Here is a 72,089-nt window from a genome sequence, read left to right as displayed (position 1 = left end):
GGACTAAAAGTGCCAGAGAAGTCAACCTCAAGGGTTTGATGAAACCTTTTTGCAACTAGTCTCGCTTTATGTCATTGAATGGAACCATCGGCATTTCTCTTTAGACGAAAAAACCCATTGACAACCAACTACGTTATATTGAGGACAAGGAGGAACAAGTGTCCACGTATTCAGTCGATAGAGAGTAGAGTATTTAGACTCAATTGTAGCATTCCATGGGGGAGAGGAAAGAGCGCTACTGACCTTTGTTGGTTCTTGTATGGCAAAATCAATGATGGAATGAAGGATCACTGACTTTGTAGTCAGCCAGGCTTTGGGACGAAAGACTTCAGTATTTTCCCTGGTGATTATAGGGTGATCATTGTTAACTGTAGTAAGATGTGAAAAAGGTTTGGGAAAACAGGGTTGAGGGAGATGAGAGGTAGAGGGAGAAGGGTTTGAAGTATGTTGAAAAGGGGTAGAGACCCAGGCCGATGATGATAAAGAACCGATTGAGGTATTTGTTGGGTGAGCTGAAGAGAAGCTGATTAATGTATTGGGTCGGGCTGAAGAGTTTGGAGAGGGAAAGATGGGCTTAGATGTATTTGAACTGGGATAGGTGGGACTAGGGGAAAGTGGGCTAAGAATTGGAGTTGGGCTAGATACTAATAAGGGCGGTGTTAGAGTTAAAAAACATATAGCGGAAGAAAAACGAATCATTAAGCATTCTAATCCATTAATTTTGGCTTTAAATTAAGCATGCTCATAGACTAAGACAAGGGTTTCACGGCATACCTTTGAAGAAACACTTGATTCTTGAATCTCAGCTGCAATCTCCTTGAAATCAGTTTGTGAACCACCTCAAGGCCTTCCTTACTATCCTCTTGGTGCCTTAAATTGAGTTGTGGTACTCAAAATAAGTTTAGATTAAGGAAATTTGGAGATGAGGTTACTGCATCACCATGGTTGAAGGCCTTCTTCCACCTCAAGTTTTTTCAGCAAAAAACTTTCAGTTGCATGCCCGATTCTCACTTCAATCTTCTTTATTTATTGCATGACTTTTATGTAAAAAGGAATTGCTACATGAATTGTAGCTCATGCTTGGAAGATTGACACAATTGGGAAATGAAAATGAGTGTGCTTCTTGCTTAGAAAGTGGAAAAATTCCACTTTTCGGATTTTTCATTTTCGATTTCCAAATTAATTTTCTTTTCAAAATGAAAAATTTTATTAATTTTACAAAATTAATTTAATAATTAATTTTCTAATAAAATTAATAATAAATAATTAATTAAATAATTTAATTAATTCTAATTAATTCAATATCAAATATTAAATTAATTTAACACTAATTCCACCATCATGAATTCCTATTCATGAATTTAATATTTAAATCATATTTAAATATTAATTGATTCTCCAATTCCATTTAATTCCAAAATCAAACGTATAATTATATCTCATATAATTAATAATTTCCTTAATTCTAACTCGAATGTTTCAAATTAACTTATCACGCTACTCCAAGGCTAATCCATTTGTGAGCTAGTAGGGGGACTTTGTGGACCTACAGATCATGGACTCCAACGATTCATGATTAATTGGCTAAACTCTTTACACTGAATTAACCCCCATTCATTAACTAATAGGTTACTCCATTAAAGCCCAGAGTTGCACTCCCCTCACTGTAGATATATTATGTCCCCTAAATATAACCATGATTAGTAAGTTAACCTTTCATAGGTTGTTCGTAATAATGGCTGGGTCAAATTGCTGTTTTACCCCCGAGAATACCTCTTGTTCCTTAAGTCCCATTGATCCTCTAATGAACAATTGGTTTGTGATCTGATCAATAAACTGAGTCATTCTCAGGCGAATGAAAGGGTGGGGCCCCTTGTTCAAGACTCGGAGTCAGCACTTAAGGGAACAACCTCTCTACTATCCCTAAAAGCGGGTAGGAGTGAATTCCATCTTGCACCTTATGTCCCCAACTATCTACCCGGTCTTACCCCTGAAATGGAGGTTTATTGAGCCGGTGTTGTTGAACCAACCCTCACCTATGCAAATCTAAGGATAATCCCAAATAAATAGGAGTTCACAGTTAACTCGGGATTAAGGTCAAGTTACTTAGGTCATCGCTTTGAAATAGTCAGTCTTAAACAGTAAACAACATTATAAAGTAAGAGTGACTGATTTCATGGTCCGATCTTGTACAAACCCATTTGCACAGGACGCCCCCACTCCTCATGTCATAACATGTACGAATTAGGATCACTTCGTCTGTAGCACTTTACAACTCCTTGTAATAACTGCAGAGTGGACCGCATCCAATAGTGTTACTAGAATAAGGCACCCAACCTTATTCATATACTATAGACCATTTTTACTATTTACTTGAACCTAATCCACTTTTATGTCTCCACATAAAATTCAAGTATTCATGTAATAGTCATGGATCTTTTAGTTTATTAGATTTATTTCTAAAGCGAAATAAGCAATTAATATATTCAATAACAACTTATTGAATTTTCAGAATAAGTTTTATTATTTACAAATCACGAGTTTTAGGACATAAAAGCCAACAAACTCTCACTTGGACTAAAACTCCAGTGGTAACATATATATCTGAATATATAATACAGAGTTTTTGAGTTTTTACTGAGAAATACAATAAACTAGGGTATCACATACCCATGGTTCCTTTCAGTTCACATACCCGGTTTTCCTCCCACTTTCCCTAGATTATATACTTGGTAGTCCTAGTCTTACTAGGGGATTCTCAAACACTTTAGCCGAGAGAATCACTGTAAACACATTAGTATACAATGGATTTCTTATTAAACTATATGAGGAATGCATCTTATTTTCACAACACTTGTTTCTCAATAGTGGCTAGGAAGTCATACATTCCTCCCACTACATTGAGGTACTCTCAACTCTTTGAGTAAGATGCATATGATCTGTCTGAAACAACTTTTTGTTTACAATGTCAGATTTAATCAATAACTCTTTATTGATATATGCAAACATTTATATGGAAACAAATAATATATGGTGATCTCAAATAATATTCCAACACTTAAGGGTTCGACAATAACATTTATATCAATCTTTTCAGATTTCTGAACCATGTAAACAACTTTTACATATCATAAACAACTTTTATGAGTTCTTCCATATCTCATATGGATTTTTAGAAATACCTTAAAATTGAAATGATGTTAAAAATCATTTAAGGCAACTAGGTGTAGAAAGTTTTCACTGGATTTCATGTTTTATTATATAGTCCTAGAAATCTCAAACTTTCTATACTTTGATCCAATCAATGTATTTCGGTTTTATTTTACCTAATAAGTTTTATACATATTGAACTTTTCAAGTGTCATAAACTTATCACTTAGGTTAAATAACTACTTGCCTTTATTAATTTCTAACCGTTGCAAATGGCTTTTAATTAGGTTGGTTCTAATAGAAGTTGCTTTACAATAGAACAAACATAACTTTTGCTAACGAACATTTCATTTACAATAAAAAGTTTATGCAATTTATTCTTTATAACAAGACAAAATAACTTTTATTATAATAACAAAAGTAGATAAGATCATCTTCAAACAGCAACTGCAATATCTCCTACTGGTCAACTTGAGTACAACAAGCAATCTTCAGGAACTAGTTTCCCTATTTTGCTTTCTCTTCTCTCTTCTCTACAAGGTATTGAAGGCAGTTTCTCTTCCAACGCCCTTCTTCGTTGCAGTGAAACATTTTCCTTTATCTGCAGTGTCAGTTTTGCCTCTATTACCAGCGAGTTTCTTCTTCCCTTTCCCTTTGTTATTCTTAACTGGAATACTTTTAGTCTGTGAAGAAGAAGCAATGTCAGGCTTTTCGAAGTACGTTCCTCTCTTCCCAACGGTAGTAACATTTACTTCCAGTTCCAAACCTCTTACTCTTATCATAGTCTGGTAAGCCTATAGCTCATTGAGTAGAGTAGTCAAGTTATATTCTATTTTATTCATAAGTGCGTTTGTGCATAATTGTAGAAAACTCTTCAGAAGAGATTTTAGAATAAAATCAACTTGATTCATCTCGTCAACGACAACCCCATTTACTTCTGGCACATTGAAATGGGCCATCATGTCCAGGACATGTTCTCTAACAGAGGCCTCTTCTTTCATACGACAGTTGTAAATGTATTTAATAGCATCATGCATTAGGGAGAAGGACGGTTGTCCAAACATCCCATGGAGAGATTCCATAATCTCTTTGGCAGTACCATACTCTCGTGTTTCATCGCCAAGACATCAGATATGCTGGCAAGGATATAGGCACAGGCTTTGTCATTAGCCCTTATCCATCTGTCGTATGCATCCCGAATATTTTGGTTTGCATTTGATCCAGGAATGGGAGGACACTCCTCTGTTAAAACAAACCGTAGATCATCTATCACTAGTATAATATTTAGGTTTATTTTCCATGTGGCATAATTATCTCCAACAAGTTTATCAGATGCCAACAATTGTACTAATAAGCTCGTCATTCTGAAAAATATAAAAAAATTTTATCAATGAATTTCTTTTTAAACCCTATGAAGTTTTAGCAAAGTAATAATATACCCAAGATTATTTTTGCAACGATACTACAGCAAGACATTCTTGACTAAATACTATCCTCAGAATAATTCATATTCGGATAGTCATTTAGCTACCATTTTTTGTCAGAAATTACTAACACTTTAGTAATTTTGTAAGTGTAACCCTTTGTTTTTTATACCTCAGAAGTCGGCCCCAACGATGCTCCTAAATTGGAAAGTCAAAGTTGAAAACGACTTTAGAAATCCTATCCATTTCTGAAGTTTGAGTTGTTTCGAATCCTATGTTAAAACCCTTCGAGGGGATAGCCGTTGTTAAATGACTAGCGAGGCCAACTTAAAGACAACAAGCAGGCGCAACATAGGAATCTCATGGTCCAAACCAACAGAAGAGACTGCAGGATACGTTGACACATATCCTTCACCCACTTACTATGAACTACTTTCCCCATTCACTTTGATCTTGACCTCATAACAAACACTTTTCGAATGGAGGTCACTCCTAGGGTGACACGAAGTGCTGCATGAATCTCACGGAGGGAATTTTCTAGAGATGTGATAATTGAAATCAATATATCGTATATTTGATTTTCCATTTAACAACTTCCCCTCATTCACCTTGATATTGATTCACGCAAACTCTTTTCGAATGGAGGTTACTCACAGGGTGACACGCAGTGCCGCATGAACCTCATGGTGTGAACATCTTGGGACGTGAGAATTAAAATCAAAACAACACATTTGATTTTATGGTGAACAACTTCCCCTATTCATCAAAATCTCGATTCATGTAAATACTTTCTGAATGGAGGTCAATCCTAGGGTGACACGAAGTGAAACATGAATTTCGATCGTGAACTCTTAAGGACGTGAGAGCTAAAAATAATCATATCATATATGTTTATTAATCTCCCACTGAAGCATTCTAACATAGCATATACCTTATTTATTTTCACTTAAGTTTTCTAATAGCATATCATATATGTTATTAAACTCCAATTGAAGTGTTTGAACGTTAAACAGGGTATACATTTCCTTAGGCTTATTCTGGCTAATTAAACAATCTAAGTCTCGGTTTTTATCCAAGTATAACGTTTATATTTGGATTTAACCTATGATGTCTAGGTGGTAAACCGATATTAAAACCTCACACCGCTCATATATTGCTCATAAAATCGGTTAACAACGCTCAATTATCGCCCATAATCTCTAGATAAGAGGTGTTCTATAGACCGTCAACTTAAATACCCCCAGCTTTAGACAGAATTATATACCGATTAAGTTTGTAACCCTAGTTTTACAAGTTTAACGACCTATTTTAACTATTAAAACAGGCGATTAACCTACGTGAGCATGCAACTGTTTTTTGTTATGGATTTTAAATGTCTAACCCAATTTTATAACAAATTACAAAATTTTAGACATGCTAAATATCCACAACATACATCAAATACATTCGATATTTAATATAACACTTATATTAAATAAACGAAACCCTAAACATGCATACATATATTATAACACTTTATAACATGCATGTAACATGCTTTCTATGGTGGAATTTTAAATCTACATGGCATACTTTATGCACATACAAGATTTATTTAATTATAGCATACATCACATGAAATAATTAAACACATATTGATATGGTTTTAGTTTTGGTATTTTAAAGCAAATAAAAGCCTAATTATTACAAAAATCAACAAGAATTGGCTCCAAAACGCTTATGGACCGCTCGAACTGCCCCAAACCAGATTCGAACAGCTTGAACCAGACCTAAACCACCTGAACCAGACCAGAATTTCCTGAATCGAACCATCCAAAAATGATTTGGGGTCGAATCGGACAGGACCTGAGGAAAACGAATCGAACCAGCTGCTCTCGCTCGTCCTCGCTCGTCAAACCGGTTCAAATCTCGCTACTCGCTTTCTCTCGCTTATTGCCCGACTCTCAGTAAGTTCAATCTCGCTGCTCGCTCGTCCGGTTGGTTCAAATCTCACTGCTCACTTCCTCTTGCTCGCTGCTCAATTGAATCTCGCTAGATTTGGTGTCGCTCTCGCTCAGCAACATGAGCAGCGTTGCAACGCTGGCTGGACAGTAGCTCAGCATCAAAATTCTGCAACTCGGCCTTCTTCACTTCTTTCTTCAATTACATCTTAATTTCAACTCTAGTGACTCCAAAGAAGTTATAGACTCTTGAGAACACATATAAGCTCATCAATCAAGAGCCAATTACAAATTTAACAAAGGAATCAAAGAGAATTTCAATGCCAAATCTCAAAAAACTATATCAATGCACCATTTTCATATAGCTCATGAAAAAACACCCACCAAGCCAAAATTAAACCAAATTGAATGCTTAAATGATGCTCTAATACCAATTGTTAGAGTTAGAAGACACGCAGCAGAAGTAAAACGGATCATTAAGCATTCTAATTCATTAATTTTGGCTTTAAATTAAGCATGCTCATAAACTAATAATAGGGTTTCATAACATACCTTTGAAGAAACACTTGAATCTCGAATCCAGCTGCAAATCTTCTCCAAATCAGCTTGTGAACCACCTCAAGGCCTTCCCTACCATCCTCTTGGTGCCTAACATTGAGTTGTGGAACTTAAAATAAGCTTGGATTAAGGAAAAATGGAGAAGAAGATCTTGTTTTTCAGTTGAAGACTCTTCTTCAACTTAGAGAGATTTTCTGCTAAAGTCAACCCAAGTGTATCCCCGATTTCCATTTCAATTTTCTTTATTTATTGCATGACTTTCATGTAAAGAACAATGCTGCATGAATTACAACTCATGCTTAGTTTAATGGCTGAAAAATATGGTAGAGAGTGTGTAAGCTAGTTGATCAGAAAGTGGAGAAATCCCACTTTTTGGGAATTTTCATTTTCTATCCTTTTCAATTTTGAGTTTCTAATTGATTTCTAAAATCATTTTTTTTTAAAAAAAATGAAATCTTTATTAATTTTATAAAATTAATTCAATAATTAGTTTTCTAATAAAATTAATAATAAATAATTAATTAAACATTTAATTAATTCTAATTAATTCAATATGAAATATTAAATTAATTTAGCACTAAATACACCATCATGAATCCCTAATCATGAATTTAATATTTAAATCATATTTAAATATTAATTGATTCACCAATTTCGTTTAATTCCAAAATTAAACGCGTAACTATATCACATATAATTACTAATTCCCTTAATTCTAATTTGAACGTTTCAAATCAACTTATCACGCTACTCTAAGGCTAATTTATTTGTGAGCTAGTAGAGAGACCCCATGGACCTACAGATCATAGGCTACAACGAATCGAAAATAATTGGCTAAACTCTTTACACCGAATTAACCCCATTCGTTAACTACTGGGTCACTCCACTAAAGCCCAAAGTTGCATTTTCCTCACTGTAGATATATTATGTCCATTCAATATAACCATGATTAGTAAGTTAACCCTTCATAGGTTGTTCGTAATAACGGCTGGGTCAAATGGCTGTTTTACCCTTGAGATTACCTCTTGTTCCGTAAGTCCCATTTATCCTTTAATGAATAATTGGTTTGTGATCCGATCATCAAACCGAGTCCCTCTCGGGCCAATGAGAGGGTGGGGCCCCTTGTTCAAGACTTGAAGTAAGCACTTAAGGGAACAACCTCTCTACTATCCTTAAAAGTGGGTAGAAGTGAACTCCATCTTGTACCCTATGTCCCCAGCTATCTATCCAGTCTTACCCCTGAAATGGAGGTTTATTGAGCTAACGCTATTGACCCAACCCTCACCTATGCAAATCTAAGGATAATCTCTAATAAATAGAAATTCATAGTTAGCTCGAGATTAAGGTCAAGTTACCTAGGTCATCGCTTTGAAATAGTCAATCTTAAATAGTAAACAACGTTATAAAGTAAGAGTGACTTTTTTCGTGGTTCGATCTTGTGCAAACTCATTGCACAGGACGCCTCTACTCCTCATGTCATGACATGTACGAATTAGGATCACTTGGTCTGCAGTACTTTACAACTTCTTGTAATAGCTACAGAGTGGGCCACATCCGATAGTGTTACCAGATTAAGGTACCCAACCTTATTCATATACTATAGACAATTTTGACTATTTACTCGAACCTGATCCACCCTTATGTCTTCACATAAAATTCAAGTATTCATGTAATAGTCATGGATCTTTTAGTTTATTGGATTTATTTCTAAAACGAAATAAGAAATTCATATATTTAATAACAACTTATTGAATTTTCAGAATAAGTTTTATTGTTTACAAACCACGAGTTTTAGGATATAAAACCCAACACAGTACAGACTGCAGCTTACATTTTGAATTGTGTTCCATCCAAAAGTGTTACTGGAACACCTTTGGAATTATGGAATGGTCATAAAGGTAGTTTACGACATTTCAGGATCTGGGGTTGCCCAGCACATGTGCTTGAGGCAAATCCTAAGAAATTAGAACATCCGTCTACGATCCTAAGGATAATAAAGTGTTTGTGTTGACAAACGCTACCTTTTGAGAAGAGGACCACATAAGGGAGTATTAACCCCACAATAAGATTGTATTGGGTGAACTTCCCAATGAGACTACTGAACCTTTAACAAGAATTGTTGAAGAACCCAATACCTCAACAAGAGTTTTTGAAGTTTGTTCATCTAGTAGATCAAATCCATCTCAAGTGTTAAGGAAACCTCAATGTAGTGGGAAGGTTGCAAACCTACCTGTTCGTTATATGGGTTTAACAGAAACCCTAGCTATCGTAGCTGATGGAGATGTTGAGGATCTATTGTCTTACAAGAAGACAATGAAGGATGTTGACAAAGATGAGTGGATCAAAGCTATGGATCTCGAAATGAAGACTATGTACTTGAATTTGGCTTGGGATCTTGTGGATCAACCTGATGGGATTAAACCTATAAGTTGTAAGTGGATCTACAAGAGAAAACGAGGTGCTGATGGGAAGGTGCAAACCTTTAAGACTAGACTTGTGGCAAAGGATTGTACCTAAGTTTAAGAAGTCGGCTATGAGGTTAATTTATCAGTTGTTGCCATGTTGAAATCTATCCAGATCCTCCTGTCTATTGCCTCATATTATGACTATAATATTTGGCAAACGAACGTCAAGAATGCCTTTCTAAATGGAAATCTTGAGGAGACCATTTATATGAAGCAGCCTGAGGGATTCATAACCCAAGGTCAAGAGCAAAAGGTTTGCAAGCTTAATCGGTCCATTTATGGATTGAAGCAAGTTTCTCGATCATGGAATATAAGATTGTTGGGAATGGCCTAAACTCACAGTTCGTAAATGTTGGTAACATATTCTATTTTTCAATAAAAATGTTGTTGAGTTTTTTATTCAATAAATTACTATTGATATTGCATCCTTCTATGAAAATCCAATAAACGAATCCATGGTTATAACATGAATACTTTAACTTTATGTGGCGACATTAAAATGGATCAAGTTTTAGTATGTAGCCAAAATGGTCTATAAGTATACGGATGAGATTGGGTACCTCATCCTGGTGACATTATTGGATGCGGCCCATTTTGTATACTGATATAAATGATGTGATCCAAAAATCATTCATGTAGAGACATGTGAGTGGAGGCATCATGTGCAATGAGTTTGCATAAGATCGGACCTTGAAATAGCCACTTTTCTGTTTACTGTTAAAACTGACTATCTCAAACTCAATGACCTAGGGTAACTCAATCTTAATCCTGAGCTAACTATGAACTCTTGTTTATTCAGGATTATCCTTTGGTCTGCATAGGTGAAAGTAGTTTAACAGCACTGCTCAATAAGCCTCCCATTTTGGGGATAAGACTGAATAGATAGTTCGGGACATGGCTTTGCAATATGAAATTCACTCCTACCTGATTTAAGGTTAGCAGATGGGTTGTTCTCTTAAGCGTTGATGCCTTGTCTTGAACAATGGAGCCCCACCATCTCATGAAAGATATGGTTATGATTTATAAGTTGGACTATAAATCAATTGTTCAATGGAGGATCAGTGGGAGCTTAAGAAGAAAGCTATATTTACAGGGGTAAAATGATAATTTTTGACCCAGCTATATATACGAATAATCTGTGAAGGATTGAGTTACTGATATGGTTAAAATGGACAAAAATATATCTATAGTGAGGAGTGTGCAACTATCGAGCTATAGTGAAATGTCTTGATAGTTAACGTATAGTGATTAATTCAGTTTAAAGAGTTTAACCAATTAATTACAAGTCGTTGGAGCTCATGATCTGTAGGTCCATAAGGTTCCTCTACTAGCTCGTAATTTGGATTAGTAAATTGAGTAATCTTGATAAGGTTTGAAATTAGGGTTTAAAATTTGAAATGTTCAAATTCAATCAGGGTTTATATTTATTGTATTTGATACAATTGAAATGTTTAATTTTATCAAACTTAAACGAAATTGGAGAAACGAATAATGTTTAAAATATGATTCAAGTATTAATTGTATAATATTAATTTCATTATGATGGAATTGTTTTTTATTAATTTAATATTAGATATTAAATTAATAAAATTAATTAAAAGGTTTAATTAATTAGTTTTATTTAAAAAATTAATTAATTGAATAATTTTATAAAACTAATAAATCAAATTAAATAATTTTAATTTAGAAATTGATTTTGGAAGTCATTTTTTGAAAAACCATTTTGAAAATCAAAACTCAAAGTGGAGATTTCCAAAAGTTGGAAATCTCTATTATGATACAAGGTACCTTATTCACTCAATTCCATTTTCTCCATGAAGTAGGAGCTGACCTTCATGCAAGCTTTGAATTTTCATGATGAAAGCTTTATAAATTGAAGTGCTAAGCTGAATAATTGGTTCATGCTTACAAGACTTTCTTGAAGAACTCTGTAGAAATCAATTACCCTCCAAACCCTCTTCATATCTTATATACATCCAGCTCAATTTAGTGTTTCTACCACACAATCCTTACAAGAGAATAGTAGAGAAAGTATTCGTGGTGGTCTACTTAGAAAATTAAAGCTCTTTCATGTGGAACTCAGCTGGTATTGAAGATGATTCTTCAAAGGTATTGTGTTCAGCAAACCTTCTTCTGTAAAAGTTACTTTGAAGCATGTTTTAAACTCAAATTAAGTATAATTAGAGTGCTTATTGATTCTGATTTTCTCCGCTACACGTTATTATACTCTAAAAATTGGTATCCAAGCATGATTTAAGCACTCAATTGTCGTTAATTTGAGCTTGGAGGGTGTTTTTCATGAACTGTATGAAAATGGTGAACTGATATGGGTTTTCAGTGTTTTGGCATTTGAATCTTTTCAATTATGTTGTAAGTCTTGTAATTGGCTCTTGTTTGATGGGCCTTAATGTGTGTTTAAGAGTCTTTAATTCGTTTGGAGTCATTAGAGTTGCAATCAGGATGTAATGGAAGAAATAAGTGAAGAAGGTCGAAGTAGTGCGAATTGGATATTCAAATTTCTACCAGATACTCGTTGCTCGATGGAATACTCAATGGCATACTCGATGATATTTCATGAAATACTCGATGCACGATGCCATACTCGATGGTACTCTATGCGTTTACTTGATGATATTTCATGAAATAATCGATGCTCGATGCCGTACTCGATGGTGATCGTTGCATTTATTCGCTAATATTTCATAAATTACTCGATACTTGATACATAATGCCCTACTCGATGGTCGATGGCGTCTACTCAATGGTATTTTTGTGAAATATTTGATGTTCAATGATGCCTGATGTCATACTTGATGCACACTGGCATACTCGATGCTGGTTGCTTGTTGATACTTGATGGGTTTTGCCCGATTCAAGGCGGTCCGAGCAGTCCAAAAGCTTATTGAAGCCAATTTTGCTGATTTTTGTAATATCTAGGCCTTTGTTTGCTTGGGAATGCTAAAACCAAAAACCATATCAGTTTTGTGTTTAATTATTTATGCATTTGATGTATGTTATCATTAGATAATTTTTGTATATGCATAAAGTATGCCATATAGAATTAAAAATCCCACCATAGGAAGCATGTTACATGCATTGAAGTATGTTATAAAATTGTTATAATATATAGTATGCATGTATAGGGTTTCAATAGTTTTAATGTAAAGCTTATGTTAAAAGTTGAATGCCTTCGATGTATGTTATGGGTGTTTAGCATGTCTATCTTTGTAAGTTGTTATAAAATTGAATTAGACATTAAAATCTATAACAAAGATAAAAAGCATGCTCACTTAGGTTAACAACTTATTTTAATAGTTAAATAGGTCGTTATCTTATAAAATTTGGTTACAAACTCAATCAGTTCATAATCTTGTCTAAGGCTGGGGGTACTTAAGTTGATGGTTTACGTAATACCTCCTTCCTGGGGATTATGACTGAAATCACGAGAATGGATAACCAGTTTTATGAGCATGCGTGAGCGGTGTGAGGTTTAAAATTAGTTTTTACCTAGACATCGTAGGTTAAATCCAAATATAAACATTATATTTGGATAATAAACACATAAACTTAGGTTGTTTAAAATTAGCTGTAACAAACCTAAGTTAAAGAATACCCAAAACATTTAGAACACTTTAGTGGGAGATTAACAATATATATGATATATCGTTTTTAGCTCTCACGTTTTCAAGAGTTCACATCGTGAGATCCATGCTCGACTTCATGTTGATTTTACCTCGACTGCTCCATTCGGAAAGTGTTTGCATGGGTCAATAACAAGGTGAATGAGGGAAGTAGTTCATAGTAAGTGGGTGAAGGAAATGTGTCAATGTATCCTACGGTCTCCTCCATTAGTTTGAACTGAGAGATTCCTATGTTGCGCCTGCTGTCGTTTGTAGGCGGCACTAGCTAGTCGTTAATAGCGGCAATCCCTTTGAAGGGTTGTAACATAGGATTCAGAACAACCCAAGCTTCAGAAATGAATAGGATCTTACAGTTCCATCTTGCAAATTATCTTCCAATTCAGGGGCATGTTCATATTGTTCTATAAGATCTAAAAATGGAGAGTCACACTTACAGAATTACTAAGTGTTAGTAAGTTCTTGACCAAAAAATGGTAACTAATTGACTGTCAGAATATGAGTTATTCTGGAGACAGTATTTAGTCAAGAATGTCTTTCTTTAATGAAGTGATATTTGACTGCCTTAGGTAACACTTATTCTAAATCACAATAGTATCGTTGCAAATAAATAAAGATCTATGGGTACTTTATTTGTTTTTGCTAAAAATTGGATTTAGATAAACTTCAATAATAGAATTTGTTTATTTTTCAGCATGTCAAACTCAATTATACAACTTTTAGCTTTTAACAAATTTAACGGAGAGGGTTATTCCAACTGGAAGTCAAATTTAAACACAATATTAGTAGTTGATGATCTGAGGTTTGCGTTAACGGTGGAATGTCCTCCTATTCCTAGTTCGACGACAAACCAAAGTGTTCAGGATGAATATGATAGGTAGGTAAGGGAAAATGAAAAGGCTAGGGCCTATATCTTAGCGAGTATATCTGATGTGCTCAACAAGAAACATGAACCCATGCCTACAGCCTGTGAAATTATGGCATCATTAAAGGATATGTTCGGGCAACCATCATCTTCTGTTCGACACGAGGCTATAAAATATATTTATAACTCGAGAATGAAAGATGGAACCAATGTTCGGGAACATGTCCTAGACATGATGGTTCATTTTAATGTAGCTGAAGCTCACGGGGCTTCCATAGATAAAACAAGTCAAGTTAGTATGATATTAGAGTCTCTTCCAAAGAGCTACCTAACCTTTCGTACTAATGTCGTAATCAATAAGATAAGTTACAATTTGACTACTTTGTTAAACGAACTGCAGACTTATCAGTCCATGATGAAATTAAAAAAAAAGTGAAGCAAATGTTGTTTCACGTCAAAAGAAATTTCTAAAGGGTTCTTTGTCAGGAACAAAACCCGCTGACAAAAAGAAGTTTATCCCTTCTTCATCTAAAGACAAAAATGTACAGATGAAGAAAAATGGAAAAGAGAATAAACAACCCACTGCAAAGAAAAACAAGGCTCCCAAAGGAAAATGTTTCCATCATGGAGAAGACAGATACTGGAAATGGAATTGGCCTAAGTATTTGGCTGAGAAGAAAGTGGAAAATGCAAACCAAGGTAAATCAAATTTACTTGTTTTTTAAACATGTTTAGTGGAAAATTCTCACTCAACCTGGATATTAGATTCAGGAGCCGCTAACCATGTTTGTACTTTTCTACAGGAAACTAGTTCTTGGAAACAACTCTCAGAGTATGAAATGACTTTCCAGGTGGGAACAGGGGAAGTCATTTCAGCAGAAGGAGTGGGAGATGTCAAGTTGTTTTTTGAAGATTCTTTTGTCTTGTTAAGAAATGTATATTATGTACCAAATATGAATAGAAACTTAATCTCCATTTCATATCTACTTGAAAATATGTATAAAGTGTCTTTTGAAGTTAATGAAATGATCGTTTTTTCAAGAGTTGTTCAGATTTGTTCTGCTAGACTTGAAAATAACCTGTATGTGTTAAAATCAACTGAAGCAAAAGTCATTTTAAATATAGAGATGTTTAAAATGGCTGAAACTCAAAATAAAAAACGAAAAATTTCTCCTAATGCCTATCTTTGACATCTCAGACTTGGTTACATAAATCTTAACAGGATTGAGAGATTAGTTAAAAACGATCATCTAAATCAGTTAGAAGATAGTTCTTTACCTCCTTATGAGTCATGTCTTGAGGGAAAAATGACTAAAAGATCTTTTACTGGAAAAGGTCTTCGCGCCAAGGAACCCCTCAAACTTATACATTCAAACCTTTACGGTCTGATGAATGTAAGAATAGGAGGAGGATATGAATATTTTGTCAGTTTTATTGATGGCTATTCTAGATATGGCTATATTTACTTAATAAGTCACAAGTTTGAAACTCTCGAAAAGTCCAAGGATTTCAAGACCGAAACAAAAAACTTATTAGGTAAAAGAATTAAAACACTTCGATCAGATCGAGGTGGTGAGTATATGGATTTATAATTCCAGAATTATTTGGTAGATCATGGAATTCAATCCCAACTCACAGCACCTGGAACACCAAAATAGAATAGTGTTGCAGAAAGGAGAAACCAAACCTTGTTAGACATGGTTCAATCCATGATGAATTTTGCTCAATTACCTCAATCCTTTTGGGGATATGTAGTATAGATTGCGATATATATTCTGAACATGGTTCTCTAAAAATGTGTTTCTGAAACACCGTATGAGTTATGAAAGGATGTAAAGGTAGTTTATATTACTTTCGGGTTTGGGGATGTCTGACACACGTGTTGGTACAAAATCCTAAGAAATTGGAACGACGTTCAAAGTTATGTCTCTTTGTTGGATACCCAAAAGAAACAAAAGGAGGATTGTTCTATGTGTTGGGAATGTCCTAGAATTTGCCGTTCGTGTTAAACATTATATTTATCAATAATAATGACTTGTTGATTTTGTATCTTATTATGAAAATCCAATAAACATATCCTTGGCTATAGTCTGAATATTATAACTTTATGTAGTGACATAAACAGGATCAAGTTAACAATATATAGCTTAACTGGTCTAATAAGTATATGGATGAAATTGGGTATCTCATCCTGGTAACATTATTGGATACGACCCACTCTGTATTTGTTACAAGAAGTTGTAAAGTGCTACAAACGATGTGATCCACAGATCGTTCATGTTGAGACATGTGAGTGAGGGTGTCCTATACAATTAGTTTGCATATAGACTGGACCACGAAAATAGTCACTTTTCTTTATAACGACCGTTTAATGTTAAAACTGACTATTTCATTTATCAAATAACCTAGGTTAACTTGATCTTAATCTTAAGCTAGTTATGAACTCCTGTTTGTTTGGGATTATCCTTTGATCTACAAACGGTGAGAGTGGTCCAACAACACTGCTCAATAAGCTTCCCCTTTTGAGGATAAGATCAGATGAATAGCTGAGGACATAGCCTTGCAAGATGGAATTCACTCCTACACGATTTAGGGTTAGCAGATAGATTGTTCTCTTAAGTACCGATTCCAGGTCTTGAACAATCGGGGCCTTGCCTTCTCATGATAGAGAAAGGATCTGATTCATAAGGATTATGAATCAGAATTTTTCATTAAAGGGTCAGTGGGAACTTAAGGAACAAGATGTATTCACAGGGGTAAAACGGTTATTTTGACCCAATTATGATTACGAACAACCTGTGAAGGATCGACTTACTGATTATGGTTATAAAGGGGACATAATATATCTATAGTGAGAGGAGTTCAACTATAGGCTATAGTGAAGTGTCCCATTAGTTAATGAATGGGGGTTAGATCGGTCTAATGAGTTTAGCTGATTAATCTCGAATCGTTGGGGCCCATGATCTGTAGGTCCGTGAGGTCCCCCTACTAGCTCGTAAATGGTTAAACTTTAGAGTAGCTTGAGAAATTAATTTGAAACGTTCAAATTAAAATTAAACGGAATAGGAGAATATATATTTAAATATGATTTAAATATATAAAGATGGTTTAGTGCAAAAATTAATTTAATATTTGATATTAAATTAATTAATATTTTTTAAATTAATTTGTGAAATTAATTTTAAAAAATTAAATTTTTAGTTTTGAAATCAAAATTTATTTTTTGAAATTGGTTTTGATTTTAAAGAAAAATTGGAAAATCAAGATTACATGCACAAATGGAAATATGAGATTTTCTATTATCATCTTCTTCATGCTCACACAAATCCCACATCCTCTTCTTCATTAAACTCCAAGCATGAGTTGCAAGCCATGCACATTTTCTTCTTTGTATGTTCATCTGCAATAAATAAAGAAGAATGGAGTGATTTAGAGGCATGCATTCTACATAAATTTTGAGAGAAAATTTTGACTGAAGAAGAGTTCTTCAAAACTGGGTGTTATGAGCTTTTCCTTCTATTTTACATTGCTTCAAGCTCTTCTTGAGTCCCACAACTTGGTCTAAAGCTCCAAGAGGATAGTAGAAAAGATCTTGAGGTGGCTCACGGTGATCTTTGGAGAAGACTGTTGCTGTTTGATCCAGATCTTGAAGAATTCTACAAAGGTATGATCCAAAACCCTCTTATTTAGGTGAGCATGCTTTAATTTCTGCTAAAATTAGTGAATTTGAATGTTTATGGATCCTTGATACTTCTGTTGCATGTTATTACACTCTAATACTATGATCCTCAAGAAGATAAAGTATTTGTTTCGAAAAATGCTACATTCTTGGAAGAAGATCATATTAGAAGTCATAAACCTCACAGTAAACTATGAAAGAAATGACCAAAGATACTACAGATAAATCAACAACAGTTATTGATGAAACTTGTCCATCAACAACGATTGTTGCTCCATCACATTCCTCTCAAGAGTTAAGAATGCCTCGATGTAGTGGGAGGATTGTTCATCAACCTAAACGCTACATAGGTTTAACAGAAACCTAAGACATCATACTTGATGATGGTTTAAAGGATCCATTGACATTTAAACAGGCAATGGAAGATGTTGATAGGACACAATGGATAGAATCCATGGACGTAGAAATGGAGTCTATGTATTTCAATTCTGTCTGGGATCTTGTAGATCAACCACGTGAGGTTAAACCTATAGGTTGTAAATGGATCTACAAGAGGAAAAGAGACCAAACTGGCAAGGTGCAAACCTATAAAGCCAGACTCGTGGCAAAAGCTTTTACCCAAAGGAAGGGGGTTGACTATGAAGAAACCTTCTCTTCTGTTGCCATGATAAAATCAATAAGATGTTGGGTTTTATGTCCTAAAACTCGTAGTTTGTAAACAATAAAACTTATTTTGAAAATTCAATAAGTTGTTATTGAATATATGTATTGCTTATTAGAAATCCATTAAACCTAAAAGACCCTTGACTATTACATGAGTACTTGAACTTTATGTGGAGACATAAAAGTGGATCAGATTCGAGTAAATAGTCAAGATGATCTATAGTATATGAATAAGGTTGGGTGCCTTATTCTGGTAACACTATTGGATGTGGCCTACTCTGTAGTTGTTACAAAGAGTAGTAAAGTGCTACAAATGAAGTGATCCTAATTCGTACATGTTATGACATGAGGAGTGGGGGCGTCCTGTGCAAATGGGTTTGTACAAGATCGGACCATGAAATCAGTCACTCTTACTTTATAACGTTGTTTACTGTTTAAGACTGACTATTTCAAAGCGATGACCTACGTAACTTGACCTTAATCCTGAGCTAACTAGGAATTCCTGTTTATTCGGGATTATCCTTAGATTTGCATAGGTTAGGGTTGGCTCAACAGCACTGACTCAATAAACCTCCATTTTAGGGGTAAGACCGGGTAGATAGCTGGAGACATAGAGTGCAAGAAGAAATTCACTCCTACCTGCTTTTAAGGATAGTAGAGAGGTTGTTCCCTTAAGTGTTGACTCCGGGTCTTGAACAAGGGGTCCCACCCTTTCATTGGCCCAAGAGGGACTCGATTTGTTGATTGGATCACAAATCAATTGTTCATTGGAGGATTAGTGGGACTTAATGAACAAGAGGTAATCTCGGGGGTAAAACAGACATTTGACCCAGCCATTATTACAAACAATCTATGTAACTTACTAATCATGGTTATATCGAGTGGACATAATATATCTATAGTGAGGAGAGTTCAACTATGGGCTATAGTGGAGTGACCCATTAGTTAGCGAATGGGGGTTAATTCGGTGTAATGAGTTTAGCCAATTAATCTCGGATCGTTGGAGCCCATGATCTGTAAGTTCGCGAGGTCCCCCTACTAGCTCATAAATGGATTAGCTTTAGAGTAGAGTGAGAAGTTAATTTGAAACGTTCAAATTAGAATTAAAGGAATTAGTAATTATATGAGATATAATTACACGTTTAATTTTAAGAATTAAACGGAACTGGAGAATTAATATTTAAATATGAATTAAATATATGAAGGTGGATTTTTGTAAAATTTAATTTAATACTTGATATTAAATTAATTAGATTTATTTAAATTGTTTAAATAATAATTTATTAATTTTATTAGAAAATTAATTTATGAAATTAATTTTGTAAAATTAAAATATTTTTTATTTTTTATTTTTGAGATCAAATTGATTTTTAAAATCAAAATTTAAAATTTTAAAAAAAACACAAAATGGGATTGTGAATTTTTCCATTATCATCTTCAACTTGCTCACATGAAACCCACCTAAGTTTAGCTTCAATAACTCCAAGCATGAGCTGCATCTCATGCAGCCATCTTCTTTGCATGATAGCCTGCAATATATTGAGAAGATTGAAGTGGAAATGAGGCATGCAAATATAGAATTTTTGCTGAAAAATTTGTGTTGAAGAAGGTGTTCTTCAAGTGGATTGCTGTTGTGAGTTCTTCTCTAAGTTTCCTTCATTCAAGCTTATTTTGAGTTCTACAACTCAATCTAAAGCTCCAAGAGAATAGTGGGGAAGATCTTAAGGTGGTCTACAATAAGAATTGGAGAAATTTGCAGCTGGGAATCAAGATTTCAAGAGTTCTACAAAAGTATGGCTTGAAACCCTCTATTGTATGAGCATGCTTTAATTACTACCAAAATTAATAAATTAGAGTGCTTATTGATCTTTTTTGCTTCCGTTACTTGTTGATATACTCTAACAATTGGTATCAGAGCACCATTTAAGCATTCAATTTGGTTTAATTTTGGTATGGTGGGTGTTTTTTATGAGTTATATGAACATGATACACTGGTATGGTTTTCTGAGTTTTGGCATTTTGTTTCTCTTTGATTTCTTGATTAAATTTATAATTGGCTCTTGTTTGATGAGCTTATATGTGTTCTCAAGAGTCTGTAATTTATTTGGAGTCATTAGAGTTGAAATTAAGATGTAATTGAAGAAACAAGTGAAGAAGGCCGAGCTGTAGATTCAAGTTCTTCAGCTTCTATTTAAATCTCACTACAAAGCAAGAACGAGAGGACTAGACAATCGTGTAGCTACAAATGTTGGGCGTTGAAGTGTCGTAGACGATCATGTAGCTACAGGTGTTGAACGATGCATTGAAGTGTTGTATGATGGTACTACACGATCGTGTAGCTCTGTACAGGCAATGAACGATGCGCTGAAGTGCTATACAATGGCACTACACTATCTGTAGCTTTGTGCAGGCACTAAACGATGCGTTGAAGTGTTATACGATAGCACTACACAATCGTGTAGCTTTGTGCAGGCGTTGAACGATGCGTTGAAGTACTATGTGATGGCACTACACGATCGTGTAGCTTTAATCGGTGCTATACTATGGCGCTACACGATAGTTAGAAGATGCAAGGTGATGCTGCTACACGATCAAGCAGACATTAGAAGATTGCACTAGACGATGGTCATCGGCACTATACGATGAGTCTCAACGAGGTTTCGTTTCAGCAAGATTCTGATGGAATTCTTCGGGCGAGATTTCAAGTTCAAACGAGATTTTGAATCAAGTTTGAGTGAGATTTCTAGTTCGAACGAGATTTTATTGGAATTTCGAACGAGAGATCGAGTTACGTGAGATTATGAATCAAGTTCAAGCGAGATTTCAAGCATGGAGCGAGAGATCAAGGTTGAAGCGAGATTCTTCAATGGAGCTGGCGAGAGGTTGAACCGAGCGATACCAGAGCTAGCGAGAGCAGCCGATTCGACCGGTTTTATTGAGGTCCTGTCCGGTTCAGCCTCAAAAGGTTTTTGGTTGGTCAGGTTCAGGCTATTCTAGTCCGATTCAAGTTGTTTGGGTTTGGTTTGAAGCGGTTCGAGTGGTTCAGAAGTGGTTTTGAAGTTGTTACTTGTTGTTTTGTAATAACTAGGCTTTTGTTTGGTTGTTTATGCCAAAACTAAAACCATATGAGTCTGTGTTTAATTATTTATCCTTTTGATGTATGTTATAATTAAATAAATCTTGTATGTGCATACAGTATGTCATATAGATTTAAAATCCCACCATAGGATGCATGTTACATGCATTGAAAGTATGTTATAAAATGTTATAATATATAATATGCATGTTTAGGGTTTCTTTTATTTAATATAATTGTTATATTAAATATTGAATGCCTTTGATGTATGTTGTGGATGTTTAACATGTCTAAAATTTTATAAGCTGTTATAAAATTTGGTTAAACGTTTAAAATCCATAACAAAGAACAGCTGCATGCTCACATAGGTTAACCACTCGTTTTAATAGTTAAAATAAATCATTAAACTTGTAAAACTTGGATTACAAACTCAACCAGTATATAATCCTGTCGAAGGCTGAAGATATTTAAGTTGACGGTTTACAGAACACCTCTTACCTGGGGATTATGGCCGAATTATTGAGTGTTGTTAACTAGTTTTATAAGCATACGTGAGCGATATGAGGTAATAAAATGGTTTATCACCTAGACATCATAGGTTTAAATCCATTTATAAGTGTTATACTTGGATAAACCATATAGACTTAGGGTAGTTTGTTTAGCCAAAATGAACCTAAGTATAAATTTATCCAATTAATAGAACACTTTAGTGGGAGTTGAATAACTTCTATATGATAAAGTTATTATAAAACTTCAGCGGGAGATTAATAAACATATATGATATGATTATTTTTAGCTCTCACATCCCTAAGAGTTCACAATCCAGATTTAAGTGGTACTTCATGTCACCCTGGGAGTGACCTCCATACGGAAAGTATTTTTTTAGCATAAATCTAGATTTTGGTGAATAAGGGGAAGTTGTTCAAACATAAATCAAATATATGATATATAGATTTCAACTGCCACGTCTCCACATAGTTTACACCGTGAGATTCATATGACGTTTTGTGTCACCATAGGAGTGACCTCCATACGGAAAGTGTTTGTACGAGTCAATAACAAGGTAAACGGGGGAAGTTGTTTATAGTAAGTGGGTGAAGGATATGTGTCAACATATCCTGCAATCTCTTCTGTTAGCTTTGGACCGTGAGACTCCTACGTTGCACCTGCTAGTTTGCTTTAAGCGGCCCTTTGCTAGTCGTTTAACGACGGCTATCCCTACGGAGGGTTGTAACATAGGATTCGGAACAACTCAAACTCTAGGAATGGATAGGATTTCTTAGGTCCATTCCCAACCTTGGCTCTCCATTTCGGTAGCATAGTTGGGGTTGACCTTTGACATTTGAAAACGGAGGGTTATACTTAAAGAATTATTAAGAGTGTTAGTAATTTCTGACCAAAAGCAGTAGCTAAATAACTATCGAAATATGAGTTATTCTGGAGATAGTATTTAGTCAAGAATGTCTTACTGTAGTATCGTTACAAAAATAATTTTGGGTATATTATTACTTTGCTAAAACTTGATTGGATTTAAAAGCAATTAACTTATATAATTTGTTTATAATTTCAGAATGACGAGTTCACTAGTACAATTGTTGGCGTCTGATAAACTGATAAGGGATAATTATGCAACCTGGAAATCATATTTGAACACTATACTGATGATAGACGATTTATGGTTTGTCTTAATAGAAGATTGTCTTCTCGTTTCGAGCTCTAACACAAATTGAACTGTTCGGGATGCGTATGATAGATGGATCAGGGAAAATGTTAAAACCCGTGCTTATATCCTCGCCAGCATATCTGATGTTTTGGTGAAGAAACATGAGGATATAGGTACTACCAAAGAAACATAAGGATATAGGTACGAGGGATGTTCGGGCAATCGTCCTTCTCCCTAAGTCATGATGCCATAAAGTATGTTTACAACTGCCGCATGAAAGAGGGGGCCTCTATTCGTGAACATGTCCTGGACATGATGGTCCACTTTAATGTAGCAGAAGTAAACGTCGCTGTTGCTGACGAGAGAAGTCAAGTTGGTTTTATTCTAGAATCTCTTCCAAAGAGTTTTCTGCAATTCTGCATGAATGCACTCATGAATAAAATTGAATACAGTTTGACTACTTTGCTGAATGAGCTACAGGCTTACCAGACTATGTTGAGAACTAAAGGTCTGGAATCAGAAGTAAACGATACTATCACTGAGAAGAGAGGAACGTCCTCCAAAAATCCTGATGTTGCTTCCTCTTCACAAAGTAAGAGTATTCCTGTTAAGAAGAGCAAAGGGAAAGGGAAGAAAAAACTCGCTGGAAAGAAAGGCAAGAACAACGCTACAGAAAAAGGAAAGTGTTTCCATTGCAACGAAGAAGGGCACTGGAAAAGAAACTGCACTCAGTACCTTGTTAAGAAGAGAGCAGAGAAAGCAAAACAGGCAAACTAGTTCCTGAGGACCGCTTGCTCAGCTTTACCAGTGAGAGATGTTGTTGTTTGATGATAATCTTTCTTGTTTTTGTTATCTTGTAAAGAACAAAATGTATATATTTTTGTTGTAAATGAAATGTTCATTTTCGAAAATTATGTTTGTTCTATCTCATTGCAACTTCTGTTAAGAATCAAAAGCCATTTGCAAATATTCAGATATTTAAAACGACTAGAAATCAATTAGATCAAAGTATATAAAGTTTAAAGATTTCTAAATCTATTTAATAAATAGATATTGAATTAACACTGTTAACAAGAGTTGTTAAGACAGGTTAGATGCATCTTACTTAAAAAGTTGAGAGTACCTCAATGTAGTGGGAGGAAAGTATGACTGATCATTATTGAGACTAAGATGCATTCCTCATATAGTTTAATAAGAAGTCTATTGTACATTAACATGTTTACAATGATTCTCTCGGCTAAAATATTTGAGAATCACTTAGTAAGACTAGGAATACCAGGTAAATAATCTAGGGCAAGTGGGAGAAATATCGGGTATGGGATACCGAATGGTAAACCATGGGTATGGGATGCCCTAGTTTATTGTATTTCTCAATAATACTCAGTATCGAATGGTAAACTATGGGTATAGGATGCCTTAGTTTATTGTATTTCTCGATAAAACTCAGTACCGAATGGTAAACCATGGGTATGGGATGCCCTAATTTATTGTATTTCTCGATAAAACTCAGAAACTTAGTCTTATATATTTGTATATATAAGTTACCACTGGAGTCTTAGTCAAAGTGGGAGTTTGTTGGGTTCTATGTCCTAAAAATCGTGGTTTGTAAACAATAAAACTTATTCTGGAAATTCAATAAGTTGTTATTGAATATATGTATTGCTTATTAGAAATCCAATAAACCTAAAAGACATGAGGAGTAAACAATAATAGTCCAATGATCTATAGTATATGAATAAGGTTGAGTGCCTTATTCTGGTAACACTATTGGATGCGACCTACTCTGTAGTTGTTACAAAGAGTTGTAAAGTGCTACAAACAAAGTGATCCTAATTCGTATATGACATGAGGAGTGACGGCGCCCTGTGCAAATGGGTTTGTACAAGGACTACGAAATCAGTCACTCTTACTTTATAACGTTGTTTACTGTTTAAGACTGACTATTTCAAAACGATGACCTAGATAACTTGATCTTAATCCTGAGCTAACTATGAACTCCTGTTTATTCGAAATATCCTTAGATTTGCATAGGTGAGGGTTGGCTCAACAGCACCGGCTCAATAAACCTCCATTTTAGGGTTAAGACCGGGTAGATAGCTGGAGACATAGGATGCAAGAAGGAATTCACTCCTACCTGCTTTTAGGAATAGTAGAGAGGTTGTTTCCTTAAGTGCTGACTCCAGGTCTTGAACAAGGAGCCCAACCCTCTCATTGGCCCAAGAGGGACTCGATTTGTTGATTGGATCACAAATCAATTGTTCATTAGAGGATGAATGAGACTTAAAAAACAAAAGGTAATCTCAGGGGTAAAATAGACATTTGACCCAGCCGTTATTACGAACAACTTGTGAAGAGTTAACTTACTAATCATGATTATATCGAGTTGACATAATATATCTACAGTGAGGGAAGTTCAACTATGGGCTATAGTGGAGTGACCCATTAGTTAACGAATGAGGGTTAATTCGGTGTAATGAGTTTAGCCAATTATCTCGGATCGTTGGAGCCCATGATCTGTAGGTTCGCGAGGTCTCCCTACTAGCTTGTAAATGGATTAGCTTTAGAGTAGAGTGATAAGTTAATTTGAAACGTTCAAATTAGAATTAAAGGAATTAGTAATTATATGAGATATAATTACACGTTTAATTTTAAGAATTAAATAGAATTGTAGAATTAATATTTAAATATGATTTAAAAATATAAAGGTGGCTTTTTGGAAAAATTAATTTAATATTTGATATTAAATTAATTAGAATTATTTAAATTGTTTAAATAATAATTTATTAATTTTATTAGAAAATTAATTTTGTAAAATTAATAATATGTTTTTTTTATTTTTAAAATCAAATTGATTTTTAAAATCAAATTTGAAAATTGAACAAAACACAAAATGGAATTGTGAATTTTTCCATTATCATCTTCAACTTGCTCACATGAAACCCACCTAAGTTTAGCTTCAATAACTCCAAGCATGAGCTGCATCTCATGCAGCCATCTTTTTTGCATGATAGCCTGCAATATATTGAGAAGATTGGAGTGGAAATGAGGCATGCAAATATAGAATTTTTGCTGAAAAATTTGTGTTGAAGAAGGTGTTCTTCAAGTGGATTGCTGTTGTGAGTTCTTCTCCAAGTTCCCTTCATTCAAGCTTATTTTGAGTCTCACAACTCAATCTAAAGGTCCAAAAGAACAGTGGGGAAGATCTTGAGGTGGTCTACAACAAGAATTGGAGAAATTTGCAGTTGGGAATCAAGATTTCAAGAGTTCTACAAAGGTATGGCTTGAAACCCTCTTTCTATTGTATGAGCATGCTTTAATTACTGCAAAAATTAATGAATTAGAGTGCTTATTGATCCTTGTTGCTTCCGCTGCTTTTTGATATACTCTTAACATAAGAATATTCTTATCCATTGCTGCAAATTATGACTATGAGATCTAGCAAATGGATGTCAAGACAACTTTTTCCAATGGCCATCTTGATGAAAGTATTTTTATTTCTCAACCAAAAGGGTTTATTAAATAGTGTCAAGAACAAAAAGTTTGTAAGCTTAAGAGATCCATTTATGGGTTAAAGCAAGCTTCTAGATCTTGTAATATAAGATTTGACACTGCGATCAAATCTTATGGCTTTGAACAAAATGCTGATGAACCTTGTGTATACAAGAAGATAGTCAGTAAAACTGTAGCATTCTTGGTTCTTTATGTTGATGATATCTTGCTCATTGGGAATGAGACAAGTTACATTGCTGACGTAAAGAGATAGTTAGTATCACAGTTTCAAATGAAATATTTGGGAAATGCTCAATATGTTCTTGGGATTCGGATTTTTCAAAATCGAAAGAACAAAACCTTAACACTATCTCAGGCATCTTATATTGACAAAATGTTGTCACGATATAACATGCAAAATTCCAAAAAGGGTATGTTATCTTTTAGACATGGAATTCATCTGTCAAAGGAATAGTGTCCTAAGACACCTCAAGAAGTTGAGGAAATGAAACGACGTCCATATGCATCGACAGTTGGGAGTTTGATGTACGCTATGTTGTGTACACGTCCTGACATATCCTTTGCAGTTGGAATCGTCAGCAGATTCCAATCTAACCCAGGCCATAGTCATTGGACGGCTGTAAAAAACATCCTCAAGTATCTCAGGAGAACGAGGAACTATATGCTTGTGTATGAGCCTAAGGATTTGATTTTTACAGCATACACTTATTATGATTTTCAAACTGATGTAGATTTCAAGAAATCTACCTTAGGATCAATTTTCACTCTTAACGGAGGAGCTATAATGTGAAGAAGCATTAAACAAAGTTGTATAGCTGACTCCACGATGGAAGCGGAATATGTAGCTGCATGTGAAGCAGTTAAAAAAGCAATGTGGTTGCGCAAGTTCCTGATAGATTTGAAAGTCGTTCCAAATATGCACCTGCACATTACTCTGTACTGTGACAATAGTGGTGTAGTTGCTAATTCCAAGGAACTTAGAAGTCACAAACGTGGAAAACATATCGAAAGAAAGTACCATCTTATAAGAGAGATTATACATCAAGAAGACGTGATAGTCACGCAGATAGCCTCAGAAGACAACCTTGTTGATCTTTTTACGAAGGCCCTCTCGGTTAAAATGTTCGAGGGCCAGCTGGTTGGACTATGACTATGAGCAACATAATCTAGGGAGTGGAAGAATTTCAAAGGGTATTTTTTGATGCCCTAGTTTATGGTATTTTTCTCTCTTTATTTCTCAACATTGTAAACATTATATATTTATATGTTTATCTCACAGGAGTGTTAGTCCAAGTAGAACATTGTTGGGAATGGCCTAAACTCATAGTTCGTAAATGTTGTTAACATATTCTATTTATCAATAAAAATGTTGTTGAGTTTTCTATTCAATAAATTATTATTGATATTGCATCCTTCTATGAAAATCCAATAAATGAATCCATGGCTATAACATGAATACTTTAACTTTATATGGTGACATAAAAATGGATCAAGTTTTAGTATGTAGCCAAAATGGTCTATAAGTACACGGATGAGATTGGGAACCTCATCCTGGTGACACTACAATCTCATCCTGGTGACACTATTGGATGCGGCCCATTTTGTTTACTGATACAAATGATATGATCCAAAAATTATTCATGTAGAGACATGTGAGTGGAGCATCCTGTGCAATGAGTTTGCATAAGATCGGACCTCGAAATAGTCAGTTTTCTTTATTACAACTGTTTACTGTTAAAACTGACTTTCTCAAACTCAATGACCTAGGGTAACTCGATCCTAGTCCTAAGCTAACTATGAACTCCTGTTTATTCGAGATTATCCTTTGATCTACATAGGTGAGAGTAGTTTAATAGCACTACTCAATAAGCCTCCCATTTTGGGGATAAGACTAGATAAATAGCTGGGGACATGATTTTGCAATATGGAACTCACTCTTACCCGATTTAGGGTTAGCATATGGGTTGTTCTCTTAAGCGCTGATGCCTTGTCTTGAACAACAGGGCCCTCACCCTCTCATGGAAGAGAAGTTTATGATTTATAAGTTTGACTATAAATCAATTGTTCAATGGAGGATCAGTGGGAGCTTAAGGAGCAAGATGTATTTATAGGGGTAAAACGGTAATTTTTGACCCTGCTATAAACACAAACGGCCTGTGAAGGGTTGACTTACAAATTATGGTTAAAATGGACATAAATATATCTATAGTGAGGAGAGTGCAACTATCGAGCTATAGTGGAATGTCTTAATAGTTAACGAATAGTGATTAATTCGGTTTAAAGAGTTTAACCAATTAATTACAAGTCGTTGGAGCTCATGATCTTTAGGTCCATAAGGTCCCTCTACTAGCTCATAATTTGAATTAGTAAATTGAGTAATCTTGATAAGATTTAAAATCAGGGTTTAGAATTTGAAATGTTCAAATTCAATTAGGGTTTCTATTTATTGCATTTGATACAATTGAAATGTTTAATTTTATCGAAATTAAATGAAATTGGAGAAATGATTAATGTTTAAAATATGATTTAAATATTAATTGTATAATATTAATTTCATTATGATGGATTTTTTTTTAAATTTAATATTACATATTAAATTAATAAAATTAATTAAGAGGTGTAATTAATTAGTTTTATTTAAAAAATTAATAAATTGAATTAATTTTATAAACTAATAAATCGGAAATTGATTTTGGAAATCCTTTTTTGAAAAACCATTTTGAAAATCAAAACTCAAAGTGGAGATTTCCAAAAGTTGGAAATCTCCACTATGGTGCAAGGCACCTTATTCACTCAATTCCATTTTCTCAATAAAGTAGGAGTTGGCCTTCATGCAAGCTTTGAATTTGCATGATGAAAGCTCTATAAATTGAAGTGCTAAGCTGAATAATTGATTCATGCTTACAAGACTTTCTTGAAGAACCCTGCAGAAATCAGTTACCCTCTAAACCCTCTTCATATCTTATATACATCGAGCTCAATTTAGTGTTTCCACCTTACAATAAGAGAATAGGAGAGAAGATCTTCGTGGTAGTCTACTTGTAGATTGAAGCTCTTTCACGAGAACTCAGCTGGTATTGAAGAGGATTCTTCAAAGGTATTGTGTTCAGCAAACCCTCTTCTGTAAAAGTTACTTTGAAGCATGTTTTTAACTCAAATTAAGTATAATTAGAGTGCTTATTGATTTTGATTTTCTTCGTTGCACGTTATGATACTCTAACAAAGATTTGATACTATGATCAAATTTTATGGCTTTGATCAAAATGTTAATGAGTCGTGTGTATACAAGAGAATCATTAACAGTTCATTAACTTTTCTAGTATTATATGTAGACGATATCCTACTCATTGCGAATCAGGTCTACTGACTGAAATTAAGAATTGGTTATCGATCCAATTCTAAATGAAAGATTTGGGATAGGAACAGTTTGTTATGGGCATTCAAATCTTTAGAGATCGATAGAACAAAACAGTAGTCATGTCTCAGGTATCATACATTAACAAGATGCTTGTCAAGATTTTGATGTAAAACTCCAAGAGGGGTTTACTCCATTTCAGGCATGGAGTTATATTGTCCAAGGAACAATGTCCTAAAACACCTCAAGAAGTTAAGGAAATGAGATGGATCCCCTATGAAGGAAATCAAACACGAGGATTTCCATGATCAACGGAAAAGATAATTTCAAATTACAATCATGTATAAACATTACAAATTATAGTCAAAACATAAACAAATGGTTATGCATTCATTACAGAAATTACAACATGTTACAACAAATGATCAAGAAGAGAAATGCTACGAACATTTGTAGACTCGTCTCCACGCTCCTTGATCACGAATGCTTAAACATAGCAACCTCGAATGCTCGAATACCATGATCACTACACAACATGAACACCGTGCACTCGAACTCAGCGATCGCCTCGATCACGAACACCCCAAAAGCATGAATGACCTCCACAAAACCTTGACGATGTCGAGTTGAGTATGACACCACCAAGAAGGCTACCTTGGTATTCTCAATGTGAGAATCCAGAGGGTGAGCTTTTTGTGGACTTGGTTTGAGGCAGAAGAATGAGGATTCAACAATCATGTAAACGATTGAGCAAGTGGGAGATGGCTGAAACCTATCGTATAGGTCGATGTCCAATCGTTTAGCAAAAGTGAAGCGATCGTTTAGCTCATCGCTTAGTTCCGTTTCTGTCGCTTACAAAACACTACATGATCATTTACCTTAGTCAATTTGTCGCTTAGTTAATCCGTGTTTACTTGACAACTTCCGTGAGATTCTTTTTCCAAGAGAGAAATCTCAAAAAATTAATTTTGACAAAAACTTACTAAAAATAGGAAAACATTTTTCCTTTTATCTCACGGTTACCATGAAACCACCAGTAACCTCCTAATCAATTGGTTATTAGAGAAAAAGAATTAATTATCCAATAATTTATATTATTATCAATATAAATGATTACTAACTTACCATAATATATTTATAACCTATAGTTTTAATATTTCATTTCATGAAACATATAAACTATAGTTCTTTTTCTATTCCATGGCACTTAATGTAAATCTCATTTACATTAATCCTCCAATAGATGTATCTTATACATCATATCAATCATATCATATATAATCAAATTACCTCTTGTCAATTTGAACATTTCAAATTAACACCAAAAAATGATCCTCAACTTAATCCATTGAGCTACCAAGGGGACCTTATGGACCTGGAGCTCGAAGCTACAACGGTACGTGAATAACTAACTAAACTCTTTAGTTACGGGATCCACCATCCGTTAACTGCCACACACTCCACTAAAGATCGACAACTGAACTCTCCTTACCACAGATATATTATGTGTCCATCTTAACCAATCAGAAGTGCGACAACCCTTCACAGATCGCTTGTAAGTACAGTTGAGCCAATAACCGTTATGCCCCTGTAGTTACATCTAATTCCTTAAGTACCACTGATCCCTCTAATGAACATAAGTCATAGTTCTACTATGACTGAGTCCTCTATTCCAAAGAGAAGCTTTGGCCACTATGTTCAAGCCCCGAAATCAACCCTTAAGAGAGCAATCTCTCTACTTACCCCTACATCGGGAAATGAGTGAATTCCATTTTATAGATTGAGTTCCCAGCTCTCAAATCAGACAAGTCCCTTAAAAGGTAGGCATGTTCAGTTGGCAATCTGGCCACTCTTACCCATACTAATCAAAGGACCACCCTCAAAGGCAGGAGTTTCCAAAACACTCAGGATTGAGGTCGTGGTACCTATGGTCGTTTAGGTGAGATGTAAGTCTCTAGTATCAATGACATTATATACATAGTCTAGTCATCTCGTGGTCCTGGTCTTATACAAACTTTTTGTATAGGACACCCCCGCTTGCATGTCTCTACATGAATGGTCAAGATCTACCATCTGTAGTAGTTTACAACACTTGTAAACCTCTACAAAGTGGGCCGTATCCGTAGTGTCACCAGGATCTTGTATCCCACCTTAATCCTTATACTACTGACCTATTTAGGTTATCACTTAAGGCATGATCCACTTGTATGTCACATATACATGCTTGTTCACATAAGATAACCAAGGAGCTTTGTTTATTGGATATGAGTAATTGCCAGAATGAAATAACATTTATTTAATTCATCAAACAATGTGTATCTTTACAAACAATGAGACTCCGGGAGAATTAGGACACCAATCCCAACAATCTCCCACTTGTCCTAATGAGTCGGGAGACTAATGTACAATACAATATAAAAATGTACAATATACAATAAACTAGGGCATACCCCAGTATCTTCTCCCACTTGCCCTAGAAAAGATGTCGCATGTCCCGCAGACCCAGACTCTCCAGGTGATCCTCGAACACTTTGGCCATGAGGGGCTTTGTAAAGGGATCAGCAACATTGTGCTCTGATGCGATCTTCGTGACTATTACATCACTGCGATGCACAATCTCCCTAATCAGGTGATATTTTCATTCGATGTGTGACTCTGAAGCTCCTTTGAATTTGCCATAGCCCCGCTATTATCATAATAGAGAGTGATAGGCAAATCCATATTTGGAACAACTTCCAAATCTGAAAGGAACTTCCTTCGCCAAACAGCCTCCTTAGCTACTTCACAAGCGGCTACGTATTCAACTTCCATAGTGGAGTCCGTGATGCATCCTTGCTTGATGCTTCACCATACTACAACCCCTCTATTTAGAGTGAACACTGACCCCGATGTCAATTTGTGAAAATCTTTATCAGTCTGAAAGTCAGAGTTCGTATATCCTGTAAGGATCAGATTCTTATCTCCATACATGAGCATGTACTCCCTCATTCTCCAAAGATACTTGAGGATCATCTTGACCACCGTCCAGTGATCAAATCCTGGATTGGACTGATACCGACTGACAATCCCTACTACATAGTAAATGTCGGGTCTGGTACACAACATTGCATACATCAAGCTTCCTACAGTAGAAGCATAGGGAATCCTTCTCATCTCCTCAACCTCTTAAGGTGTCTTAGGACATTGATCCTTAGACAAAATGATTCCATGCCTGAAAGGCAATAAACCCCTCTTGGAATCCTGCATCTTGTACCTGATCAACATTTGATCATTGTACGATGCCTGAGACAGGGCTAACCGTTTGTTCTTACGATCCCGAATGATCTGGATCCCTAGAACATACTGTGCCTCACCCAAATCTTTCATTTAGAACTAGGCAGCTAGCCAATTCTTAATGTCAGTCAGATACCCTACATCATTCCCAATGAGTAGGATATCATCCACATACAATACTAGGAAAGCTATTGAGCTATTGATGATCTTCTTATAAACACAAGGCTCATCAACATTCTGATCAAAGCCAAACGACTTGACTGCAGTGTCAAATCTGATGTTCAAGATTTAGATGCTTGTTTCAGCCCATAAATGGACCTATTAAGCTTGCAAACTCTTTGCTCTTTATCTGGAACTATGAACTTCTCTGGTTGAGTCATATAGATGGTCTCTTCAAGATTACCATTAAGAAAGGCAGTCTTGACGTCCATTTTCCATATTCCATAATCATAAAATATGGCTATGGACAGGAGAATCCTGATAGACTTGAGCATGACAACAGGTGAGAAAGTTTCCTTATAGTCAACTCCCTCAACCTGGGTATAACCATTTGCCACGAGTCTAGCCTTAAAGGTTTGCACCTTTCCATCTATACCTCTCTTTCACTTATAGATTCATTTACACCCAATAGGTCTTACCCCATCAGGTGGTTAACAAGCTCCCAGACGTTATTGAAGTACATAGACTCCATTTCCTAGTTCATGGATTTAATCCATTCATCTTTATCAACATCCTCTATTGCTTTCTTAAAAGATAAAGGATCCTCGACCCCATCATTTGTAATGATGTTTTGGGCTTCAGTCAAGCCCATGTAGCAATCCGGTGAGTTCATAACCCTCCTACTACGTCGAGGCAGTCTCAACTCTTGAGCCGGTTGACTAGACGTTCTGACCTCAATAATTCTTGTTGATCTGTTGGCCTGTTCAACAATTCTTGTTAAACCCTTAGTAGTCTGAGTCTCACTAGAGATCTCACGTAAAACAAGCTTACTCCGTGGCTTATGATCCCTCATGTGGTCTTCTTCCAAGAAGATAGAATTTGTAAAAACAAACACTTTGTTCTCACGTGGATCATAGAAGTATCCACCTCTCATTTCCTTGGGGTAGCCTACAAAGAGGCAAACCTTCGAACGCGGTTCCAACTTCTTTGGGTTAGTCACTAGCACATGTGTCGGACAACCCAAAATCTTGAAGTGGCGTAACTACCTTTACGACCTCTCCATAACTCAAAAGGTGTTTCAGAAACACTTTTCGAGGGAATGTTGTTCAGGATATAACATGCAGTCTGCACTGCAAAACCCCAAAACGAGTCTAGAAGATGAGCATAACTCATCATAGACCGAACCATGTCTATCAAGGTTCTGTTTCTCCTTTCAAATACACCATTCTACTGAGGTGTACCAGGGGTTGGGAGTTGGGATGCAATTCCATGTGATAAGTCTCCTATTATGTTGCAATATCAAAAAAGAAAGAATAAAAGAGAAAAGGAGAAGTCAGCGATTGAATTGGTTAAGGATTATGGTCAATGCTGCTGGGAGAAGTTGAGGTTTAAAAGGAAGGAAGAAACCGGAAAGAAGGGGAGTGAAGTTTGAATATCAAGAGTGAGGAAGGGAGGATCTCGAGAGTGGGAGTTCAGAAGTCTCTATCGTGGAAAGTTCATCATAGTGTGTCGCGCATCGTCTACTTCTACTAAGCGATCGTGTAGCAGAGCCCAATGATCGTGTAGCATTTGGTAGTTGATCGTATAACATTCAGTAAGCAATCGCGTAATGTTTTGTAAGTGATCGTGTAGTACCTGGTAAGCGATCGCGGGGTGTTTTGCAGTCGATCGTCTAGTGTTACTCAGCAATCGTGTAGAAACTTTATGCGATCGTATAGAGTTTTGTAAACGATCGTTTGGAGTTGTTAAGCGATCGTCTAGTCTTTATTTGTCTCTTATCGTTTAATAAAGAGTTTTTTCATCGTTTAGTTGCTATTTCAGAAGTTTGTACAAACTCGTTACGTTAATAAAGACTTTCAAGAATCAATTTCCTAACACCGTGTTCTATCATATAGTTCTGGAATTGGAGGTCCATATACTCTCCACCACGATCAGATCGTAGTGTTTTTGAATTCTTACCTAACAAATTTTCAACTTCAACCTTATACTCCTTGAACTTTTGGTCTTTTAGCTGTTGTCACCGTACTGAACATTTTAGTGTTAAACAAGAATTTTATGACTAATGACCTTAGTACATATAAGTTACTTTCCATTGAACCATAACCAATCTCCATTCCATTCTTGAAAATAAATACTTTATTCTCAGAAAAGGAGACAGTATATAGCCTTGTTCAATGAGACAAGAAAGCGAGATTAAGTTCCTCTTAATATGAGGAACTACAAAAATATTATCTAGTAACAGATAACGTTTCTTGTCAACAAATAATTTCAGCCTGCCTACAGCAACAGCTGAAACAACCTCACTAGTGCCAACTCGAAGAATCATCTCTCTCTATGGTAACATTTGCCAGGAATTGAATCCTTGGTAAGAGGAACTGACATGATTGGTAGCACCTGAATCAAGGATCCGGGCAGAATCATCATTCTCTACCAAACACGTCTCCAAGACCAATAAATCAGATTTACTATCTTGTCTCCCTTTTGAAGAGTAGTGGGATCGAGGTCATTTGCCACGAAATATGTTTCAGATGATTCTTTCCACTGTATGTAGTCGATCATTCTAAAAGCACTAAACGGAAATACTAACGAGTTGCTGAAAATAAAAACACATTGACCTACATTAGGTTTTAAGCAAATACCCGTTGTGAAACAAAACAACATCCAATAAGGTTTTAGCAAAACTAACAGGAACCCCGTGTGACATTTAGTTTCGCAATGACGCTTCAAAGGTTTAGGACAAAAGCCGCTGAAGGAAGGTCAGTTATCCCTCCTCTGAATTGAGAAGTTCTCAACCAATCATTAATACCAGAACAACTCTTGCTCCTATAATGACTAGTCATCATTGATTTGGCCAAGAGATCATTAACTTACTTAACAATCTCCCGTAAGTGTGACCTGCCATTTTAGGCCCTAGAGGTCCGCCCCAAAAATCCAATCCGAAGGGAAAAGATCCGATTGGGGCAAAACCTAAAGCGACCCTATCCATTTCTAGAGTTCACTTGATCTTGACCAATTGCACAAAACCCATCCGAAGGGGGACGCTCAAAGGCGACCCGAGGGAGTACAGAATGATCTCACGGTGTGAACCAATGGCAGAGACCATAGGACGTGTTGACAGACACCCTTCACCCACTTACTATAAACTTTCTCTTTGTCCACCTTAATATTGACTCATGCAAACGCCATCCGAAGGGGGATGCTTCTAGGGTACCACAAGGCCAAGCATGAATCTCACGGTGTGAACATATAGGGAGAAATGTGAGTGGAATCATAGACATATCAGATACATCTCTTCCTCCCACTGAGTATTTTATAACCTAGGGAGTGAAAAAACACGGCTAAGGATTTTAACTAAGTGACTTTTAGGTTTTTCCAAGAGTAACTTTTATCTTGTATAGTTAAACAACTTTTGATCATCATCCATTAAACTCTTTAACGGAGTCTTAGATCAAATTGTTGCATGCTTATTGAAAATCTATCTAATTCACCTTATTGATAAATTAAGAACAAATTTAATTCCGTCAAAAAAATTGAAAATTGAAAATTGAAAATTGAATAAACATGATGTTTTTTATTTTTGAATTTTTTTTTATAAATGTTAATCTCATATTATTTCTTTTACCAATGTTTTCTGAAAACTAAACCAAAATTTTAAAACTTTTTATTTTTATTTTTTTAATAAGAAACATGAAAATCATAAATAAAATAAAGGTTATAGGGAGTAAACGGGTATATATATATTAAACTCAAATCGAGAATCTGTTAATTAATTAATTATTTTTTTTTCTTTTAAAAAGCAAAATAGTTAGTAAAGGTACCTCTCGTAATTATTCATTTTATTTATGGGGATGGTTTAATCAGCGGCGCAATATAGCCAGTCGGGGAAGAGTATCTCAAATTATGAGAAAAAATCAGATGAGGATTGCAGGCCAATTCGTTCATTTCTAGTTCAACGATCGTTCTCCTCCTTCATCGATTCTCGTCGTCCTCTTCTCAGACTGTCGGTAAGGTCCTCAATATCTCGATTTATCGATCTCTCTCAGTTCATTTTCAATAGAAATTGTTGAATCGATTTTTCCTTTCGTTTCTCCATTTCTTTTCAATTTTTCCTTTCTGTTTAGGACGATCGAATACGATATCTATAATAATCATATTTTTATGAATGAGATCTGCTTATTTCTTGCGTTGATTATCTATTGAATGAATTTAGGATCGTTTGCATTGATGTTGAACTTTTTCTGAAGTTGTTGAACTCGATTCTCATCCTTAAATATTCTGAATTGCGAAATTGCTCAGCTTAGCAGAAAACGTTTGGAATTATTGGTGTTTATTTGTTTTTTTATAAACTCATTTTGCTTGATTGATCGGCGAGTTATTTTGCTGTCTGTTTTATATTCTGATTGGTTGCTTAAAGCTAAGAGCTATTTAAGATGCTGTATATTCAGGTACCTTTTTGTGAAGCGTATGGAGTTTAGTTAATTCAGGGTCAATTTTTGGTGAAAGAGGTGCTTAAATGTGACGGTTTGATATTTCTCTTATAGAGCAGTTGGTTACCAGCTATGTTTACCGGTGTATTTATTAAATCAGTATTTTGTCTACTTATGTAAATTGATTGGTCTGTTTCTTTCTTGTTCTTAGCTTGGCAACCTGAGAAAGAAGAGATGTATCGAGTTCGAAAAATTCCATCATTGGTTGATCTTTGTGTTAACAAAGCTATAGATAATCTAAGGTTCCTTGGGGATGTTGGCGAAACTGATATACATCTTTTAGACCGTATTTTGCCACATTGTACAGTTGACCAATTAATGCATGTGGAGAAGAGTTCAGAAGTAAGATGGGTTGAATTTGCTTCTTGTTTTTGACTATCTAGTTTCGTTTTAATATATATGTTCAATTGAGTATGGACTTCTTACAGGGAAGAGATCTGACTCCAATAACTGATAAATTGTGGAAAAAATTCTATGAAAGACAGTTTGGTAAAGAAAGTACCACTACTGTAATCGAGAGGATGCGGCAAAAAAGAGTGGCATTTAGATGGATTCAATTGTATGAGGTAGCTCTCTTTTACTTTTCTTCTCATGCCATTTACTTTGAGATTTAAGTATTGATTGACGGTTAGCATGATAACTGATTCCTCTGAGAAATACCATTAAAATGAAGCTATCTATTTTCAGGCGAAGATGAAAGACATTGAAAAGAATGAGAGCAAAGCTGCAGATCGCATAAAACAAAGCTACCAAAAGGAAAATGCCCGTATGTTCTACATCATATTTGCATACTCTCTAATGGATTTCCTCATAATTTTAAATTTGACTAGCAATTAGCTAGAGCATGCTATGCATATTATCTGGAAATTGTTTTCCGCTCCCAACTGTCTAATATAAGATGTATACTATTGGTTCATCCATGAATAGATATTATTGATTTTTACATGTATATTAAGAAATAATTAGTGTTTCTTTTAATTCAAGTAGATATTTTCTTGACATGTGAGATTTTAAAGATTTCCATGAAAATTTTAGGAAAACAAAGTCGTCAAATACAAATTTGCAGTAAGGTTCCCCCTTCGAGCAATAAGAGAAGCTTTGGAGGTAAACTTGATTTAAATAGATTCTTACTCTGGCAAGGCTGCAGCTGATACCCTGCAAAGAAAAAAAATGTTTACTTGTTATTTTTCTCTTGATTGGTCATAGGAAGCGTATATGGCTACAATGTGGCGAACACTAAGAACAAGATACTGAAGAAGGCAAAGATAGAAGTGCTTCAGAGGTAAAACTGAGTGTGAAAATAATTTGCATATTATGATTATAAAAACGGTCGTACAATTTATAGCCTGTTGCTTACTTAGAGACCATGCCTAATATCTAATATGCCTCACAGAAAATTACGCATGCAAGCACCTAAAATTTGATCCATCTTGACTTAGAATCTGATAAATCGGCAGATCAATGGCTTTTTTCATCTATTTTAAAGTTTTTTTTTTACCAAATAATTCTTGAGCAGTAGCTTTTTGCTGGTTCTTGTAACTGGGTGATTCGTAATTTTATCATGGAAGAATGTCTGTCTATCCTTCATCATACCACCGGAGCCCAATCCAACAGAGAATGGTTCTTATAACGGGGTGATTCGTAATTTCATCATGGAAGAATGTCTGTCTATCCTTCATCATACCTCTGGAGCCCAATCTGACTAAATTTCTAGAATCAATAGCTCTCAGTTTATAAACTGTGCTTACCCGTCCATGCTTGAAGCAAAGCGCTGTTTCATAACTGTTCGATGAAAAGTTATCCAATTCTGACACCTCAGTATATTTGGTGCAGTCAAGAGATGAAAAATATAAAGGCATGGCGGAGAAATGCGGTGCAGAAGAGCTCCGAGTAAGTTGCAATTGTTTGTACTATCATTCTCAATGCCTTCGAAGCCTCCTATTCACAAATTCGATAATGACATTCACTTTGTCCCTATGATTTGCAGTATTCCTTCCACAAAGAAGCCAATGTTTTCTGGAAGGGAATCTGCTTCAACTTCGAAAAATACTTCCACTCAAATGGCCAAAAGATGGTAGCACATCCATTAGCTTTTTTTTCTTCTTCGTCTTTTTCTTAATAACTAAATGCAAGTATCTTTTCTCTTACTCAGCTCCAAGGCTGTATCTTATCTTCAATTTAGTTATTTCATGGTTTGATAATTGCTCCTTTCCCCTCCATCCCTGGACACTTCTGAAAAGCCATGTCCTGTGTATAACTTTATAATTCGTAGTTGCTTTCTCTTATAATGCAAGGTTGAGGTTGATTATTTTACATGAATTTTCTCCTTGAAGTATGCGGTATCGATTGGTAACCATTTCATTTTGTCTTTAATTTTTTAATATTAAACATATTTTCTCCTAATTTTTTACAATGATTTGTATCTTTCTTTAGCATAATTCTTAGTCAAATTTTAAAAATAAAAACAAATTTTTAAAAATTACTTTTTTTAATTGTCAAAATTTGTCTTGTTTTTTAAATCATTGATAAAAAAAGTAGATAACATTGAAGGAAATTTGAAGGTAGAAGTAGTGTTTATATATTTAATTTTGAAAAACAAAAAAACCAAAAACTAAGGTCCCAATTAGTAACCATTTCACTTTTTTACTTTTGGTTTTTCAAAATTAAGCTTATTTCCTTCATGTTTTTTTACAATGATTTGAAAACAAAATCAAGTTTTTGGAAGAAATTTGAAGGTGGAAGTAGTGCCTATAAGCTTAATTTGTAAAAACGAAAAATAAAAAATGAAATGGTTATAAAATAAGGTCTAAATGGTTACGAAACGGATCTAAATTAGCAAGTTATCTTGTTAACTTTGACCTATGTTATTTTAATGACGTGACGATCCAACTTCGCTCTTTGTTGGTCCTTTGTTGATTGGTGGTTTATTTTCTTAATTACTTTTTTTTTTTTAATTTCTTTGGTAGCATTGTAGTAGCCTTTATTTTCTTGCAACCATAGATTGTACCGTAGTTGTTTGAAAGTTTATCTTTCTTCTGATTATTTGTTATTCTTTTTTTCCCATCTACTTGTGAGAGTTTGTTTCCACTAAACATTGTTATCTTTTTCATTATATCAACGAGAGATTGTTTCTTGTTTCAAAAAAATGGTGTGCATGATCCGACGTGCCAATGTTCCAACAATAAAAGAGCTGCAATTAATCTTTGGTAGTGTAAATTATATTGTTGTATTCTTAATACAGAATAAGAACCCTCAAATTTAGACTAAAGTTTTATTCTTTTAGAATATAATGATATAATATTACAGACAAGAATTACCATTAGTAAATCGACATATTAATACATTAATACAAAATTCAACCGCTAGGTAAAATAAAAATTTCAATCAAGCTAAAAGGGTGGAACGCTTAAGGCTTAAAATCCTTGACATACCGACGCTTGACATATTAACGCTTGAGTTTTTAAAAAAGAAAGTTGGCTTTTGAGAATCTCATATTAGTTAAGTTGGGATATATACTCCTTTTTTTACTTCCTCGTTGGACCTTGGGTTTGGGTCCTAAGGGGTACCCATGTTTTAGAAGGAGTAGAGAGATAGACCAATGCAGGTATGGTGGAAATCTCACGTGTCGTTGTTGTTCGTCTGGTCAGACAGGCATGGGTGTATGTTTAATAAAAAAACTTCTTTTTTATTATTTTTTAATTTATTAAATTATTTATAAAAAAATTTCCTTCTTAAATGGAGTTGGTCTTCAGCCTTGGGTTTCGAGGCTTATAAACGGCACAACCCTCTTCCTCTCCTATGAAGCGTTTCTCAACCCTTCAGCGCTCTCAACCACTCCCTCTCCTCTATTGTTTCCATTTTTCGAGTAATCTAGTTTGAAGGTGTGAGTTTTGGTTGGTAACGGTGCATTTTCGATCGAGTTTTCTTTTTTTGAGCTATTTTATCCTAGGGACGATATGGCAGTGTCATTGATCTACTTACCCACTTGGGCAGAGCCGTGGAACGTATTAAAGAGAGCAAGATCCGCGACTCAGCCTGTAACGAACTTCTATTTTGCAGGTTCCATTCTCTGCCTGATCTTCGGTTCCTGACTGTTCGCTATTGTCCCATTTCACCATCAGAGTGTTGTTGTATCCAACATATACATGTGATCGAATTAATAAGAGAGATGTGGGTATGTTTTTGTTATTATATGTCATTGATATGGGTATATATAATAGATAATGTAAGAGAATATATACCATCATTTATATTACATAACTGACTGGGCAAGTCATCTATTTAATATAGTTTAGCATATAGTTGATATTATGTTAGTTTATCTTTCCAAATGTATACTAATTTAAGACAGATTCATCTGCCAATTCTATAATGGCCTTCACTAGCAACAACGACATTATGACATTTGACCTCAACCGTCCATTTCGGTTCGAAGGAGCGAACTTCAAACAGTGGAAGTAAAATATGTTATTTTTTCTTACCATCAAGAAAGTTGTTGACGCTTGTACCACGAATAAGCCAATCGTCCCGTTAGAAGATGCAACTGAACAACAGATAAATAAAGCTGCTGACTGGGAGGAGAAAGATTTTCTATGTAAGAACTTTATTTTAAATGGTTTGATTAATGATTTGTATGACTACTACAGCACAATAAAGATAACAAAAGAGGTCTGGGATGCCCTGCAAAAGAAGTACGATACCGAGGAGGTCGGGTCGAAGAAATATTCTATCAGCAGTTATCTCAAGTTCCCGATGATGGATGAAAAATCTGTGGAGGCTCATTCCCATGAATTACAGAAGACAACCTATGAGATAATAACTGAAGGTGTTTTCTAGACGAACAATTCAAGTTGCTGTTATTATTGATAAACTGCCTCCTTTGTGGAAGGATTTTAAGAACACGTTGAGGCATAAGACCAAGGAGTTTTCCTTGGAGAGTCTCATCACCGGACTAAGGATTAAAGAGAAAGCCCGGAAGCAGGACCAGTGGGAGGAGATGAACGCCGTACCTGGGAAATCTGCTTCTATCGTGGTAAAACCTGACAAAAAATCAAAGGGGATAAAGAGAAAAAGTCACAACCGTGGTTCCAGCAACTAGAACCAATAGAAAAAGCAGAACCCTCTTAAGGAGAAACGGGATAGTTCCTTTGCTTTAATTGTAACAAATCTAGATGTATGGCTAGGAACTGTAGGAATAGGCGTCGTCCTGTTGGTCAAGCGAACTTGATAGAAGAACCGTTAGTTGCCATGATCATAGAAGTAAATGTGATCGATGGTTCTGAAGGGTGGTGGATAGACACTGGCGCTACGTGCCATATTTGTCACGACCTTTAGTCTCTTTAAAACTTATACTGAAATTAGATAAGAATATTTTGTTAGAGGATCACCACTCTACGAAAGTTGTTGGAACCGACAAAGTGGAGTTGAAGTTTACCTCCGGTAAGACCGTCACGTTGAAGGACGTCCTGCACACTCCGGAGATAAGAAAGAACTTGGTCTCGGGCTATCTCCTCAACAAAGCTGGATTTAATCAAACCATAGAGGTAGATATATATAGACTCTTACAAAAAATAATGTATTCGTGAGGAAAGGATATGCAACTGAGGGAATGTCCAAATTAAATTTAGACCTTAATAAAATGAAATCTTCTGTGTATATGTTGTGCTCTATGAATGTTTGGCATGCTAGACCCTGTCATGTTAATATGAAATTAATTAGTAACATGATTAGGCTGGAAATGATACCTAAGTTATCTATGAATGAATTTGATAAATGCGAGTATTGTAGTCATACTAAAATTACTAAAACTCCGCATAAATCTGTACTTAGGATTTATCAGCCTCTAGATTCAATTCATTATGATTTACGTGAATTTGATGGCATCTTGACTCGGAACAGTAAAAGATATTTTATTACTTTTATTGATGACTGCTCTGGTTTTACTTTTATATATTTGCTGAAAAACAAAAGTGATGCGTTTGAAACCTTCAAATTTTTTATATCTGAAGTAGATAATCAATTTAATAGAAAGGTTAAAAGACTTCAAAGTGATAAGGGAACTAAGTACGACTCATACAGCTCTAATAAGTTCTTTAACTCACATGGAATAATACACGAAAAGACTGCACCCTACTCTCATGAAATGAACGAAAAAGTCAAAAGGAAATTTTTTTTTAGTTGAGCTATTAGTTGCTATTTTACTTGGTTCAAGAGTCGCATCTTATTGATAGGGTGAAATCATCCTTACCGTGTGTTATGTCCTAAATAGACTCTCAAAGTTTATAAACACAACTTCACCCTACGAAATCCTCAAGAATAAAAAACCAAACCTGTCATATTTTAGAACATGGTGTTGTCTAGCCTATTTAAGGATTCCAGACCCTAAAAGAAGAAAGTTAGCTAGTAAAGCCTATGAGTGCGTCTTTATAGATTATGCCATAAATAATAAAGCTTATAGGTTCTATGATCTAGTATACCAAGTTATCATTGAGTCAAATGATGTCAACTTCTTTGAGGATAGATTTCCTTTTAAATCAAGAAATAGTGGGGGCTCAAGATCCAGTAGTCTAACCCTAGTTAGAAATCCTACCTCTATAGAGGAAACCGACCCAGAACCTAGAAGAAGCAAAAGAGCTAGAACCGCTAAGGATTTTGGGTTGACTTCCAGACCTATAATGTAGAAGAAAATCCCAAAGATCTAAAAGCTGCCTTGTCCTCTGTAGATGCCAACTTATGAAAAGAAGCCATAAATGATGAGATGGATTCTCTTGAGTCAAATAGGACTTGACACTTAGTAGATCTACCTTTAGGTTGTAAGGCAATAGGGTGCAAATGGATCTTAAGGAAGAAACTTAGACCTGATGGAACAGTTGACAAGTTTAAAGCTAGGTTAGTGGCAAAGGATTTTAGACAAAGAGAAAACATAGGCTTCTTTGACACCTTCTCCCCTGTCACTAGAATTACCTCAATCTATGTCCTTTCTCTCTCGCTACCCTTTATAACCTCGTAGTACATCAGATGGATGTAAATACCGCCTTCCTTAACGGTGAACTTGAAGAAGAAATTTCTATGGAACAACCTGAGGGTTTTGTAGTCCATGGTTAAGAAAATAATGTCTGTAAATTAGATAAATCTCTCTATGGTTTGAAACAAGCTCCTAAGAAATGGCATGAAAAGTTTGATAACCTAATCCTATCTAAAGGTTTCAAGGTTAATGAAAATGACAAATGCATCTATCATAAGGTTGAAAATAATCTTTCCACTATATCGTGTCTATATGTAGATGATTTGTTAATTTTTGGGTCAAACTTGCATGTCATAAATGATGTGAAATCTACATTGAGTGCAAACTTCGACATGAAAGACTTCGGAGAAGCAAGTGTAATCTTAGGCATAAAAGTGACTAGGTCTAAAAAGAAAATTTCTTTGGATCAATCTCATTATGTAGAAAAAGTTCTAAAGAAATATGATTACTTTGAATGTAAACGAGCATGTACTCCTTATGACCCTAGTGTTATGTTGTTCAAGAACACTGGTGACAATATTAATCAATCTGAGTATGCAAGCATCATAGGCAGTCTTAGATGCGCTACTGACTGCACTAAGTCTGACATAGCTTATGCTGTAGGATTACTTTGTAGGTTTATAAGTAGACCTAGTAAAGAGCATTGGAACGATATAGAAAGGGTTATGAGGTACTTAAAGAAAATCCAAAACCTAGAATTACATTATCAGAAGTTTTCCGCTATCCTAGAAGGGTTTAGCGATGCTGACTGAAACTCCCTCTCGGATAATTCAAAGGCTACAAGTGACTATATCTTTAATATAGCAGGCGGAGCTGTCTCTTGGAAGTTCAAGAAATGAACTATTTTAGCCCACTCTACGATGGAGTAAAAAATGATAGCACTAGCAACAGCTAGTGAAGAAACAAATTGGCTTAGAAGTCTGCTATCAGAAATTCCCCTATAGGAAAAGTCGGTACCAACCATATTGATCCATTACGATAGTATTGCAGCAATTGCAAAAGTTCATAACTGTTATTACAACAAAAAGAAATGACAAATACGTCGTAAACACAATACCATTAGAGAGTTTCTCACTACTGGTGCAGTTAAAGTGGATCATATACGAACTGATGAAAATTTGGCAGATGCTTTGACGAAAGGACTGGCCAGAGAGAAGGTTTTCAGAACCTCAGAAAGGATGAGACTCATGCCTATAGAAAAATGAATCACTATGAAGAAAATCCAACCTGTAGATTGGAGATCCCAAGAAACAGGTTCAATGGATAATAACTGATCACAAATGATATATAATGAATCATGCTATAACAATCACAGAGTTTCATCCCTATGACTTAGAGTCTGAGCATGATATCCTGAAGCGTAAGAGAGGTTGAACTCAGTTCTTAATGAGATCTATACTTGATGTCAAGTGGGGTACCTAACTACAAGAGTACTCTAGATAGACTCACCTATGTGAATGTGAAAGTGGAGGTCGCTTCCTATAGAATTTTTTAGGCAAACTCTCTAGAGCGTTCACTAAACCGGGATACATGCTAGGCCTTAAAGCACGGGCTATCGAACTACACCCTATTGACACTGTGTGTGAGATGTTATTAGAGATAAAGTTCAAAATGAAGGGTTACTCTAGTATGTTCTAAATCATTTGCACTACGTAAAGGTTCAAATCATAAGACATGTTTGTCTACGCACAGGGTTTGGAAAATGGTTTTTTTATTGTTTTAAATTTTCAAGTGGGGGATTTTTGGTGAAATTTGAGTTTTTAAAAAAGAAAGTTGGCTTTTGAGAATCCCACATTGGTTAAGTTGAGGAATGCACTCTCCTTTTTCTTCTCCCACGTTGGACCTTGGGTTTGGGCCCCAAAGGGTACCCATGTTTTAAAGGGACCGAGGAGATAGACCAATGTGGGTACGGTGGAAATCTCACACTTGCACCGCTGCCGCCCCCTGTCCGGACAAATGTGGCAGGCGAGTGTGTGTGTGTTTAATAAAAAAAATTATCTTTTTTATTGTTATTATTTTATAATATATTTTTTTAAATAAATAATTATTTATCAAGAATTTTCCTTCTTAAATGGAGTTGGTCTTCAGCCATTGTCGCGTCGTTCCATGCGCACGTTCGGTGGCTTACCGCACTTCCCTCTCTGGCAGTTGGGTTTCGAGCCTTATAAAAGACACAACCCTTCAAGCGTTTCACATCAGATCATCTTTCATTCTTCCAACGCTCTCAATCACTCCCTCTCCTCTGTTTTTTTTTCGTTTTCCAAGCAATCCAGTTTGAAGGTGTGAGTTCCGGTCGGTAAAGGTGCATTTTCGATCGAGTTTTCTTTTTTAGGTTGTTTTATCCTGGGGACGACGTGGCAATGTCATTGATCTGCTTGCACACTTGGGCAAAGCCGCGACACGTCTTAAAGAGAACGAGATCCACGACTCAGCCTGTAACGAGTTTCTATTTTACAGGTTTCGTTCTTTGCCCAATCGTCGATTCCTGACCGTTTGTTGCTGTCCCATTTCACCGTCAAAGTGTTGTTGTATCCAACATATGCATGTGATTGAATTAATAAGAGAGATATGGGTATGTTTTTGTTATCAAATGTCATTGATATGGGTATATATAATAGATAATGTAAGAGAATATATATCATCATTTATATTACATAACTTACTGGGCAAGTCATCTATTTAATGTAGTTCAACATATAGTTGCTATTATGTTAGTTTATCTTTCCAAATATACACTAATTTTTATACAACATACCTTTACAAGTTTGTATTATTTCACTACAGGTTCTTTCAGCGTTCGTATTTGTTATGATGGTTATTTTAACGAAATTGATAACTATATGAATTATACAGTAGATGTCGTTTTGCATGAGCAAAGGTCATTTCAAGAATTAGAACAGACGTTACTTTCAAAGTTAGGCAATAGTTCTAATTTCATGAAATTAGAGATTTTTGCTTGTACTGGATCTAAAGAAGTTTTGAAGAAGGATTTGGATGTTAGGAATGACAAAGATGTTAATGAGTTTACCATGTAATATCTTCTGGGCTTGAACACCACATTTCTCTAATCGTGGAATCAATTGGCAGCATAGGTTATTGTCAAATTGTTCCTGGTTTACCATGTAATATCTTCTGGTTTTTTATTACTTTCTTGATTGAGTCTATGGTCGTGGTATACGCTAACCTAACCCATGGGTTATTATCAAATTGTTCCTCATATCCAATAGCTTAATGTGGTCGTTATCTACTTCAGTACTTTTTTTTTTCCCTATCAAAAAGTTAGACAAGAAATACAGTTTTTCCAACCTAATTTTGTCCTTGTTCTTAACACCTTTCTTTTTGTTGAACAACTTAGTGACAAAGGATCGTTTTATAGAATTTTCAAGATCAAAATACTTGTTTACAAACTTACCATTAAGTTTCTCCATGTCCTACGTAGGAAGTTCCCACAGTTTAACGTAATTTTTTTCAAAATCTCTTATCCCAAACTGAACTGTTTTCCCCTCAAAATTGAACTAGAGCTCATCTTTTCAATTTAACGTAATTAGGCTACACTGCCTCCTAATTATATGGTAAAGGAGTTGGCTAGAAAATTTGGTGATCTTTAGGTCTAAGAACTTCCCAAAAGGTGATACCCTAAATCTATCTAGGTGTTTAGAGGCCAGTTTTTCTTGAATGTGTGTAAGCACATTAAACCTACAATAGATGTTCAACTTCTGAACACTTGACCACTTATCATGCTTAAGCAGTAATGGTGCAGCCTACATTTATTTGAAATATACTTCAATATATCATATATTCAGGTACCCAAGTGGCACCGTTGTCGGGGATTGTGGTGACTAAGTATGCTAAAACTATTCTTATTGATCTTTGCATACCTTAACTTTTTGGAATATTGTACCTTGACTGCAAGAAAGGCGCAAGCGCTGTATGAGTGAAGGATGTTGGTTTTTATGTCTTAAAACTCGTGATTTGTAACCAATAAAACTTATTCTGAAAATTCAATACGTTGTTATTGAATAGATGTTTTGCTTATTATAAATCCAATAAACATAAAAGTCCCTCGACTATTACATGAATACTTGAACTTTATGTGGAGACATAAAAGTGGATCAGGTTCGAGTAAATAGTCAAAATGATCTATAGTATATAAATAAGGTTCGGTGTCTTATTCTGGTAACACTATTGGATGCGGCCTACTCTGTAATTGTTACAAAGAGTTGTAAAGTGCTACAAACGAAGTGATCTTAATTCGTACATGTTATGACATGAGTATTGGGATTGGTGTCCTAATTCTCCCAGAGTCTCGTTGTTTGTAATGATACACATTATTTGATGAATAAAATAAATGTTTTTTAATTCTGACATTTACTCATATCCAATAAACAAATCTCCTTGGTTATCTTATGTGAACTTAAGTATGTATATGTGATATACAAGTGGATCATGCCTTAAGTGATAACCTAAATAGGTTTGTAGTATAAGGATTAAGGTGGGATACCTGATCCTGGTGACACTACAGATATGACCCGCTTTGTAGAGGTTTGCAAGTATGGTAAACTACTATAGATGGTAGATCCTGACCATTCATGTGGAGACGTGCAAGCGGGGGTGTCCTATACAAAGAGTTTGTATAAGACCTAGACCACGAGATGACTAGACTCTGTATATAACACCGTTGATACTAAAGACTTACATCTCACCTAAACGATCATAGATGACACGACCTCAATCCTGAGTGTTTTGGGAACTTCTACCTTTGAGGGTGGTCCTTTGATTAGTATGAGTGAGAGTGGCCAGATTGCCAACTCAAAATGCCTACCTTTTTGGGGACTTGTCTGACTTGAGAGCTGGGAACTCAATCCACAAAATAAAATTCACTTCTTTTCCGAAGCAGGGATAAGTAGAGAGATTGCTCCCTTAAGGGCTGATTCCGAGGCTTGCACATAGTGGCCACAACTTATCTTTGGAAGAGAGGACTCAGTCATAGTAGGACTATGACTTATGTTCATTAGAGGGATCAGTAGTACTTAAGGAGTTAGATGTAATTACAGGGGCATAACAGTTATTGGCCTAATTGTACTTACGAGCGATTTGTGAAGGGTTGTCACACTTCTGATTGGTTAAGATGGACACATAATATATCTGTGGTAAGAAGAGTTCAGCTATTGGTCTTTAGTGGAGTGCCTAGCAGTTAATAGATGGTGGATCACGTGACTAAAGAGTTTAGTCAGTTATTCACGTACCGGTGGAGCTTCAAGCTACAGGTCCATAAGGTCCCATTGGTAGCTCAATAGATTCAGTTGAGGATCAGTTCTTGGTGTTGATTTGAAATGTTCAAATTGACAAGAGGTATTTTGTTTATATATGATATGATCGGTATGATGTATGAGATACATCTAGTGGAGGATTTTGTTTGAATTTTCATCAAATTCAATTTTTCAATTAAACAATTAAACAATTTAGTTAATTAATATAATTTAATATCTAATATTAAATTATTTGATCACCATTCCACAAACATGAATCCCCATTCATGTAATTTTAATATTTAGATCATATTTAAATATTATCTTATTCTCCAATTTCGTTTAATTCGATAGTTAAATGTGTAATTATATGTATATAATTACTGATTCCCTCAATTTGAATTTGAACGCTTCAAAATCTCTCATCACACTATTCTAAGATTTAATTTGTTTGTAAGCTAGTAGGGAGATCTAATGGACCTACAGATCATGGGCTCCAACGATCCGAGATTAATCAGCTAAACTCTTTATCCTAATTAACCAACATTCGTTAACTATCGGGTCATTCCACTAAAGCCCAATAGTTACACTCCTCTTACGGTAGATATATTTCTGTCAACTCGATATAACCATAATCAGTAATTCGACCATTCACAGGTTGTTCATAACAACGACTGGATCAAACCCCCGAGATTACGCCTTGTTCCTTATGTCGCACTGATTCTCTAATGAACAATTGGTTTGTGATCCAATCACTAAAGCAAGTCCCTCTCGGGCCAATGAGATGGTGGGGCCCCTTGTTCAAGACCCAGAGTCAGCACTTAAGGGAACAACCTTTCTACTATCCCTAAAAACGGGTAGGATTGAATTTCATCTTGCACCCTATGTCCCCAGCTATCTACCTTGTCTTACCCCTGAAATGGGAGGCTTATTGAGCCGACGCTGTTGAGTCAACCCTCACCCATGCAAATCTAAGGATAATTCCGGATAAATAGGAGTTCATAGTCAACTCCGGATTAAGGTCAAGTTATCTAGGTCATCGCTTTGATATAGTCAGTCTTAAACAGTAAACAATGTTATAAAGTAAAAGTGACTAATTTTTTGGTCCGATCTTATACAAACTCTTTGCATATGACGCTCCTACTCGCATGTCTCCACATGAACAAATTAGGATCACATTGTTTGTAGCACTTTACAACAATTGTAACATCTACAAAGTGGGTCACATTCGATAGTGTCCCCAGAATAAGGTACCCAACTTTATTCGTATACTATAGATCATTTTGGCTATTTACTTGAACTTGATCCATTCTTATGTCTTCACATAAAGTTCAAGTACTCGTGTTAGCCATGAATCTTAGTTTATTGGATTTAAGTTATTTCTAAAACGAACTGAACAATTCAAACATTCAATAACATCTATATTGATTAACAGAATAAATTTATTTATTTACAAACCACGAGTTTTAGGACATAAAACCCAACAGAGAGGCAATCGACCTACCATGGAGCACCTGATTTCCGTCCTCTCAAATCATCCAACAAGAGACACCAAAGAGCAATAACTCATCATAATTAAGCTTATCAGCAGCTTAGACCAACAAAATCCCATATAGGCAATTTTAGATCCACCAGTAGAGATGCTTAACTAAATCTTTTTATTATGTTTTAACTAAAACTTATAAACAGTCACTTTAACCATTCTTGTCCATGAAACAATAATGAAAATGAATTTTTGGACTTATGTCTAAAATGCAGGGGATAATTGTACAAATAAATCAAAATAATGGGGTATCACTTTTTGGCCCGTTGTTTTAATAGTTCTCGTGCTTTTTTTTTTTTGGATTCCTCTGTGGAATCCGACTAAGACGAAGGTCGGACCGACTATTATTTTGTACAACTCCCCACTCTTATCTTTCCTAGTATTATATATGTAATTTTTTTTTGTCAAGTTCTCTATTTATAATTCAAATCTACCATTTAATCACTGATTCTCTCGTTGAAATATGATTTGTGAAGGGTATTCATTAGACGTACTTCAAAAAGTTAAAAATGAAAAAAAAAAAAAAAGATTATAAAACGAGACCTTTATATTAACAAATGGGACCTTTATACTACCAACGGGCTTAATATTTTTCAATATCGATTTATTTTTTATTTTTTTGATAGACTAATTTTCATTTTGATTAAATTATTGGTTCCTAAGAAACATATAAATAGTGTTTATGATGGAATTATACTTCTTTTCCAGGGACCAAATTTACCGTTTTAACATAAAATTCTCATTCTTTTTTACTCCCCAACTTTTGTTAATTTTTTTAAAAAAAGAATAGGCATGTGAATATTTGTGAAAAGACATAAAAGAGAGAGAACATGAATGACCACGAGAAGACAGGGGATGAGAATATTAAACAATGGATCTGCTTCTTTCCCTCTATGAACTCCTCCCACACAAAAACCACAGTTGAACTCTTAAACATACAGATTACATATGAGATTAGGGCTAACACTATGTACCATTGAATCTGTTCATTTCCAAGATCATATACCTCCAGCCCTTGCTCCAGTAGCATCGTATTAGGTACTTGATCTGTTCATTCTATTTCATTTCAGTTCGATTCCTCAGAAAAAGGCGAAGAAATATCCTCTGTTATTTGTTAAATACTTTGCTCTGATACTAACTTTATGGTGATCGAAAGTCTTGGTTAACAATTTCTGTTTGCGTACTTCTCTGTTATGTTCATTCGGATACTGTTGGATAATTGAACATCAAATTAAACCAATTATTCGACATGTTTGAAGCAGCTTCGTGTCGCAGGCATGTCGGCGACAGAAACAGAACACAACACGTTGTGAAATAGAATGCAAGAGAAGCTTTTATTCGCCAATGACTTTAATGATATACAACTTTGTATTCTAGATTAAATTGTTCTCTTGATAAATATATATATATATATATATATATATATTGCTGTATTTACCAAGCTGGTTAGAGCGTCAATGCTATCGAGTATGATGGGGCGGGCCGTAGAAGTAGAGTCATGTTCCCATTATTGAAGTAAATTCATGTTTGTGATGTATGTACCTGTTGTTTCTGTAGCTGAGGAATACTATGTCGAGCAAGTTAGCGACGATGACAGGGAGGTACTGTGGAACCTATGAAAAGCTAACTTCCCAACTGATTTCGTACTAGGGATTAGGGAATGCCCAGTATGGATATCAAAAAGTCCAATGTTACGCATGCAGAGGAAATTAAATGCCTAGCCAACAAAGCATTTACAGGTAACACAAGCCACTTGTATTCATGTTATATATTATTTCATTTGTTTTCTTTTACTTTTCATTGATGAAGATAATCAGTGGTCGCTGGTCGGTGATTTTAACTCTGAGAATTACATACACCAACTTACTTTTTCTAGTTAGGTTATTGTGAAGAGACATTTGTTACAACAACTATACTAGATATATTTCAGTTTATGGTTTTATTTTATTTTATTTAATAAAATGGACTTCCGTTCTTCAGTGATATAAATGAAAAATAAATTGTTCTTGCGCTAGACAGCAGGTTCTTGCCTCTTTAATGATATAATTGACAAATCCACGTATGCAGTGGATTTTATCTTTCATTCAATTAAGACTATTTCATCAATAGTTACATGTCTGGTGATGTTATTGCTAATATGCGTTCTGTCTGTGACCTGTGCTAATCTTTGTTTTGAATTCCAGCTCACAAATATGCTCAAGCTATTAATTTATATACGGAAGCTATTGAACTCAACAATCGGAATGCTGTATATTGGGCAAATCGAGCATTTGCACACATTAAGCTAGAGGAGTATGGTAGCGCGCTAGAGGATGCATCGAAAGCTATTGAAGTCGATCCTAGATATTCCAAGGCACACTTTTAAAATTAAGCTTTGGTTGCTATTTATGGATTTTCTTCTAATAAAGTTATTATTTGCGTGTATTTTGAATATATACTAGTATATTGTCATACCAGGGTTATTACAGGCGTGGTGCTGCTTATCTTGCCATGGGGAAGTTTGAAGAAGCACTTAAAGATTTTCAGCAGGTGCTGTTAATTAGGATCCACTTGAATGTTGCAACAGGCTATATTTCTTTATGTTTTCCTTCCCACAAGGAATTCATAGTTGGTTTTGTAAAGTCTATTTTGAATGTGAATGCTACAGTATATGAACTATAACCTTTCTTTTGGGTAAGTTGTACAAACTCCCTAGCTGTGAGGAAGGCCATTGCCCAGTGGGGTAGTCAGAATTGTTAGTAGGATATTAACTGCATATTAGAAATTTACATAGCCAAGGATTTTTCTCGTAGGAATTGATCGTGAGAGAACTAAGTGAGTGGAAGGGAAGATAAGCAACAGCTTAGTTGGTTTAGGGTCTAGGAAACTCAAGATAATGGTTTCAAGTACCTTGAATTACTTGGAAATTATTGTAGTTCGTTATAATTTATCCTTCAATATCATTTAATTTCTTTGGTTTCTATCACTAGTTTGCATAATTGATAATTCCTTCACTATTAGATCACAACACTTCATACACGATAAGTTTATAATCTCTTATTGCAAATTCGATGCTGGTTTTTAATTCCATCACAATATTAATTATTATTTAGTAAGTAGATCAATTTGCATTCATTCGTCGAATGATAGAATTGATTTGCATTTCTGCAAAGGATTATTTGTGACTTAACATAAAAATTACTTGCTACTATTCCAGATTGTTCCTTTTTTTTTTAAAAAAAAGCTGAAACCTTTGTTCTCATATGAAAAAAAAATGTATCCTATCAGATGTAACTGTGGGATCTCCTTCCTAATCCCCTTCATTTTGACTTGTCACAAGAAAATCTATTAATTCACGAGGTGAATTATTCTAGCAGAATGTTAGAGTCGTCAGTTCCTTTTAGCTACATCCATGCTTCTTAAGTTTTTCCATGTATAGTTAAAAAAAACACACAGGTGATAAATGGAGAAAATTAATTCGAAGATGGCTCTTATCTTTTATCTTTTAGACATTCTAGTTCTTGGCTGTGTTTCACTTGAAGCCATGCATTCTGTCACTGAGATTTTTCAGATTAGTTGCATACTGCGTGGATTACCACTTGGATTCCTTAGTTTCAAAGTCATACGTGAATCGTAGCATCCTGGAATTAAATCTGTTTTTTTTTTTTTTTTTTTGGGTACTTTGTAAACTGAAGCTCAAGAAGATGTGTCCTAATGATCCTGACACCATCAAGAAGTTGAAGGAATGCGAGAAAGCAATTGTGAAGCTTAATTCTGAAGAAGCTGTTGCAGCTCCAGTGCCACAAACGGATTCTGTGGCCGATTTGCACCGTGTAGGTATAATTTTTATTCCATATTTTTTTAGTTTATTTTATAATGCTTCTGCTTGACGATTCAAGGACCATTTATCATGGAGTTTTTATCTTTTTTGTTGCCGTTGTGCTTTATTTGTTTGGTCTAGTATAATTTTGGGGAGTATTAATTAGTCAATGGTCATTTTTGAGAGACGTCTAAGGAATTCCTTGGTATAAGTAAAGATACCAACACATGAACAATACATTTTTGAACTTTCGTTAAAATACTATTTTAGTCCCTGTACTATGAAACTCGTTCCATTTTGGTTCTTGTACTTTCAAATGTCCAAATTTAATCCATGTGCTTTAAATAAATCTTAAAATTAGCCTGTATTAGTATACTCATGTTGGTGAGTTCAACCTCGAAGAAGCTTAAGAGAGATCTCCTTTTGGAAGAGATTGTGGAAGATGGAGGGTTGCATTTAGTTATTGAGAGGTGGTGACAAAACCAGTTAATGTTAGTGGTTTAGATATTGGGAATCTAAGGGTCCAGAATAGTGTACTTCTGGGTAAATGGTTTTGGTGTTTCCATTTTAAGTCCGAAGGTTATTGTGAGCAAATATGGACCACCCCCTTTTGAATGGATTGTGAGGGGTTAAAGGCACTTCCAAAAACCCTTGGAAAGGTATGTTTGAGGGGAACTCTTTCTTTTCTCTTTTAATCCATTGTTTGGTGGGTGATGGGAAGATGCTTTCTTTTGGAGGATAAATGAATTGGGGATAGACTCCTCTACTTTCTTTTTCCTCGTACATACCATTTATCTTAGGTCACATTCCTTGTTTTTCCTTTACTCTCTATACTCTTCTTTGCCCGTTATGGATTCCCAAACAATGGATATTGTTCCCTTCTCTGGTTGATCAGAGAGGTTTGTTGTATTTCGGGGAGAAGGTATGTTTGTATTTGGAGTCCTTTTCCTTCTGGAGGCTTCTCTTGTAAATCCTTCCTTTGTTGTTTGGTCAATCCCTTTCCCTCGAGTGGTTCTATCTTTGCCACGTTATGAAGGTGAAAATTCCAAAAATGGTTGAGTTTTTTGTGTCAGGTTTGTAATAATCTCTCATAAAATTGAGAGTTCTCATCCTTAAAGAAAGGGAAAAGTTAAGTAACTGAATCTTAACAGAACACATTCGAAATACCAGCAAATAATAAAATACAATATTACTTATTATCCTCCCTCCCTCGAAGTGAAATTGAATGGATAAAGTTTGGAACAAAACATTGCAACCTGGAGCTGGTATGAGGTTTAGTAAAGAGACTAGCCAACTATTTTTCAGTAGGAACATAACACAACTCTATATCTTTGCACACACCACGTTCACGAGTGATGTGAAAGTCAATCTTAACATGTTTCATTCGTCCATGGAAAACAAGGTTGCGTGATAATTGAATGGTAGAGAGATTATCACATAATAGAAGAGGCCATTTTTCTTTCTTTCTTTCTTCTTCTTCTCCTTCTTTTTTCTTTTTTTCTTTTTTTCTTTAAATTTTTTAAAAAAGGAAACATAACTTTCATTTTCAAAGACCAAGTAGAAATAAAAAGAGTGGCAAGATCCCAAAAAACATCGTTCATGGCCATGAAAGATCCTCAAGTTTTGTTCACTTTAAAGAAGGGCAAAGACCCATTGGACCAAAGTGCCTGAACATGAATCCTGAGGTCCTCAATAAGCTGAAGAAGAGCACCAGAGGCTTTGCTAGGCCAATGCCATTGCAAGTTGAACAAGCTAAACAACCTTCCCCAACAATCCGCAGCAAAGGGGGAAAAAAAGAGATGCAGCAAAAGAAGAGAGGCGGTTGAGAACTGAAAACATGTAGATCTTTAAGAACTTGTCGAAGCCAACTTAACTCAACTGCAGTGGATGGAATCACTCGATATTCAGCCTTAGTTGAACTTTGAGAAACAGTGAATTGTTTCTTAGCTCGCCATGAAACAGTATTTGGCCCAAGGAAGATAACAAAACCTGATGTTGAACGTCTGTTCAAGGGGTCATCAACCCAATCTGAGTTAGAATAAGCACAAAGTCTTGGAGAAGCAGGATGTCCTTTGTGAAACATTAAACCATGTCCAATTGTACCATTAAGATATCGTAAGATACGCTTAGCGGCTACCAAATGAGAATCACAAGGTTGATGCATATATTGTGATAATTTGCTCACAACGAACACTATATCAGGTCTACTGAACGTTAGGTAGTGTAAGACACCAATTAAAGCTCGATAACTATGAGCATCTTCAACAGAATAGGGCTGTCCAAGATCAGCACCAAAAGGAAAAACTAATGTTAGAGGAGTATCACAAAGCTTAGCATTCACCATCCTAAATCACTGCAACACATCTCTGAATGTATTTAGCTTGATGAACCATAATACCACTGTGCAAGAAATTTCCAGCAATATCGTAAAAAACCTAAATCAGTCATCTCAAAACGTGACCTCAATTGAACAACAAGAGTATCAATATAACATTGATTGTTACCCGTAACAATGATATCATCCACGTAAAGTAATAGGTAGGTTAGAGAACCACCAACATGTCTCACAAAGGGAGACAAGTCAGCCATAGAAGTTTGGAATCAAGTGTAACGACCCGGCTCCCTAAGACTTAAATTAGGCCATTACTACATGCATGCATATATTTCAAATCGACCATGTATTGGCGAAAATTAAGTAAATGTCATAAAATAATTAATATTTATTAAAAAAAAAATTGAAATTCATTTAACTGGATACCCTTAAAACCATAAAAAAAAAAACTAGAAAATTCTCATAAAAAGTTTAAAAGTACAAATAAGACTGGAAATTTTAAAACATAAAATCCTGAAAACATGAGCGGAAACATTGACGGGTCCCAGTGGCTCGATCACACATTCCGCTTGTCATTCATCGGCGTGCCCTACCTTTTCCTGAAAAAGAAACATGAGAAAGAATGAGTATAAAATACTCAATAAGTAACCCCACTACCGAGGACAGGCTGAGCATTTATGTCCAATAAATGCAACATAAATTGAACTATCTTAAACTGGTGGGACCTAGTTTGAAGTGCTAAAGCTGCACATGTAATATTATCTGAGTGAACAATTTAACACCCCCCCTATAGGTGAGATGTACTCATGTTAGCTGGTGAACCCGAAGGAACACATAACTGGTGGACCCGAAGGCGCACATAAACTGGTGGACCCGAAGGTGTACGTATCTGGTGGACCCAAAGGCGCACCTGAAGTGTTTTTTTTATTATTTATTATTTTTTATTTGCTTCCCTTATTTCTTATATATGTATAATCCCTTTCCTTTTCCTTTTCAAAACCCAAATATCTTCTCAATTTCCAATTTCCAATTTCCAAATCTTTAAAAAAAAAAAAAATCCCAAATCCTTTTGGGAAAATTAATTTAAATCGATTATCCCACTAAATCAATTCAATTTTATTATCTTTTCCAAACAAAAAAAAATCTAAATCTCCCAATTTTATTTCGATTTTCTAAATTAAATCAAAATTGAAATATATCCCAAATTCTCCTTAAAATCTTTTAAATTCCAAAATCCTTCGCTGAAGCACGATTTTAAAATTGAATCATTTTCTCACAATAATTTAATTCAACCTCCAAAATTCAAAATAATTATCAAATTTTACAAAATACTGAATTTAAATTACATAAAAATTTGGGATGTCACACCAAGTGTTAACAAATGAAACATGAAGCAATCAAACTAGCGCGGGGTGGTTGTTTTAAACCGTATAAAGACTTGATCAGACGAAAAACAACCTTCAGTTTGGGGTGGTCAACAAAGCTGTGGGGTTGATTCATATACACTTCCTCGTGAAGTTCACCATGAAGGAAGATATTTTTTTACATCTAATTGACGAAGCTTCCAACTAAATTGAGCAGCCAATGAGAGTATTACACAAACAATAGATTTTTTAATGACTGGACTAAAAGTTTCGTCATAATCGATTCCTTCTTGATGATATCTCTTGGCTACTAAACGAGCTTCATAACAAGCTATGCTTCAATCAGGATGTTGTTTGATTCTATGCACCCACTTGCAATCAACTGTTTTCTTTATCAGGAGGTAAATCAGTTAACAACCCATGTCTTCTGATGCACAAGAGCTTTATACTCACTCATAGCCTTTTTCTGTTCAATAATTTTAGAAGCCTTGGAGAAACAAGAAGGTTTCAAAGAGGAAGTGTGGACATTAGCAACAAACAACTTCTTCTTGTAAATACCAGACGTACTCCTTATTTGCATAGGTTGAGAAGTGTGACTAGATGTGCCAACAATTTCCACATCGGTAGAACTAACACTGGGTCCAGTACCATGAATTTGAACATTTACATTAGGTCCAGTACCACCCTCAACAGTATCAACATTAGTACTATTAGTTTCAACAATATCAGTACCAGTAATACTATCATTATGAAGAGAACTCAAGGCAATATCTGTCTGTAAAGTACTATTAGCAGTATATAAATCAGTGGAAACATTAGAGTTGGGAATGGTAACCAAACCATTATGCTCAACAAAGAAGTTGCCCATCCAAGAGTTAACACCTTCGATCAAGTTTCAAAGAAGTTGCCCTTTTTGATTGGGTCTTCGTGTTGCATTTTTGTAAGCGGTCGATTGAGGACGTTGATTGTATCTTTTGAAGCTATGATTTAACCTATGGTGTATGGAGTCTTTTCTTTGAGGAGCTTGGCTTAAGCATGGCTAGACATATAGGGTTGCTAAGAGATGTTCAAAGAGTTATTTCTCCATCCTCCCTCTCGGGAGAGAAGAAGGTTTTTGTGGCATGCTAGGATGTGTGGGGTTCTATGGGGCCTTTGGAGGGAGAGGAATAATGGGGTCTTTAGAGGGCTCGAGAGGTCTTCGAGTGATGTTTGAGCCCTTATTAGGGTCAACATCTCTTTGTAGGATTTGGTGACAACCTTTTTTATAATAATCTGCTACGTCTTATTTTACTTGATTGGATGTCTTTTCTTTAGTTTGCCTCTTTTTTTTCCAGCCTTTGTATTGTTTAATTTTTCTTAATGAAAGTTCAAATTCTCATAAACAATAAAAAAATAAAAAAAATAAACAATTAAGGACTCTTAAAAGATATTCAGAGCTATTAGCTGATTGAAAATACCATAACCTTGGACAAGACTGAAAATAAATTTCATTCGAGTTAAAAGTTCAAAACCTCTCTGTAATTTGTCACTGGTGATTAAACTTTCTTTTTCCATGTAATCCATCATTATAGGGGCAGGTTCAAACGCAACGTCATTGCCGCCCCAAATGGCTATAGTAGCAGCAGCAGTAGCAACTACAGCGATTGCAATTTCGACTCTCAGCACAAAAGCTGCCACATTAGTAGCTGCAATAGCAGTGGTGGTGCTGGTAATCATGGGCACACGTTGGTGGGGTGGCAGTGGAGGTGTTATCAATGCAAAGACTCTAGGTTTTCCTTTTGTCTGTTTTTTTCTTCTTCTTTGAAATATTCAAAATCCCTTTAATTTTAGAATTCATTAACTTGATTTGAAATTGATGAACTCATGTTTTAGGACTCCTCTTCCAGTCAAAGACTGTACTTTAGACTGTATTCTTAACTTCAAATTTTCTTCAACTGATCCAGTCACAATGGAGAAGGAATTTGGAATTTGTGTGTGCGTGTGTGCATCTCTCTCTCCCTCTCTCTTTTAATTAAAAAAACTAGTATAAATATAGTGCACTAAGAATTCTACCCGTGTTGTACTTTTTTATGCATTAGTAGTGAGAAGTAGGTTTGTTCTATTAATGGATTTTTATTTCCTATTCGGAAAGCAGCCAAATCAATTTGGTTGTTGTCCTATTATAAGTTGTAAAAAAGTTAACATGGAAAATGGAAAAAGACAACTAAAGAGGTCTAGAATTAACTCACTATTGAATTTTTAATATTTGCATCATTTAATTTTTCTTCATTGTTCCGTTGATATTCATTCTTCTCATAAGAGTACATCATGAATTGAGGATTTATGAGTTACCTTCTTCCCTGGGCATTGACAGTTCCATCTTTTTTTCTCAAGTGTAGATGTCGAACCACAGTATTCTGGAGCAAAAATAGAGGGAGATATCATAACGTTGGATTTTGTGAAGAAAATGATGGATGATTTCAAGAACCAGAAATCCTTGCACAAGCGGTATGTATTGCACCTCCAATAATAATTAATAATCATTCTATTCAGCATGTCTAATGAGCTTAGTTATTTTAGTGATATACGTTTTTCTTTAGATATGTATTACAGATTCTTCAGCAAACAAAAGAAATATTGAAAGCTCTTCCTTCGTTAGTTGATATAACAATTCCTGAAGGCAAGCACCTCACAGTTTGTGGCGATGTCCATGGTCAGGTCAGTATTACATTCTTTTAGTAATTTGTATATGATTATTAGGTTTGATGATAATTTTGAGTAAACAAACAAATCTGTAAGGCCCCTGTGAAACTCTTAGGCTTGATATAATTAGAATAATTTATTTCATTCACTAAAGAGGTATATATACACATATACAAGAGTGACCTAATTAGGAAAATATGAAAAAGACTATAAAGGACACTAAATTAAAGATATGTACAATAGCAAGATAATTCTAATATTAGCACTCCAACACTTCCTCTCAAGTTGGAGTATATATGTTAATCATGCCCAACTTGTTACATAGATAATTTATACATGCACCATCCAAAGCTTTCGTGAAGAAATCTCGTAATTATTCTCCAGTCTTCACATATCATGTGGGTACCAAACCTCGTTGAATTTTTTTACGTATGAAATGACAGTCAACTTCGATATGTTCAGTTCTCTCGTGAAACACCGGATTAGATGCGATATGAAGTGTTGCTTCATTATCACACCACAATTTTGTCGATGATGTGATTATCAAATCCTAACTCAACAAGAAGTTGGTATATCTAAACCAATTCACACACGGATTGTGTCATTGCTCTATATTCTGATTTAGCACTTCAACGAGACACCACATTTTGTTTCTTACTCTTCCAAGAAATTAAACTACTACCTACAAAAACACGATATCCTGTAGTTGATTTCCTATCTTCCGTAGATCCTGCCTAATCAACATTTGAGAAACATTCGATATTCATTTGACCATGATCTTTATATAATGAACCACGCTCGGGAGCAACCTTCAAATAATACAAAATCTGTTCCAATGCAACCTAGTGCTCAATTGTAGGACATGACATATATTGGCTCACAGTACTTACTGAATATGCTATGTTTGGTTGTGTCACTATAAAATAATTAAGTTTTCCTGCTAATCTTCTTTATCTTTCATGATCTTTTAGCAACTCTTCTTCTTTTATGAGCTGTAAGTGGGGCATCATTAGAGTACTACATGGCTTAGTCCCTAACTTCCCTGTTTCAGCCAATAAGTCAAGTACATATTCCTTTATGATAACAATACTCCTTTCTTGCTTCTTATTATCTCATTTCCTAAAAAGTATTTCAACATGTCCAAGTCTTTAGTATGGAATTGACTATAGAGAAAGGTCTTTAAGGACTAAATACTTAATGCATCATCATTAGTGATCACAATATTGTCAAACATATACAACTAACAGGATGACACTACTCTGCTATCTCTTAAAAAAGACAGAGTGATCTGACATGCTCTTCCTCATACAAAATTTTTCAATCACTTGACTAAACTTCTCAAACCAAGCTCATGGACTCTGCTTTAATCCATACAAAGATTTTCGAAGGCGACATACCTTTCCATTCTCCCCCTAAGCAACAAACCCTAGTGGTTGCTCCATATATACCTCTTCTTGAAGATCACCCTGAAGAAAAGCATTCTTAATATCAAGTTGATGCAAAGGCATCATTGATTGAAGCCAATGAAATGAACAACCTCACAAAGGCCATCTTAGCTACTGGAGAAAAAGTATTAGCATAGTCAACGCCATAAGTTTGCCCATAGCCTTTAGCAACAAGCGGGCTTTTGTCCAAGCTACAAAGTTATCAGGATTGACTTTGACTGCAAACACCCATTTACAACCAATAGGCTTCTTTCCTACAGCGAGAGAAACTAAATCCCAAGTACAATTGTCATCTAAGGCAGTCATCTCCTCCACCATTGCAACATACCAACCAAGATGAGACAAAACTTCATGAACACTTTTAGGGATGGATACAGACTCCAAGGATGCAAGGAAAGAACATGTAGATGATGACAAATGGTTATAGGAAACAAATGAGGAAATAGGATAAGTGCACTGACGTTTACCTTTACAAAGGGCAATAGGAAGATCATCACTTGTATCCAGATCCAATGACGAAGAAGCCGCTGGTATAGGGCATGGAACTAAAGGGGTTTGTCGTCGATGAAAGACCTTGGTGACCGGTGGACGAATAGAAGTAGACATAGGTGGAGGTGAAGTAGGAAGGGGCTCACCAGAGGACCCAACTGTGTAAACAAGAATCATCCTCTTCCTCCATATGTTCTCCTTGACTCTTACTCGAAGAGAAAGAAGGTGAAGAAAAGTATAAGGAATGTTCATAGAACGTGACATTAGGAGAGACGAAATATTTTTTAAGACTAGGATAATAACACGAAGACCCCTTCTAAACATGAGGATAACCAAGGAAAATACATTTTAGTGACTTAGGATCTAGCTTGGTAAGTTGAGGGCGAACATCCCGAACAAAGCAGGTACAACAAAAAAATTTTGGTGTAAGAGGAAACAAATGTTGTTTGGGGCACAACATACGATAAGGTATCTCACCCTTAAGAATGGAAGAGGGCATGCGTTTCATTAGGAAATAGGTTGTCGAAATAGCATCAGCCCAAAAAGATTTTAGAACATGCATTTGAAACATTAAGGCTCTTGCTATTTCAAGGAGATGACGATTCTTACGTTCAACAACTCCATTTTGAGATGGAGTATTGACACACAAGGATTGATGAAGAATGCTACGTGCATCTACGAGCACAAGAGAAATATTCTTTAGCATTATTGCTCAGTAAGAATTTAAGAGAGCCACTAAACTGAGTTCGAATTTCACCATGAAAGTTACAAAAATGAGAAAGTAACTTGGAGCGATTTTTCATTAAATATAACCAAGTTACACAAGAATAGTCATCGACAAAGGTAACAAACTTTGGAAATCCTTTTCTAGACTCAATAGCACACGACCCCAAACATCATAATGGACTAACTCAAAAGGAGCACTAGCACATTTACTGACTCGAGGATACAAACTCAAACGATGAAATTTAGCAAACTAACACGACTCACAATCTAAAAACGACAAATGCTGAAACTGGGGACAAAGACTCTTCAACACGGAGATAGATGGATGACTCAAACGACAATGTTCTTCAAAGGGAGACGACACACTAGAACATGTGATGGCTATAGGTTTTTCTGGTTCAAAGATGTAGAGACCTCCAACTTCACGCCCTTTCCTAATAGTCCTCTTCATCATAAGATCCTGAAATAAGCAATAACAAGGGAAAAATGAGACAACAATTAAGATCACGAGTTAATTTGCTGACAGAAATCAAATTAAAGAAGAATTGTGGTAAACTTAAAACCGAGGACAAAGAATTGATTTGGTAAGATGGACTGTTCTCGATCCTAATACAAGAGTTGGTTCCATCAGCTATAGTGATATGAGGTAAAGAAGTGGACGAGAAGTATTATATAATAGACTAGGGTTACTTGTCATATGGTCTGTTGCGCGATAATTAATGACCCATTTTGAGGTGGAGGAAAGAAGACATTTAGAGGTGTTACCTGACTTTATGATGGCAATAATGAGAGTAGAAGATGATGACGTCAATGACTCTTGATACTGTTGAAATTTAGTAAACTCCTTTGTAAAAATCATAATGGATTTCTCAAGGTTATCAGGAGTAGAAGCAACATGTGCAAATGACACTCTTTGACCTTTATTCAACAATCTCCTACAATCACGTTTTATATGTCTAGGTTTATGACAATAATAACAAACCTCTCTTGAATTTGATCGTTGAGTAATTGGGATAACCTTTGGAATTATTTAGACCAAACCCTTTATTACCCCTATAGTCATTTGTACGCCCAATCAAAGCACTATTGGATCAAATGACATAATTGATTGTGGCTTCTTTGTACGAAGGATTCGAGTATAAGCCTTTTCCAGTGATGAGATATGTGAGCTTGACAAAACTTGATCTTTGGCCATCTCATATTTAGGTGTAAGGCCAACTAAAAAACTCATGATGAACAAATTTTCACGTTGAGCCATCAAAACTTTAGGATCAATGTTAATTGGCGTTAAGGCATTGAATTCTGCACATGTATTTTTCACCTCCATAAAATAACTTGTAAGAGATTTCTGTCCCTGGTTAGGTTGATATAGAGTCTTACACATGTCAAATACTCTATTAATGTTCTCTTTCCTAGAATAGAGAAAATCCAAATATTCCAATAGGTTTTTAACAGATTCACAGTGATTAACTAACCCAACGATTTCACACTCAATAGAATTCTTGATTTGGAGAAGCATTCTTGAATTGTCCCCCAACCAAATCTTTTTGGTAGCATCAGTCGGTGGCTCTTCAGTTATATGATCATCCATTTCAATGCTTCTAATAAAATGGTGAACATTCGATATCTATGAATAATAATTAGATCGATTCAATATATTCAATGCTTTTGACACCATCGGAATCATCTCGAATATGACTATTGATTTCTTGTCAGTCATAACCTTAAAAACAGACAAATACAAATTAAAAAATCCAAAAAAAAAAAAGAAGTATTAAACCAAACCCTAAGGTACCGAAGAGACTTTTCTTCAGTCACCTACAAACTAGTGAATATATAGCCCAAACAAATAAACCACGGGAGGAAAGACAAGATTTCGATCAAACCTGCGAAAGACGAACGGGAAATAGCTTCACGTGCGCCCACATGTGCCGGTGCGTGGATTGGATGTCAGGTAGCAGTGACGGCACGTGAGCTTCACGCGCTGCTCAGATAGACACCGGATTTTAGGGTATCGTAAACCAACGACTAGGCTTCCTTTTAGGGTGGGCAGTGTCAAAAAAATCGTGATGAACAGTGACCTAACTTATGTTGGCGGTGGCAGACGACAACGGACGATAATGGCGGACAGCGGCAAGCACTGGCGGACAAAAGTGCAGACCCAAGTACTTCACAAAACCCTAGATGAAACATGAGTTCTAAACACCAAACCTAAGGTTTACAAAAAAGAACCCTAACCTAGGACTCTGATACCATGTGAAACTCTTAGGTTTGATAGAATCAGAATAATTTATTCCATTGACTAAAGAGGTATATATACACATACAAGAGTGACCTAATTAGGTAAATATAAAAAAGACAATAAAGGACACTAAATTAAAGATATTTACAATAGCAAGATAACCATAATATTAGCACTCTAACAGATTCTTGATGGGCCTCGACCTAGATGCTCCTTAATCTTTTCTGTAAAGGAAACGAAGCTTTTCATTGATGTAATGAAAAGAGTCAAATGCTCAAAGTACAAAGAGACATCAAGTAATAAAGATTTAAGAAACAACTAAATGTTTAACCAGAAAATCCTAGGATCAGAAGATGCACCTGGTTATCTCAACTAGGTCGACACACCCATAGCACCCTCATCATGTCCCAATACAAAACAGTCTCATAATGAAGCCAAGAGTACATGACTACATTGAAGAAATAAATGCGTTCCAATTAAGACTGATGTCTTGAATAGAGTAATCAGTAAAAACTTTGATTGGGAACTCCGTGAAGAAGCTAATAAACGAGTAGAATCAATACGCTCCGTCCAATCCAAAGGCTTATCATGAAAAAACTCTCTGATTATGTTCAAATGAAATTTCTGAAATTAACGCTTTAACTGCATTCGACCAAAGAATCTTGAGCTTTAGGTGAGAGGCGGGCCAACCAAGATTTGTTGCATGTTCTCTTTAGTTGTTTTCCCAAAAACTCAAGATAAATTGAAGAAAGAAAAAATCTTCCACCAACATTTCCTTGAGTAAGAACACTCAAACAAAAGATGCTGAAGGTCTTCTCCATTTACTAGACACAAGGAGCATATGGAAGGAGATAAACATTGGTCCTCTAGCTTGTGCTGTAAAGTGTCTGAGCAGTTTAATGTCCCAAAAAAATAAAATCCAAATTAACACATTAATTCTTTTAGGACTTTTGAATTTCCAAATGCCTTTGTAAATTCCCTTGTCCAAAGGGGTAGAAGAGTTTAAATACTTGGAGAAGGATTTAACTGAATACCTACCAGAGGACTCTAGAGCCCAGACCCGAGAATCTGTATTTTGGTTGACCCTTCTGCTGTCAAGTTGAGACAAAAGCTGCTGGAGTTCATTGAGCTCTTCATCTTTGATGCTCAATCCATGCCTGTCGGATCCTCTTTTGTAATTCCCTTTGAGGCTTGTAGGGCATTTCATTGTCCGCATTGTCCGCATATTTTCTGTTCTGTATCTTTGGCTTTTTTCTTTTTTAGTGCAAATGTTGGCCTTTTTTATTGCTATAATTTTTTCTTTGGGTAGATTTCATCTCCCGCAAACTGAATTATTTGTGATCTCCTAATTGCTTGATAATGATGTGTTGTAGTAATCTCCACCATATATGTTGTACGCGAACAGTCGTTTGTGGTAATAGTTGAATTCTACTTCTCTAAGAGGAACTCCAACAATTTTATAGGCATTTTCTTATTCTTTTATTCTCGTGTCTGCATCTTTAAATGTTGGTTTCCCTTATGCTTTCATATTTTGATGCTCGCAGTTTTATGATCTCTTAAATATTTTTGAGCTGAATGGTCTGCCTTCTGAAGATAATCCATATCTGTTTAATGGCGACTTCGTGGATAGGGGATCTTTTTCTTTGGAGGTCATTCTGACCTTGTTTGCAGTTAAATGCATGTCTCCATCAGGTAAATTGAATAGAATCCCAATTGGTTAGGCAGCTTCCATTTTGTATTTGAAGTTGAACCCCGCATATTCACTCCTACTAGCAGATAGTATATGATTAAGAGGTTTGATGAGGCAGTCCAGTCGTTTTGTTTCATTGATATGTGTGGCACTTTCCCCTTAGCCCAAAAATGGTTGTCACGGGAGTTGATCAGTATAATACAATCTACTTTTAGTTGTTCGTCAAACCTTTTTCTGTTACTTTTAGTTGTTTGGTTAATGTTCATGCTTTTAAGGATGGATCAGTAAATTCCAGTCTAATCAATCCTCTTTTTCTTACTCAGCTATACATCTCTCTAGAGGAAATCATGAGAGTAAGAGTATGAACAAAATGTATGGTTTTGAAGGCGAGGTTAAGACAAAGCTTAATGGAACGTTTGTAGAACTGTTTGCAGAAGTATTCTGTTGTTTGCCTTTGGCTTATGTATTGAACGAGAAGGTTTTTGTCGTTCATGGAGGCCTTTTTAGTGTTGATGGGGTAAAACTCTCTGACATTAGAAGGATAGACCGTTTTCGTGAACCTCCAGAAGAAGGTAAAGTTGATCATTTGATATCTTTTTATGTGTTCCTTGCACTTATGTTTGAAATTTTGTTACATTGAGATGGATGTGGTGATCATATTTTTGCACAAAAGATTTCTGCTAATCGCTTGTTAGTTTGTTCCATCATTGTTTGATAGCTCATCATTTCCTTTGTTGGAGTCTTTATACGACCTTTACTATTGTTCTAATCGACGCAAAGGCATTATAAAGTGAGATCATTACCTTTTCCATATTGAAGTAGTGAATTACTAGGTTCTCTGTCCATTTTCACTTCAGGATTAATGAGTGAATTGCTATGGAGTGATCCTCAACCTTATCCTGGAAGAGGCCCTAGTAAACGAGGCGTGGGTCTTTCCTTTGGCGCAGATGTAACAAAAAGATTTTTGCAGGACAATAACTTAGGTATTTGTCATGTAATTTATGGTTTGGGTTGACGACTCTGTGCACATAATTCATTTTATAATTTAATGATTCTATACTGAAACCACAGACTTACTCGTTCGATCTCACGAGGTGAAGGATGAAGGCTATGAAATTGAGCATGATGGTAAACTCATCACTGTATTTTCTGCTCCAAATTATTGTGATCAAGTAAGTTATTTTCTTTAAAGTACATGAATATTGTAAATGAGGTGAATACAATTAAAATTACAACTTGGATTTGATTGCTCCACTTGTTATCCACTAGACTGAAAGTTAAAGCCAACAAGAGGGAGAAAAACACTAGCAAGTGTCCATCAGCCTGACGTGCGTTAGAAGCTAGGCTGAATTTGAGCTCTTTTTATTTTGAATACAAGGGAAACAAGCACTAGGAAAGTTTACTGTCGTGTCGCTTGTCTTTTAATGTTTACTTTATGTAGAAATGGAAGTGACCATTCTTTTGTTACAAGAGATCATGTGTTCAAACTCTTACAATATTTACTTTCCAGTTTATACTGATTTTCACTTGTTGGATCTCTTACCTATTTCAAGTCCACAAGTAGGGAGAGTGTTAGATGATATAATATTACATTTACCTTCACCTATCAACTTATAATTCCCTCACGTAGTAACTCTTTGAAGTATAATAGAACATCCCCTGATAAAGGACTAAAAGGTCATGAGTTCAATCCATGGTGGCCAGCCGCCTACCTAGGATTTAATACCATCCTACGAGTTTCCTTGTATTGTAGGGTCAGGCAGGTTGTTTTGTGAGATTAGTCAAGGTACACGTAAGCTGGCCTGAACACTTACAGATATAAAAAAAAGTAACTCTTTGAAGTTGTTTTACTTGACAAACTGCTGTTTTTGGCTTTTAAATATGAGTGTGCGCTGGTCCATAGTTTGATTAAGCTATCTTCATATTGCAGATGCGTAACAAAGGTGCTTTTATTCGCTTTGAAGGACCCAATATGAAGCCAAACATTGTCACTTTCTCTGCCGTGGTCAGTTTTACTATCCTCTTCCTCACTCTCCTAGTTTTTGCTCTCGACTTGCATTTCTTAAGAGTAATGTGGTTTAACTGCCGATTTTCTATGGTCATGCAGCCACATCCTGACGTGAAGCCTATGGCATATGCAAACTTCTTCCAGTTATTTCAATAGCTGACATTAACTACTTTTACTCCAAAATTTTACGTTCTACAGGAATCACTCAAGAAGCTGGTGCCAAAATGGCAAATTCAGTACCAATATATTGATTCTTTTACATAAAATAGTTATTAATATTTTGCCAACTGACCTGTGTAGTTATACTGGGAAATTCCCTTCATTTTCTGGCCAAGGGAGGTTTTTCTTCTCTTCTTCTTCGTTTTTTTTTTTTTTTTTTTTTGGGGGGGGGGGGGGGGAGGGGCGGCGGGGGGCGGGGGGGGTCTTTCAATAACTTGCCAATAAAATATTAGTTGTCATCACTTAATTTGAATATCACACCTTTACAGTTATGATTGAGTTTTGCCTGCCAAACAAATTTATATTTGTATTGTATTATGTTTTATTGCTGATAGTAATTTAAGGTGAAATATTGAGACTTCTCCCTAACTGGACTAACCTTTCTCTCATCAGGCTCATAGCTACAACCAAAACATGATCACTTTACTTTCCTTTTAACAGTGACCGTCTCCTTCCAAGTAAATTCAGTTCTTGTTCTTGGCAAAACTCGATCTGGCCTCAAAATGTTATGAGTTAGGTTTCTATTCTTTCCTTGTTCATTTATTTAATTGATTTTACTAGGAGATATGTGCATGTTTGGGAGTTATTTTGAAATTGTTGAAATTACTACTATCGTGTTTAAAATCATTTTAAAACATGTCTTTAAACACTTAAAATTAATTTAATATTTAATTTTATACTTTTAGATGCAATTTTTATGCAATCAATTGATTTTGAATGATTAAAAACATACTTCTGGAGTGATTTTGAAAAAGATTAGTGATTTTAACTATTTTGGAATCACTTTCAAATATGCTTGAGAAAATGATTAGTTACCAGTTTAGTTCAATAACTTTTAAATTTGTGTTTAAACATCTATTAGAGTGTTCAAGTTTTTAATTTTGTAACTTTTAAAATTTTAGTTTCTATGTAATTAATCTTGGATATATTTGAGATCTTTCTAGTTTAATTAATCCATAATGTATAAAATTGAATTGTGCAAGTATTTTTCTAAACTTTTAATTTTTTCTTACAAATTTTTATCTTATAAAATGATGTTGAATATGATGAGGATTAGATACAAAATAAAAAATTCAATCATTTATTAGACATAGTTAATAGTCTAATAAATTATTAGTTGGAGGTTGTATGTAAGACCACGAGATTGAGAGTCTAGATTATTTTATTTTATTTGTGGATATAATAGTGTAGGGAGGTTTGAATCACATATCTTATTACTCTCGGATACCTTATTTAAGGGAAAACATTGAAATTTAACCTAAAGTCTTTTTATAGTTAGCAAGTATGTTTTGATTACTTAAGAAGGTCTATCTTAATCTTTGTTAATGCTAACTAAACCAACTCGAAAAAGAAAATAAACAAGAAAGAAATA

The 72,089-nt window shown here is 35.3% G+C and overlaps 2 protein-coding genes across 6 annotated transcripts; both read left to right on the top strand.

Moving 5' to 3' along the window:
- Positions 1-37,179: 37,179 nt before the first annotated feature.
- On the top strand, positions 37,180-40,218 carry LOC120087691 (uncharacterized). 5 transcript variants are annotated; one of them, XM_039044551.2, is made up of 9 exons: positions 37,242-37,422; positions 37,864-37,923; positions 38,057-38,247; positions 38,334-38,471; positions 38,593-38,671; positions 38,941-39,009; positions 39,112-39,187; positions 39,739-39,795; positions 39,893-40,218. In XM_039044551.2, exons 3-9 carry the CDS (start codon positions 38,080-38,082, stop codon positions 39,981-39,983), a joined length of 678 nt encoding a protein of 225 aa, XP_038900479.1. In that variant the 5' UTR covers positions 37,242-37,422; positions 37,864-37,923; positions 38,057-38,079; the 3' UTR covers positions 39,984-40,218. The 5 variants fall into 5 exon arrangements, 4 of the variants coding, with proteins under 4 accessions (XP_038900478.1, XP_038900479.1, XP_090162328.1 ...); XM_039044550.2 differs by lacking the exon at positions 37,864-37,923 and having other exon boundaries at positions 37,180-37,422; XR_016524069.1 differs by lacking the exon at positions 37,864-37,923 and having other exon boundaries at positions 39,422-39,795.
- A 12,347-nt stretch (positions 40,219-52,565) lies between these two features.
- LOC120088441 (serine/threonine-protein phosphatase 5-like) lies at positions 52,566-71,020 on the top strand. Its single transcript, XM_039045745.2, has 14 exons — positions 52,566-52,759; positions 53,279-53,460; positions 53,905-54,074; positions 54,179-54,250; positions 55,396-55,537; positions 60,788-60,985; positions 61,595-61,703; positions 61,796-61,913; positions 68,345-68,492; positions 68,814-69,062; positions 69,348-69,473; positions 69,562-69,662; positions 70,421-70,495; positions 70,598-71,020. Exons 2-14 carry the CDS (start codon positions 53,382-53,384, stop codon positions 70,652-70,654), a joined length of 1,644 nt encoding a protein of 547 aa, XP_038901673.1. The 5' UTR covers positions 52,566-52,759; positions 53,279-53,381; the 3' UTR covers positions 70,655-71,020.
- Positions 71,021-72,089: the final 1,069 nt, after the last annotated feature.

Source organism: Benincasa hispida, chromosome 10 (assembly GCF_027475165.1).
Source record: "Benincasa hispida cultivar pf3 chromosome 10, pf3_genome.v1.1, whole genome shotgun sequence".
NCBI classification, from domain to species: Eukaryota; Viridiplantae; Streptophyta; class Magnoliopsida; order Cucurbitales; family Cucurbitaceae; genus Benincasa; species Benincasa hispida.
Note: the sequence above shows the minus strand (reverse complement) of the source record. Positions and strands in the feature narration are given on the sequence as shown.

Bases quoted from the DNA above. Each gene is read 5' to 3' on its own strand.
- LOC120087691 (XM_039044550.2), top strand. From the start codon at position 38,080: ATGTATCGAGTTCGAAAAATTCCATCATTGGTTGATCTTTGTGTTAAC. The intron at 38,672-38,940 runs GTATGTTCTACA...TGAAAATTTTAG, and splicing joins CTACCAAAAGGAAAATGCCC to GAAAACAAAGTCGTCAAATA. The intron at 39,010-39,111 runs GTAAACTTGATT...GATTGGTCATAG, and splicing joins CAATAAGAGAAGCTTTGGAG to GAAGCGTATATGGCTACAAT.
- LOC120088441 (XM_039045745.2), top strand. From the start codon at position 53,382: ATGCCCAGTATGGATATCAAAAAGTCCAATGTTACGCATGCAGAGGAA. The intron at 69,063-69,347 runs GTAAAGTTGATC...TTTTCACTTCAG, and splicing joins TCGTGAACCTCCAGAAGAAG to GATTAATGAGTGAATTGCTA. The intron at 69,474-69,561 runs GTATTTGTCATG...CTGAAACCACAG, and splicing joins TTTGCAGGACAATAACTTAG to ACTTACTCGTTCGATCTCAC.